The following is a 54,787-nucleotide window of genomic DNA, read 5'->3' on the forward strand; positions in this document are numbered from 1 at the left end:
CTGATCTGTAACAGACAATTGGGGTTAAAAATCCAGATCATAGGAAACCACAGCCCGGCCTGGGAGCCGTGCCCTCTTGGAATTTTACTGAGTGAGTGGTGACATCCCAGGGATGCGATCGTGGGTGAGTTGGCAACTGTTGGGAGGAAACATTAAACCCAGGGGTCAGACCGAAAGAAAAGCTGTCCCCAGGGGAAGCCTCAGTCAAAGCAAACCGGTATCGGATGTCACAAAGGAGGACAACGTGAAGGACAACAGTGGCACCCAGGGCAGCAAAGCAAAAAGAGGAGCGTGAAGGCTTCGTGTGACGGAATAGTCAGAAGGCGGGAGAAGAGTTCATCTGGAGGGCCTGCAGTTGGAGAGAAGGTTATTGTCGTGGTCACTGGCATGTCCGAGGCCTCACCAGCCTGGGAGCAAACGAGGCCATGTTAATATTAATGCCCAGCGTGGAGTCCCAGCAGCCCCACCTGCTCTCACAGGACCTCAGCCCAAGTCCTCGGAGTCTCCCGGGGAGGACGTCACCTGTGCTCAGGTGCACCGTGGCTCCTCTTCTTCCTCCAGTCATGATGTCACTCCTCACTTCCCCTGGCCTTGCTGTCCCCTGGCTGCCAGTGTGTCCCCAGGGCACCGCCTTGCCCGCTCCTGCTGTGCTGGGGAGGCAGGGGGCTGGTTCTCTGCTTACTCTGTTGTACCTCCGCATTTGGGTCCCAGTGCCTCACACAGGCTTTCAAAACACATCTCCCTCAGCGTCCATCCTTAACCCTGTGCTCCAAGGCTTGGAGGGCAGGGCATAGATGCCAAGCTGTCCCCTCTTTTGTCATTGCCCCTAGGCCTGATCTCCTCCCAGGTGTCCGTTATACCTGGGCACAGAACATCTCCTTTGCCCCCTTCGCCCACTCCCTTCCTGCCCATTTGGCAACTGGTGCAAATAGGTCCCAGCCCTGGGCCACTGGCTGCCTTGGATCCCAGTTTGGATTTGGTTGGGTCACACTGCCATGCTCTAGGGGTTAATCAAATGGACATGTACTAGTCCAAGGACCTTCGGATCCCTCCCGCTGTGCTCTGTATATTTTGGTTCCACTAACTGGTTTGATGAAGTAAGAGACAGTCCAAAGCAGTGCTCCTCGAACTTCAGTGTGCATCAGATCATCTGGGGATCTTGTTGAAATGCAGAATCTGAGGGCTTCCCTGGTGGCGCAGTGGTTGAGAGTCTGCCTGTCAATGCAGGGGACATGGGTTCGTGCCCTGGTCTGGGAAGATCCCACATGCCGCGGAGCGGCTGGGCCCGTGAGCCATGGCCGCTGAGCCTGCACGTCTGTCCGGAGCCTGTGCTCCGCAACGGGAGAGGCCACAACAGTGAGAGGCCCGCGTACCGCAAAAAAAAAGAAAAAAGCAGAATCTGATTCTGTAGGTCTGGAGTGGGGTCTGAAATTCTGCATTTCTAATGATCTCCCGGGGATACCGATGCTGCTGGTCCACTCTGGGTAGTCAAATCCTTCATCACTCCCTCCCCCGTTTCTGTTTGCTGTACTTGAAAGAAAACCGTTTGGCAAGGAAATCATGAGCGGATTTTGTGTTCCACTGCACGGGTGATGTCCTGTTTTGATTACCTATCACGCATCACTTATCCGCATTATGAAAATAAAGATACTGTTTGTTATAACACTACTTTAGGGAATCGTTTATGGGCCGCTTTCAAAATGCTAATGGTTGACCAGCATTCCTGGAAGGATACTTGGAACTTCTCTCTATAGCTTAGCTCTATAGCTTTGCTTCTCAAAGTGTGGTCCTTGGGCCAGGAGCATTGTATCACATGAGACCGTGTTAGAGCTGCAGAATTTCAGCCCCACCCTCGACCTGGATTGACTGAATTGGGACCTGCACTTTAACATGGTCCCCAGTGGTGTGTGTGCACATTAGCATTTGAGAAGCCCTGCCCTGTAGAACACGGTATATCGGAAATGGGAGGTGCTGGCTTTGCCACTTTAGCAGGATGCTCAAAGGAGGCAGGTGAGTGACAACAGGGTACTTCGGTCGTCAGTCCTCTTTGTCTTGGTGTGACCTGGGACGTCTGGGGAGAGAGGAGAATACCTTCTGGCTTGCGTGGAGCATGAAGATTCTTCAGACAAAATAAAACTAGCAGAGGAGGAAGTGGAAACTGTGATGTGATTATGAGATGGGTAGCATATGCAAGACCAGATCAGGGTGAGCGGAAAACTGAGGGAGGGAGGATGAGAATTATTGAGGGTCGTCAGAGATTAGCTTTGAACACGAGGAACGACATGTAAGCTGGTTCACTTTAGAATCCCCTTGTAAACAACAGAGGCACTGCATAAAATGCATCACAATTTTAAGGTAGCTGGGACAGTAAAGGTCATCGTTAAATCAGCCAGTAGCTTAGAAAAAATGTATCAGGCATCTGTTGTAACAAGGACTGACAAACATCCCTCACTGGGAGACCATAGAGGGCTCTCGTGCTAACATGCTGAGAGGCACTTGGGGAATTGGCATGGGAAGGTCAGCAGATAAAAAACAACCCAAAACTGGGGCACCTCTGAGATGAGAACTGGAAAACATCTTTTTAATTACTCTGTTTCTGATGGCTTGGTTGATGTCCTGCTGGTAATAAAGAAGGTTAGGTAGCCATGACGTTAATTAGAGTGTCATCAGTGATGACAGACAATAAATAGCATGGCATTTCATTTTATTACCTTACCCTTGTTAATTTCCCCAGTTTTGATCAATACAGCCATTGGCCAGGCCTCCCAGTTATGAAGCAGTAGCATTTTCGAGGCTTAGTAAAGGGCTGCGTTCCAATTTTTTATTCGTTTAGGAAATCCTCCTTGGGATGTTTCCATAATCAAATGTAAGTTCGCAAATGTTTCTCCTGCCTCAGATTTGCATATGAGCAAAATGAGTTTGTTCCCAAACAAAGCCCTGGAAAAAGCCCAGGACAAATGATTACTCAGTGAAAAGGAAAATGATTTCAGCCAGTTCCACTCCATCTCCCACAGAAGAATGGAGGTGAATCGTCTCTAGCACTGCCTACTGAGGCCATAAGTCTGATGACACCATTAAGGAATGAAAGGCTGATAAAAGGGAAAGTATTTCAAATGGAGCTTCCCTGCTAGGAAGGGGAATTACATGTCATTAGATGCATTACATTCACTTTTATTTTCCAAGCATTTTTGTGTTGTTGCATTGCATATTACCAGATGTTTTAAAACACCAATTTCCATTTCTTTTAATACTCAGGATTAATAAATGCTTAAAGAGTGATTATGTATTATTTATATCCTATAGCAATTTGGGTGTGATTCTCCCATTTCTTTTTCTAGCATGTTATTATAGGAGCCAAGTCAAGAATTCCAAAGAGGATGCTGACCTTGGAGGTAGTTTTTCTTTGTGGTGTAATTAGGCATATGGGTTATGGTTAAAAAATGACTAGGAAGGGACTTCACTGGTGGCACAGTGGTTAAGACTCCACGCCCCCAATGCAGGGGGCCTGAGTTCGATCCCTGGTCCAGGAACTAGATCCCACATGGCATGCCACAACCAAGAGTTTGCATGCCACAACTAAGGAGCCTGAGTGTCGCAAATAAGGAGCCCGCCTGCTGCAACTAAGACCCGGCGCAACCAAATAAATAAAATAATAAATAAATATTTTTTAAAAAAATGACTAGAAAAAGGTACACTCCCTTTGTTCTGATGAAAGAAGATAAGGAAAAGATTCATTTTAGCAGAATATTTTCATTACTTTGTCTTGACCCTAAACTTGATGATGAGCAGCCTGAACAAAGGAATAATAAATGATTAGAAAAGAAACTGGGTTCATGTGATTTCCAGTCATTTTGGTCGCCTTTTCAGTGGAAAAACATAGAGATGACCGTTGTGAAACTGGGTTATGTTAATTCATCTGAATTGTGGTATCAGGAGGCACAGTTGCTAGGAGCCAAACCCATTAGAGGAAATAACAGCAAAATGCTTATGCAGTAACTGAGCTTATTGGCTCACACCAGTCAGGTAATTCTAGGATCAGTGAACGTGAAGTTTCTCTCCCCACAGGAGCCGTATGCTTAGATCTGCCCAAGTGTTTCTCTTAATATCCTGTCCCTACTGGTTTTCTATTTCAGTCACTACATAAATGACAAATTCACCCTGCTGAGTCACATTTAGCATTGTGTACTCTTTGCCCTTGACATGTATGTGGATTTGGGGGAAACTCAAGGTTACAAGAGGTTGGAGAGGGAGAGGGAAGAAAATAAACACAGTCTGAGTGCCCATTCTATGCTAAGCAGCAGGCAGGGGTGAGATACCAAATTTAGCCCATGTAGAAACTGAGGCTCAGAAATATCACATGATGTTCCCAAGGTCACACAGCTACTTAGAGCCTGGTAGGACCAGGATTTAAATTAGAGCTTCTGACCCCATGTTCACATTCTTTGTGCAACTCTAAAATGAAGCTTTCACAAAACTCTGAAGAAATACACTGCTCTTACCTGCCTGTATTAGCTGTTCTTGACAAATGCTACCTTGGCACATTTACTGACAGTCAGTGGATATCTGTGATCGTGTTTTCTGTCAACGTTGCTTGTTTCATCTAGTTAAGGTCTGTTGTGGGATGTCTACCAATGTGGAAACTAATGACACTCAATTATTTACAAGGAGAGCCAGAAGCCTGAGACATGATATATGTGCTGATGTTAGGACTGAAAATGGGTTTCCCAAATCTCATGTGCTTATCATATGTACTAGGACAGAGGAAGAGAGTTTGCATAATCCATAGTCTCTGCCTTTGGAGAGCCTGAATTTAGTTGAGAATACTTACACCTTTGAAGATAAAGTAACAGTGAGCTGAGGTGTGCAAAAGGAAGGGTCTCAAGCATTCGAATGAAATGTTTAATGAATGAACAGAGAGTCAGACGAGGGAGCTCTGACTGTGAACTTGTGAAGTCAGGGAGGGTTTGGTGGTGGACACGGGTCTCAGGTCTTACATGATGGTGAGGCTTGGACGGGTGGGAGAGTGACGGTGGCGTCGGGCTGGGATGGGTGAGGGGCCGCTGGATGAGGGACCACCTTCCATGTCAAGGGTTTGGCCCTCAAAGCTGTTAATAAGGAGCCACCATAGGCTCTTGAGCAGAGGAGTGGCTTCGTGAAAGTTCTGCTGCATGCACGGGCTTGATGGGTGCTGGGAAAAACCCTGTAGACATTTGTATTGGGGGCGTTTGAGGCAAAAGCAGAAGTATTGTCAAGTTGAGTCAATTTATGTTACTGTGCGAAATTAACCAAAAAATGATGCTACAAGAGCACCTATTTTATTTATTTTTTATTTATTTTTTAAATTTATTTATTTTTGCAGTACGCGGGCCTCTCACTGTCGTGGCCTCTCCCGTTGCGGAGCACAGGCTCCGGACGCGCAGGCTCAGCGGTCATAGCTCACAGGCCCAGCCACTCCGCGGCATGTGGGATCTTCCCAGACCAGGGCACGAACCCGTGTCCCCTGCATCGGCAGGCGGTCTCCCAACCACTGCGCCACCAGAAAAGACCAAAAGCACCTTTTTCTGTACGCTTTCCTGGAAGCTGCTGGCTAGTGGCTGAGTACTGGGAGCTAGGATGTTTAATTTTTACTGTCTATACCTCAATTAACTATTTATTGTTGGTGTAGGGACACAGGAGGAGTTATTATCCTAGATCATGTTAGGTTGAGCCCTATGAAATTTCCATTTTGGGGTAATTGGTAGAACTACTGGTAATTTCATATGGTTCCACTTAATTGATTTTTTAAGTTGTTGTTGGAGACGAGTGGACACAGTCAGGTTATCTGGGTAAGTCCTGGGATAGCGCTGCTTACAGCCAGCCCCAAAGGCCTTGAGGGTGCTGTTTTCCTTGGGAGATGGGACTGTTCCTGGAGACTGAGCCCAGGGCCCCAGGGACATGCCAGGCTCTTCCTCTCCCTAATATTTGCTCTCCCTGCCTATGGACCATTCAGAATCTCCTGATTTTTTTTCTAAAGGAGAAAAATTTGCTCTGGACCAAGAACTTTAAAGGAGGAAGGAGGGTTGTAGAAGAGAGGATAAAAATAATTGCATCTTGGGACTTCCCTGGTGGTCCAGGGATTAAGACTTTGCACTTCCACTGCAGGGTGTGCGGTGGGATCCCTGGTCGCAGAACGAAGATCCCGCAGGCCCCATGGCATGGCCAAAATAATAATAATAATAATAATAATTGCATCTTGAGGTTGTGTTTTCCCACAACTCCCCAGTAGCACAATGCAGACAGAGCCAGAAGTGCCATTCCTGTAGCTCCTAATTATGTTGGGAAGGAGAGGGACCGAGTTCTCACTCTGGCCCCAGATTACAGAGGCTTTAAGTGAGTTTGAGAATGCCTGGGCAGTGTGGGCTGCGCATGCGTGACGGTGGTGATAGAGGCTGAGCTGCACTGTCTTCACATCCTTTGTGTCCACACCCTGGGATGGGGCCACTCCTGTGGAGCGTCTCCTGGATCAGGGATGGAGTGTGCCCAGAGTGCTCTCCTAACCGCCGGGAATGAGGACAGCTTCTGAGCTAGGGTCTGCAGAAACTGGCTGGGCACAAGCATCCCAGAGCATGCCCATCCCTCCCCCCCACCACTGCCCTCAGACTCTGGGTACCACAGGGCCTAGTCATCTGTCATTACAGTCAAACTGCGCAGTTTCACTATTTGGGACCCTGAGGTCTCATCACGACTTGCCTCTTTTGTCCTAAGTCACCACTCAACATGTGACCCACAGTGTCTGTTCTGTTCCAAGAGTACTGGTGTGTGTCTCCTGACATCCCATCTTGGACCTCCTCTGGGCCCCTCCTGAGCCCCCTTCCATGCTAAACTCTCCTGCATCCCTAAGTTATTCACAGAATATTCCTTTGTCCTCCTGGTTCTCCCCTGAACCTTCCCTGGAATAGAGAATTCTTTTCCCTTTCCTTAGCCTGACAAATATGTATTGAGGGTCCCACTCTGTGAGAAGCACCCTAAGGAAAACAAATGAGAAGACTTAGTCCCTTTGCACACATGCATCTGAAGGTTACCTTCCTTGGCATCCTTCCTCTTTCCTGAGGAAACATGAACTAGTGTGACTGCTGGAGACCTCTCTTCTCCTCTCTCAGCATCAACCCTCTCAGCCAAAAATGGAGGCAGATCAGAGAGACTGTGAGAAGAAAGGAACAATAGATGTACATAAATAAATAGTTTAACTGTAAACATGACTGGTAAGCTCATAAATCCTCGGCATGTGGGAAGATCAGTACCGGCCACCACTTGTCATCTAATCGGACACCTGTGTCTAGATGGAAATCATCTCAGAACAGATTGTATGTTATATTTAAAAACCAAAAAACATTCTGTGTCAATATGCTGGGCCAAATTGCCCATGCTGGCACAACTGGACTTTCTGCTACAATTCAAATGCACTTAAAAATTATCATTTTGGGGGAGACCTTCAAGATGGTGGAGGAGTAAGATGTGGAGATCACCTTCCTCCCCACAAATACATCAGAAATACATCTACATGTGGAACAACTCCTACAGAACACCTACTGAACGCTGGCAGAAGACTTCAGACTTTCCAAAAGGCAAGAAACTCCCCACGTACCTGGGTAGGGCAAAAGAAAAAAGAAAAAACAGAGACAAAAGAATAGGGATGGGACCTGTATCTCAGGGAGGGACCTGTGAAAGAGGAAATGTTTCCACACTAGGAAGCCCCTTCACTGGCGGAGACGGGGGTGGGAGTTGCCAGGGGGAAGCTTCGGAGCCACGGAGGAGAGCGCAGCAACAGGGATGCAGAGGGCAAAGTGGAGAGATTCCCGCACAGAGGATCAGTGCCGACAGCACTCACCAGCCTGAGAGGCTTGTCTGCTCACCCACCAGGACGGGTTGGGGCTGGGAGCTGAGGCTCGAGCCTCGGAGGTCAGATCCCAGGGAGAGGACTGGGGTTGGCTGCATGAACACAGGCTGAAGGGGGCTAGTGCGCCACAGCCAGCCAGGAGGCAGTCCGGGAAAAGTATGGAACTGCCAAAGAGGCAAGAGACTTTTTCTTGCCGCTTTGTTTCGCGGTGCGCGAGGAGAGGGGATTCAGAGTGCCGCTTAAAGGAGCTCTAGAGATGGGCGCGAGCCGCGGCTATCAGCGCGGACCCCAGAGACGGGGCATGAAACTCTAAGGCTGCTGTTGCAGCCACCAAGAAGCCTGTGTGCAACCACAGGTCACCATCCACACCTCCCCTCCCGGGAGCCTGTGCAGCCCACCACTGCCAGGGTCCTGTGATCCAGGGACAACTTCCTGGAGAGAACACTTGGCGCACAGGCTGTTGCAATGTCATGCCGGCTTCTGCCGCCACAGGCTCGCCCCGTATTCCATACCCCTCCCTTCCCCCGGCCTGAGTGAGCCAGAGCCCCGTAATCAGCTGCTGCTTTAACCCTGTTCTGTCTGAGCAAAGAACAGATGCCCTCAGGCGACCTACATGCAGAGGCGGGACCAAATCAAAAGCTGAACCCCAGGAGCTGTGCAAACAAAGAAGAGAAAGGGAAATCTCTCCCAGCAGCCTCAGGAGCAGCGGATTAAATCTCCATAATCAACTTGATGTACCCTGCAAATCTATTCAGGAATACCTGAATAGACAATGAATCATCCCAAAATTGAGGTGGTGGACTTTGAGAGCAACTATAGACTTGGGGTTTGCTTTCTGCATCTAATTTGTTTTTGGTTTTATGTTTATCTTAGTTTAGTATTTACAGTTATTGTTCTAGGGTCTGTCCATTTTTTGTTTTTGTTTTTGTTTTTTAGTATAGTTTTTAGTGCTGGTTATCATTGGTGGATTTATTTTTTGGTTTGGTTGCTCTCTTTTTTTTTCTTTTTTAAATTAATTTTTTTATTTTTAATAATTAAAAATTTTTTTATTTTAATAACTTTATTTTATTTTTATCTTTCTTTCTTTTTCTTCTCCTTTTTCTTCTGAGCCATGTGGCTGACAGGGTCTTGGTGCTCCAGTGGGGTGTCAGGCCTGTGCCTCTGAGGTGGAAGAGCCGAGTTCAGGACATTGGTCCACCAGAGACCTACCGGCTCCATCTAATATCAAACGGCAGAAGCTCTCCCAGAGACCTCCATCTCAACACTAAGACCCAGTTCCACTCAATGACCAGCAAGCTACAGTGCTTGGACACCCTATGCCAAACAACTAGCAAGACAGGAACACAACCCCACCCATTAGCACAGAGGCTGCCTAAAATCATAATAAGGTCACAGACACCCCAAAACACACAACCGGACACTGTCCTGCCCACCAGAAAGACAAGATCTAGCCTCATCCACCAGAACACTGGTGGAGGCACCAGTCTCCTCCACCAGGAGCCTTCACAAGCCACTGACCCAACCTTACCCACTGGGGGCAGACACCAAAAACGATGGTAACTACGAAACTGCAACCTGCGAAAAGGAGATCCCAAACACAGTAAGTTAAGCAAAATGAGAAGACAGAAAACACACAGCAGATGAAGGAGCAAGGTAAAAACCCACCAGACCAAACAAATGAAGAGGAAATAGGCAGTCTACCTGAAAAAGAATTTAGAGTAATGATAGTAAAGATGATCCAAAATCTCGGAAATAGAATGGAGAAAATACAAGAAATGTTTAACAAAGACCTAGAAGAACTAAACAGCAAACAAACAATGATGAACAACACAATAAATGAAATTAAAAATTCTCTAGAAGGAATCAATAGCAGAATAACTGGGGCAGAAGAATGCATAAGTGATCTGGAAGATAAAATAGTGGAAATAACTACTGCAGAGCAGAATAAACAAAAAAGAATGAAAAGAATTCAGGACAGTCTCAGAGACCTCTGGGACAACATTAAACGCACCAACGTTAGAATTATAGGGGTCCCAGAAGAAGAGGAGAAAAAGAAAGGAACTGAGAAAATATTTGAAGAGATTAAATTGAAAACTTCCCTAATATGGGAAAGGAAATAGTCAATCAAGTCCAAGAAGCACAGAGAGTCCCATACAGGATAAATCCAAGGAGAAATATGCCAAGACACATATTAATCAAACTATCAAAAATTAAATACAAAGAAAAAATATTAAAAGCAGCAAGGGAAAAACAACAAATAACATACAAGGGAATCCCCATAAGGTTAACAGCTGATCTTTCAGCAGAAACTCTGCAAGCCAGAAGGGACTGGCAGCACATATTTAAAGTGATGAAAGGGAAAAACCTACAACCAAGATTACTCTACCCAGGAAGGATCTCATTCAGATTCAACGGAGAAATTAAAACCTTTACAGACAAGCAAAAGCTAAGAGAAATCAGCACCACCAAACCAGCCTTACAACAAATGCTAAAGGAATTTCTCTAGGCAGGAAACACAAGAGGAGGAAAAGACCTACAATAACAAACCCAAAACGATTAAGAAAATGGTCATAGGAACATACATATTGATAACTACCTTAAATGTAAATGGATTAAATTCTCCAACCAAAAGACATAGACTGGCTGAATGGATACAAAAACAAGACCTGTATATATGCTGTCTACAAGAGACCCACTTCAGACCTAGGGACACATACAGACTGCAAGTGAGGGGATGGAAAAAGATATTCCATGCAAATGGAAACCAAAAGAAAGCTGGAGTAGCAATTCTCATATCAGACAAAATAGACTTTAAAATAAAGACTATTACAAGAGACAGAGAAGGACACTACATAATGATCAAGGGATCAATCCAAGAAGAAGATATAACAATTGTAAATATTTATGCATCCAACATAGGAGCATCTCATTACATAAGGCAAATGCTAACAGCCATAAAAGAGGAGATTGACAGTAACACAATCATAGTAGGGCACTTTAGTGGGGTGCTAAAGATCATCCAAAATGAAAATAAATAAGGAAACACAAGCTTTAAATGATTCATTAAACAAGATAGACTTAATTGGTATTTATAGGACATTCCATTCAAAAACAACAGAATACACTTTCTTCTCAAGTGCTCATGGAACATTCTCTGGATAGATCATATCTTGGGTCACAAATCAAGTCTTGGTAAATTTAAGAAAATTGAAATCGTATCAAGTATCTTTTCTGACCACACCGCTATGAGACTAGATATCAATTACAGGAAAAAATCTCTAAAAAATAGGAACACATGGAGGCTAAACAATACACTACTAAATAACCAAGAGATCACTGGAGAAATCAAAGAGGAAATCAAAAAATACCTAGAAACAAATGACAGTGAAAACACGATGACCCAAAACCTATGGGATGCAGCAAAAGCAGTTCTAAGAGGGAAGTTTATAGCAATACAATCCTACCTCAAGAAACAAGAAACATCTCAAATAAGCGACCTAACCTTACCCTGAAGCAATTAGAGAAAGAAGAACAAAAAGCTCCCAAAGTTAGCAGAAGGAAAGAAATCATAAAGATCAGTTCAGAAATAAACGAAAAAGAAATGAACAAAGCAATAGCCAAGATCAATAAAACTAAAAGCTGGTTCTTTGAGAAGATAAACAAAATTGATAAACCATTAGCCAGACTCATTAGGAAAAAAAGGGAGAACACTCACACCAATAGAATTAGAAATGAATTAGGAGAAGTAACAACTGACACTGCAGAAATACAAAAGATCATGAGAGATTACTATAAGCAACTCTATGCCCATAAAATGGACAACCTGGAAGAAATGGACAAATTCTTAGAAAAGCACAACTTTCTGAGACTGAACCAGGAAGAAATAGAAAATATAAACAGACAAATCACAAGCACTGAAATTGAGACTGTGATTAAAACTCTTCCAACAAACAAAAGCCCAGGACCAGATGGCTTCACAGGCGAATTCTATCAAACATCTAGAGAAGAGCTAAAACCTAGCCTTCTCAAACTCTTCCAAAATATAGCAGAGGGAGGAACACTCCCAAACTCATTCTACAAGGCCACCATCACCCTGATACCAAAACGAGACAAAGATGTCAGAAAGAAAGAAAACAACAGGCCAATATCACTGATGAACATAGATGCAAAAATCCTCAACAAAATACCAACAGCACATTAAAAGGATCATACACCATGATCAAGTGGGGTTTATCCCAGGAATGCAAAGATTCTTCAATATACGCAAATCAATCAACGTGATACACCATATTAACAAATTGAAGGAGAAAAACCATATGATCATCACAATAGATACAGAAAAAGCTTTCAACTAAATTCAACACCGATTTGTGATAAAAACTCTCCAGAAAGTAGGCATAAAGGGAACTTACCTCAACATAATAAAGGCCATATATGACACACCCACAGCCAACATCATTCTCAATGGTGAAAAACTGAAACCATTTCCTCTGACATCAGGAACAAGACAAGGTTGTCCACTCTCACCACTGTTATTCAACATAGTTTTGGAAGTTTTAGCCACAGCAATCAGAGAAGAGAAAGAAATAAAAGACATCCAAATCAGAAACGAAGTAAAGCTGTCACTGTTTGCAGATAACATGATACTCTACAGAGAGAATCCTAAAGATGCCACCAGAAAACTACTAGAGCTAATCAATGAATTTGGTAAAGTAGCAGGATACAAAATTAATGCACAGAAATCTCTTGCATTCCTATACACTAATGATGTAAAATCTGAAAGAGAAATTAAGGAAACACTCCCATTTACCATTGCAACAAAAAGAATAAAATACCTTGGAATAAACCTACCTAAGGAGACAAAAAACCTGTATGCAGAAAACTATAAGACACCGATGAAAGAAATTAAAGATGATACAAACAGATGGAGAGATATGCCATGTTCTTGGATTGGAAGAATCAACTTTGTGAAAATGACTCTACTACCCAAAGCAATCTACAGATTCAATGCAATCCCTGTCAAACTACCAATGACATTTTTTACAGAAGTAGAACAAAAAATTGCACAATTTGTTTGGAAACACAAAAGACCCTGAATAGCCAAAGCAATCTTGAGAGAAAAATGGGGCTGGAGGAATCAGGCTCCCGGAATTCAGACTATACTACAAAGCTACATTAATCAAGACAGTATGGTACTGGCACAAAAACAGAGATATACATCATTGGAACAGTATAGAATGCCCAGAGGTAAACCCACGCACATAAGGTCACCTTATTTTTGATAAAGGAGGCAAGAATATACAGTGGAGAAAAGGCAGCCTCTTCAATAAGTGGTGCTGGGTAAACTGGACAGCTACATGTAAAAGAATGAAATTAGAACACTTCCTAACACCATACAGAAAAATAAACTCAAAATGGATTAAAGACCTAAATATAAGGCCAGACACTATAAAACTCTCAGAGGAAAACATAGGCAGGACACTCTATGACATAAATCACTGCAAGATCCTTTTTGACCCACCTCCTAGAGAAATGGAAATAAAAACAAAAATAAAGAAATGGGACCTAATGAAACTTCAACGCTTTTGCACAGCAAAGGAAACCATAAACAAGATGAAAAGACAACCTTCAGAATGGGAGAAAATATTTGCAAATGAAGCAACTGACAAAGGATTAATCTCCAAAATTTACAAGTAGCTCATGCAGCTCAATATCAGAAAAACAAACAACCCAATCCAAAAATGGGCAGAAGACCTAAATAGACATTTCTCCAAAGAAGATATACAGATTGCCAATAAACACATGAAAGGATGCTCAACATCACTAATCATTAGAGAAATGCAAATCAAAACTACAATGAGGTATCACCTCACACCAGTCAGAATGGCCATCATCAAAAAAATCTACAAACAATAAATGCTGGACAGGGTGTGGTGAAAAGGGAACCCTCTTGCACTGTTGGTGGGAATGTAAATTGATACAACCACTATGGAGAACAGTATGGAGGTTCCTTAAAAAACTAAAAATAGAACTACCATATGACCCAGCAATCCCACTCCTGGCCATATACCTTGAGAAAACCATAATTCAAAAAGAATCATGTACCACAATGTTCATTGCAGCTCTGTTTACAATAGCCAGGACATGGAAGCAACCTAAATGTCCATCGACAGTTGAATGGATAAAGAAGATGTGGCACATACATACAATGGAATACTACTCAGCCATAAAAAGAAATGAAACTGTTATTTTAATGAGGTGGATGGACCTAGAGTCTGTCATACAGAGTGAAGTAAGTCAGAAAGAGAAAAACAAATACCATATGCTAACACATATATATGGAATCAAAAAAAATTGGTTCTGAAGAACCTAAGGGCAGGATGGGAATAAAGATGCAGATGTAGAGAATGGACTTGAGGAAACAGGGAGGGGGAAGGGTAAGCTGGGACGAAGTGGGAGAGTGGCATGGACATATATACACTATGTAAAATAGATAGCTAGTGGGAAGCAGCTGCATAGCACAAGGAGATCAGCTGGGTGCTTTGTGACCACCTAGAGGGGTGGGATAGGGAGGGTGGAAGGGAGATGCAAGAGGGAGGAGATATGGGGATATATGTATATGTATAGCTGATTCACTTTGTTATAAAGCAGAAACTAACACACCATTGTAAAGCAGTTATACTCCAATAAAGATGTTTAAAAAATTATCATTTTTAACTTCTTTTTAAAGGAAGCATAAATGGCAGATTGCTGCACGTAGGATATGACATACGGATCCTGTGGAGCAACTTTAATAAGTAACTACTTTCATGGTTTAACTGAATTCCACATTCTGTCATTTTCCTGTTTCCTTTCCTGACCTGGACAAAAACGGAAATTGAACCACTTTTGTCTCAAGTACAGTCACACCTTGGAGCTGTCATGGGTTTTGTTCCTGAGCACTGCAATAAAGCGAATATCCCAATAAAGCAAGTTACACAAATTTTTTGATTTTGCAGTGCATATAAAAGTTTTGTTTACACTCTACCATAGTCTATTAAGTGTGCAATAGCATTATGTCTTAAAAAAACAATGTACAGATGGACCTAGAGAGTGCCGTACAGAGTTAAGTAAGTCAGAAAGAGAAAAACAAGTACCATATGTTAACACATATATGTGGAATCTAGGAAAATGATATAGATGATCTTATTTGCAAAACAGAGAGACACAGACGTAGAGAATAAATGTATGGATACCAAGGGGGAAAAGTGGTGGGGTGGGAGGAATTGGGAGATTGGGATTGACACCTATACACTATTGATACTATGTATAAAATAGACAGGGAACTCTACTTAATGCACTTGTGGTGACCTAAATGGGAAGGAAATCCAGAAAAGTGGGGATATATGTATAACTATAGCTGATTCATTTTGCTGTACAGTAGAAACTAACACAACATTGTAAAGCAACTATACTCCAACAAAAATTAATTTTTTAAAAAAGTATAAATTGGGAAAAAAGACAATGTACATACATTAATATAAAAATACCTTTTTGGTAAAAAATGCTAACTATCATCTGAGCTTTCAGTGAGTCATAGGAGTAACATCTAAGATCCCTGATCACAGATCACCATCACAAGTATAACAATAATGACCAAATTTGAAATATTGTGAGAGTTACCAAAACGTGACATAGAGACACGAAGGGAGCAAATGCTATTTGGAAAAATAGCTGATAGACTTGCTTGACCCAGGGTTGCCACAAACCTTCAGCTGATAAAAAATGCAATATCTTCAAAGCATAATAAAGTGAAACACAATAAAATGAGGTAAGGCTGGGTACATTTGACCAGGAAATACAGTCTTGTTTTATTCATTTATTCAGTTTATCAGGGAACACCATGAGAATGAGCACATTCTCATTATTAATATAATATTAATATTAATATGACCTTGGTTTCTTTCTTTCCTTTTTTTAATACCAAGAGGAAAAACCATTTGGAGAAGACCACCTTGTCATGTTGGCCCATGAGTTCCTTTGCTACCAAACTGAAATGATCATACAAAAGAGATATTAAGATCATAAGGACAGGGGACTTCCCTGGTGGTCCACTGGTTAAGACCCCGTGCTTCCAATGCAGGGGGCGTGGGTTTGATCCCTGGTTTGAGGAACTAGGATCTGACGTGCCATGTGGCAAAAAATTTGACATAAAGTAATTGCAAAAAAAAAAACACAGGAAATAAATTTGAACTGTAGGAATAAAATCTATATTTAAAAAAATCATAAGGACAATATTAATAACTGGCTATCACTGTGCCCTTTCTGTGTGTCAAGCACTCCTTCAAGTGAATCGTAATCATTTTCTCATTTACCCTTCACAAAAATCCTGGGAGGAAGGTGTTATCATTCTCACTTCATAGATGAAAAAAAAAAAAAAAAAAGCAGAACGTGGGTAATTTGTCCAAGTTCACGCAAAGAATCAGTGGCCATGCCAGGATTCAAATCCAGATCTGTCCCAAATTCTGCGATCATAACCTCTTCACATCTTGCCTCACCCTGAGTGGGTTGAAAGTCAAGCTGAGAAAACCGTTCTTGGCAAAGAAGTGGGTAAGATTTGGATTCTTTAGTGGTGAGGGGGAATCTGGAAGGGAATAGATACGTATATGTGCGTGTGCCTGGGTCACTTTACTGTGTACCTGAAACTAACACAACATTGTGGATTAACTATACTTTAATTTTTTAAAAATGGAAAAAATAAAGGCTTATTGACTTAGCAGGGGAAAAAAAAAGATTTGGGTTTTTTAAAGTTCCAGAAAGTTCTGACCTCTTGTTGGTATTTCCTGGGCAGCAAATGTTGGACCTTTTATCTCAGCTGTAGATTCTTGAAGCTCAGCCTACTTTAGGGTAGCGGGAGTTGCATCCAGGGTTAGACCTTGCCTGGAAGGGGCCCCCAAGGCGTGGTCCGCCCTGCTCCCCATAAGGCCTGAGGAGGCACCTCAGGCCCAGTGCCAACTCCATTCTGCACTCCTGGTCTCTCTTGGCCTAACCGGTAAAGGCTCCACTGTTTCAAGCAGATCCTCAAAGAGCACACTTTTAACTTGTAACAGCATCAGTCATCTTTAGTAAAGGTTTGGTGAAGGTCAGAAGGCTCTTTTGTTTTTCTTTTTTTTTTTTTTTTGCGGTACACGGGCCTCTCACTGTTGTGGCCTCTCCCGTTGCGGAGCACAGGCTCCGGACGCGCAGGCCCAGCGGCCATGGCTCACGGGCGCAGCCGCTCCGTGGCATGTGGGATCTTCCCGGACCGGGGCACGAACCCGTGTCCCCTGCATCGGCAGGCAGACTCCCAACCACTGCGCCACCAGGGAAGCCCCCAGAAGGCTCTTTGAACCCCTTGGACTAATACTGTATTGTCCTTTTTCCCCTGCAGGACATCGAGGTCTCTGTGAACATTCTCTAAAATGTTTAAGCTCGAGAATCACGGAACGGAAGCTGCAGGGCACGTGGCTGCCTGCTGGCCGAGGGAGCCTGGAGAAACCATTCCTGGGGCCTCGAGGCTCCTTGGTGCCCATGTTCAGCCCCCAGGGTGGCCTTCACCCTGTCCACACTGACAGCAGCCTGCTGAAGCCCAGGGTCGTGACCGTGGTCAAGCTGGGTGGGCAACCCCTCCGCAAGATCACGCTGCTCCTCAACAGACGGTCGGTGCAGACCTTCGAGCAGCTCTTGGCCGACGTCTCAGAGGCCCTGGGCTTTCCCAGATGGAAGAGTGACCGCGTGAGGAAGCTGTTCAACCTCAAGGGCAGGGAAATCAGGAGTGTGTCCGATTTCTTCAGGGAAGGGGATGCTTTCATAGCCGTGGGCAAAGAGCCACTGACGCTGAAGAACATCCAGGTGGCTATAGAGGAACTGTACCCCAGCAAAGCCCGGGCCCTGACCTTGACCCAGCACAGCCGGGTCCCCTCTCCAAGGCTGAGAAGCAGGCTTTATAGCAAGGCTCTGAAAGGGGGTCACCACCGTGGGGAGACCGAGACCACCAAGAGCTGTGGTGAGGCTGCCAGGTCCCAGGCTGCCGTCAGACATCAGGGGAGGACCCCCGTGGAGGACAGGGTGAGGGCCCAGAAGAAGTGGGTGAGGGGGAAGTGGGAGCCTGAACCCAGCAGCAAGGTGCCCAGGGATGCCACCCTGGAGAGGCATGCTAGCGGAGAGAAGCACCTGGGGGTGGAGATTGAAAAGACGTCGGGGGAAATAATCAGGTGTGAGAAGTGTAAGCGGGAAAGAGAGCTCCAGCAGAGCCTGCAGAGGGAGCGGCTCTCTCTGGGCACCAGCGAGCTGGACCTGGGCAGGTGCCCCAGCTATGACGTAGAGAGGCTGGTGAGGACCAGGAGCTGCAGGAGGTCCCCTGAGGAGAAGCCCCAGGATGGGGAGGAAGGTTGGAAGGAGGGCACCCGGAGCAGTCCCGGGCACCCGCCTCAGGAGCCGAGGAGACCCAGCAAAAGCACCGACAAGAAAGAGGCCCGAGACCCAGGAGGCCAGGAAGGTCATGGCCCAGCAGCAGCCAAGGCCAAGAGGGACGTTGTCGGGGAAGCCCAGCCCATAAGAGAGGAGAAAGACAGCAGGACCGTAGGCAGGACCAAGCAGGGAGGCTGGCTCCGGAGGGAGCATCCTGCCGAACTCGACCCAGAGAAGCTCCCCAGGACCAGAGGGGATGCGCAGGAAGCGGAAAAGGAGAAAAAGCCGGGTGCGTCCGGAGGGAGGAGGATGGTTTCCCGAGATGAGCCGCCGGCCAGGGTAGAAAAGGAGCCCAAGACGAGGCCGGAGGAGAGCAAGGCGGAGCGGCCGGGCGGCAGGAGGCGGCGGCCCGCGGGCATCCTGGCGGCCGACGTGCGCAAGCAGTACGAGCCGGGCCGCGTGATCGGGGACGGGAACTTCGCGGTGGTGAAGGAGTGCAGGCACCGCGGCACCCAGCAGGCCTACGCCATGAAGATCATAGACAAGTCCAAGCTCAAAGGGAAGGAGGACATGGTCGATAGCGAGATCTTGATCATCCAGAGCCTCTCTCACCCCAACATCGTGAAACTGCATCAAGTGTATGAAACGGACGCGGAGATCTACCTGATCATGGAGTACGTGCAGGGAGGGGACCTTTTCGATGCCATTATAGAAAGTGTGAAGTTCCCGGAGCGCGACGCTGCCCTCATGCTCATGGACTTGTGCAAGGCGCTCGTGCACATGCATGACAAGAGCATCGTCCACCGGGACCTCAAGCCGGAAAACCTGCTGGTAAGCCCCGCCCTGGCTGCAGTGGAAGAGGGAGGTTATAAAACATGGGATGCAGGAAGTCGGAACGGGCTCCTACTCTGGTACCCTTGTGCGCTAGAGCATTACCTTTATGGTTCTTCTTCTTTTTTTTTTTTTATCATGCTCGTTTCAGTATTTAAAACTTTGGTTGTAGTTCATAAATTGCAGAGGTAAATGGGTTTTGATTAAGTTATTGAGAAAGAAGCCTTCTTATTTAAACAAAATGGAAACTGTTTCCTCATGCCTGGGAGAAAAATATTTTCACCTTGACAGTGATCAGGTGGACTTCATTTCTTGGGCATTTGCACATCCTCTGGCCTAGGTGCTAGGGGTGTCTGCTGGTAGCAGCTCCCCCTGCAGGCTTTGAGCCCACCCTCCCACCAAAAGTCCCCCTGGCCCTTTTGCAGAAGAGGTCTTGCCGCAGGAATTCAAAAGGCTCAGTAGGAATTCCCAGTCGGTCCAGTGGTTAGGACTCCAAGCTTCCACTGCAGGGGGCCTGGGTTTAATCCCTGGCCGGGGAACTAAGATCCCGAAAGCCTCTAGCATCAGTCCTTTCACCTCTCTGGGCCTTTGTTTCCTCACTTATAAAAGAGAAATAGTAATAGTACCTGTCTTAGAAGGTTGAGGGAGAATTGAGCACGGGAGCTGGCCTGGCACACACAGCTCAGCTGTTCTGTTTTTGGATGTAAACAATCTCTCAAAGCACCAACATCAACTAAGGACACTCTAGGACCATGATGGGTCCAGACAAAAGCAAGACCTCTTCATCATCATGTCCAAATCCAGATAAGAACAAGATTGTCCAGACCACAAATGGGACTACATTTTCCCTTTTGGGTGACTATGATTCACTGCCCCACCTTCCTCCCACTTTCTAGATAAGAATTACCAAGATGCCCAATCATAGAATTACCCTCACTTCCTGACAGTATCCAGTTCAGAGCAAAATCCTGCTTTCAAGAACCCTCTCCCAAATCACCTAACACAATCCACCTCTTACAAGTTCATTGAACACCCTCTCACTTAGATGCCTGGATCCCCAAGGTGTTGGGGATCTCCCTTGTTGCAATGAGTCAGTCAACCCAGTGTGTTCCTGAATTTCAAGTGTGTTCCTGGTGGGCTTTGTTAGGACAGTGCACTTCACGTGTTCACTCTCTGGCCCCCTTGTCCCACTTTCTTCTTTGTAGCCCCAATCACCACCTGATATTTATTCTTCTATTTTCTTTTTCCTCCTCCTGGAAAGTTCTATGACCCCAGGAACATTGTTTTATTCAGACTGTACCTTGAAAACTACATCAGTTCTGTCACATAGTGTAGATTCAATAAATATCAGTTGGATGAAAGAATGAATACAGACCCCAGCGTGCTGCCTGGCAAATAGCAAGCATTCCATCAGTGGCAGCTACTCTCATTATTACTATGTTAGGAATGAGTCTGATATTAAGGTGGACATCACGAGGAAGAATCCAAAGCCAGATTGCTGCACATGAAGCCGAGGTAAATGGAGACAGTGATCTTCATGAGCCAGTTTTTTTTTTTTTTTTTTTGAGGGGGGAGGCGGTGGAGGGGAAAGGAGTTAACCTGTTTCCTTTAATTTCATGGCTGTAGAGCCAGCCTGGAAATATCATCCCAGTACATTCATCAGCCTGTAAGCTGCTCCCACAAGCAGAATGATTTCTGAGTGAGTCAAGCTAATTATCTGGTGAAGTGAGGTCTACATTGACCCCTAAATCAAGCAGCCTTGTTTTTGTCCAGATTCATAGAATTGCAGATCATTGACTGGTTGCCTGAATGGTCTGAATTACCAGGAAATAAATCTCCCTTTGAAGAATTTCATTTTTGTTTTTTGGGTTTTTTGGCTGCACTGCGCAGCTTGCAGGATCTTAGTTCCCCGACCAGGGATTGAACCCAGGCCCACGGCAGTGAAAGTGCCGAGTCCTAAGCACTGGACCACCAGGGAATTCCCTAAGAATTCCATTTTTAAATCATATTTAAAAACAATTTTTTAAAATTTATTTTTGGCTCTGTTGGGTCTTCGTTGCTGCGCGCAGGCTTTTCTCTAGTTGCGGCGAGCGGGGGCTACTCTTCATTGCGGTGCACGGCCTTCTTGTTGTGGTGGCTTCTCTTGATGTGGAGCACAGGCTGTAGGTGCTCAGGCTTCAGTAGTTGTGGCACTTGGGCCCAGTAGTTGTAGCTCACGGGCTCTAGAGTGCAGGCTCGGTAGTTGTGGAGCACGGGCTTAGTTGTGGAGCACGGGCTTAGTTGCTCCGCGGCATGTGGGATCTTCTCAGACCAGGGCTCGAACCCTTATCCCCTGCATTGGCAGGCAGATTCTTAGCCACTGTGCCACCAGGGAAGCCCAAGAATTCCATTTTTGCATGAGCTAAGTGTCCTCATCCTTTTTTCACTTGCTTTTTGTTTCTGTCTTTTGGATCTGAGCCCAAGTTTTCCCCATGTGTGATGTGCCGGACCCTGTTTACAATGGCACTTTGGAATCGTGACAGACCAGTGTTCTTTACGGATCCTCTGATGTTTTCACCAAATTGAGTAAGCAGGAGGAATTCTGACTAGAGGCCTGGGTGGGTCCCATGAACAGAACATTTTGGGCCTGTGCTTAATAAAGCATCAGAACAGTGATACACGTGCTCGAGGATGTGGAGTGAGATCCTTTACCCTATAGGATCGTTTTCTTTTGCGGACAGTCATCTGAGCTTGCATTTTCTCCACAAGGTCCTGGAACCAATCTGTCGAGCTGGCCCATCTCTTGGGCAATAGAGACTCTCACTTGTGTTAAGGGACTGACTTGTCAGCAGTTTTTAAAATGGAGAAAGTCAGCACTTGCAGGTGGCATGGAGAGATTTGCTTCAGGAAATAAAATATTGCAAGGTATACATTTAGTGTGGACAAGCTAGCTGCCTCTGAGAAGTCATTTGGCGATACCTTAATGGATTTAAATGTCAGTTCATATGTGTTTTAGTGCCCTTAAAGGCAGTGAAGTGTGTGTGTGTGTGTTTGTGTCCTGAGAGAGAGGAAAAACTGCAGCGGAGCTATAATTTTTCAGTCTAATACATGAGTTGTTTATTGGTGTTAATTGTAATTGATATTTCGACCCTTTTTTTCTGATTTTAAAGAAAGCCCACTTTTTTTATTGTATCATTTTTTTTACATCTTTATTGGAGTTTAATTGCTTTACAATGTTGTGTTAGTTTCTGCTTTATAACAAAGTGAATCAGCTATATGTATACATATATCCCCATATCCCTCCCTCTTGCGTCTCCCTCCCACCCTCCCTATCCCACCCCTCTAGGTGGTCACAAAGCACCAAGCAAGAAAGCCTACTTTTTGTTTTTTTAAATAAAAAACTTTACTTCGTGGTGGTAAGTCTCCTTCAGAAGCTGCAAAAAGCTACAGATCTGAGCCATCTTTGGTGGCATAGGGTAACATCTTTTCTGTCTTGTGGATAATCTGTCAGCTGGTGTTTTTCAGAATGAGTGGGCCTGTCACATTTCTAAATCGTGTCTGTCCTTTTTCCAGATGAGTAAAGTTGAATATATTGTTATGTCAGACTTTAAATGCTACCTAACATCAGTTCTTGGTGGTTTTTCAGACAAAGATCTGGGGAGTGTTGGATTTGACAATAGACTCATTGTCTGAGTTTAGAAAGGTGTCATCTCTAAACCTGTTGTTAGGATAATTATGTTGCAAATTGGCTGGTCTTCTGAGAGTTAATATTAGTAAATATCACCATGGTGACTACTGTCCATCAATTAATGTTCTTTAGTTGACTTTAATTTAGTGTTCCGCTCTTGTGCTGACTTTTGTATTATCAAAATAATTGTTTCTTCCTTTAATGGATGGCTACTGTCTGTATCAATACTTTGCTAAACTTAGGAGACGGATGATGTTAGAACTAACTTTTGATTACATGGCTGATTGTGGCTGCTTTTAGAGACTTCCAGAATGTGCTAGGAGCTCTTAATGGATCTAGCAAGCTTACCATGTTGTTTTCACCAGCAGAAATATTTATATCTGATAATTGGGCCCTAGAGTAAAATTTTAGGCCTGTTTTACTGAGCTTATCTATTTCTAGTGATCACATTTCCTGATAAGATGCTAGCTCCCCTCTTCCTTTAGGGCTATTTAGACTCCTGAAATCTTGCAAAAAAAAATTTAAATTATGAGAATTTCCAGCTTGAAGAAATATCAGTGTTAATTGCTTCTTCTGCCAGCATGTGCTCCCTTGGAGAGGTTGGAATGTGCTGTGTGGTGTTGACTGGGCCCTGGGAAAAGCAAACAGGAGCCAGAGAGGTGATGATGTGTAGACACTAAAGGCATGTCACAGGCCAGTAATGTGACAGGTCCTAGGAAAACTTTGTCCCCACTGATTTTTTCAGTCATTCTTTGTATTATGCTATCTTTTGCTGTTGAAATGTAAATTGATTTTAGGCATTGGCATTTCCATGTGAATTGGTTTCTAAGATCATTTCCATCCTCATGGCCAGTTGGAAATGGAAACTTGGAGGGAGAAGGCCAGAGGAAGTATGAAGGATCAAGTAAGAAGTCGACAAAGATAAATAAGCTCTACCCCTTTTCTTAGGGGGAGCCGCTTGCTGTTTGGTCTGTACTCTGCTTCCATCTGCTGTTCAGAGATGATCATTGAAAGATCACATTTAAATTGATGTGCCCTTGAAGGAGAAGAGGCTGTTAATGGCTCAGAAAAGGAAAGATTCCTTTTGAAGCTTTGAGACTGTCCAGATGTGATCTGGCTGCTTATGTAAATGTAGATTGTCTGGATTCAAAGCAGGGTACTTTGATGTGGCTAGAAAAGGGGATGATGGATGCAGATGGACCAAGAGTCATTAAAGTACCATGTAAATTAATCTCTAACACCCGTTCAGTTAGAGGGCAATTGAAAAACGAGCCCCAGAAGGAATGTGACCCAGAGCAGTGAATTTAGATAAACCTGTAGATAGGGAAACAGAGATGTGGGGTGAGGGCAAGGTCAGATGTGTGCCCTGGGGCCGTGGCGACGAAGTGGGTCATTTACTGGGGTCTTTGCCTTGATGGCCACCCAGTGCCTAGTCAGCTGAGGGTACTGAGGCTCACTGATTTGTTCAAATCATACGTGGTATATGGTGTTCATTTCTGGGCATTCTTTGTTAAAAGAGGCGTCAATGAAATAGGGATTATCTAGAACTTTACAGTGCACAAGAATCGCCCTGGGGTCTCATAGAGATGCAGTTCTGTTCCGTGGATTTGGGGTAGCCTGAGGTCTCCATCAAGCTCACAAGTGATGCTTGTGCTGCTGGTTCAAGAGCCATACTTAGCGTAGGGAGGAGCGAGAAGGGGATGATGGGTCAGGAGACCTGATCCTATAAGGATAAGCTTGAGGATTCTCGGATGTGAACTTAGAGAAGCAGCATTGGTACCACCTGGGAGCCTGTTAGAGAAACGAGAAGCACCCTGGGGGGAATCCTGGTACTTGTTTCCCATCTTTGGAAGTGGTGTGTCCTTCCCAGAGGGCAGATTTAGAAAAAAGGGGTGGAGGTGGAATTCTGGATCAACGTGGGGTGAACCTCCTCACAAGTTAATCTGACTATGATCTGGATGGTCTGCCATATGAAGCTATGGGATCTTTTCCATCTTGAGATTTCAACCTGAGGTGAACGATAGTCTGATGGGAAGATGTTGTAGACAAGTTTCCTGTTTGGGTGGAGACTTTGATGGTTTCAGAAGTTCCACACAATGTAAATTGGTGCAGCCACTATGGAGAACCGTATGGAGGTTCCTTAAAAAACTAAAAATAGAACGACCATATGATCCAGCAATCCCACTCCTGGGTGTAGATCCAGAAAAGATGAATTCTCTAATTTGAAAAGATACATGCACCCCAAAGTTCATAGCAGCACTATTTACAGTAGCCAAGAAGCAACCTAAATGTCCATTGACAGATGAATGGATAAAGAAGATGTGGTACATATACACAATGGAATATTACTCAGCCATAAAAAAAGCTGAAATAATGCCATTTGCAGCAACATGGACGGACCTAGAGATGATCATGCTAAGTGAAGAAATTCAGACAGAGAAAGACAAACATCATATGATATCACTTATGTGCAGAATTGAAAAGATGATACAAATGGACTTATTTATAAAACAGAAACAGACTCACAGACTTAGAAAACAAACTTATGGTTACCAAAGGGGAAAGGGTGGGGGGAGGGATAAATTAGGAGTTTGGGATTAACAGATACGCACTACTATATATAAAATAGACAACCAACAAGGTCCTACACAGGGAACTATATTCAAAATCTTGCAATGAACTATAATGGAAAAGAATATGAAAAAGAATATATATATATAAAACTGAATCACTTTGCTGTACACCAGAATCTAACACATTGTCAATCAACTATACTTAAATTTAAAAAAAAAAGTTGCACAAATACCAGAAGGAAGAGTTATTCCAGGAGGATGTCAGTCGTTTGAATTCAAGGATTAAGATAAGAACTGTTCTGAAGCCAAGAATGTGAGGTGCCTGCTGGAAAACAAAAAACCAAAAAAAACAAAAACAAAATTCACACTGTCAGTGTGTGACCCTAAATGTAGTTAAGCTGCCTATGTAGGCAAAGTAAATAAATCTCAAGTCACACTGACAGCTCTGAAAAATGTTACATAAATCCTGGGACTTCCCTGGTGGTGCAGTGGTTAGGACTCCACACTCCCAATGCAGGGGGCCCGGGTTCGATCCCTGCTTGGGGAGCTTCATCCCACATGCAGGCTGCAACTAAGAGTTCACGTGCCACAACTAAGAAGCCCACCTGCCGCAACTAAGGAGCACACATGCTACAACTAAGGAGCCCACCTGCTGCAACTAAGGAGCACACATGATGCAACTAAGGAGCCTGCCTGTTGCAACTAAGACCTGGCACAACCAAATACATAAAATAAATTAAAAGATAAAATAAAATTTTAAAAATGTTACATAACTCCCGACAGCAGAGGCTGGAGACAGAAGAATTAAAACCACAGAACATTCTCACTTTCTGGAAGGATCAAATGACTCTGTGGATCCTAACCACCCTCGGGTTCTGCTATGGGTCTCATCATCCTGAGACTCAAAGAGGAAAGCTATGGAGACAAGAAGCAGCATAATATTATTTTAGGAAGGCCATCAAATAATTTTTAAAAACAGATTTGGTATTTGAAAATGTATCCATCAGCATCTGGACATTTAACATAATACATTTTCAAAATAAATATCATGAAAAACTTCAAAATAGATAGAAGACCAAGTCTCGATCATGTTTCATCTGCTCCTGACTCAGTGGAGTCGGGTTTTGGAATGGGGGGTTGGGGGGATGGGGGGGTTTGAGGAAGGAAATGCTCGTCCTTTTGCATAGGGATTCATAGTTAATTTTGGTGTATTCAATCAGCCAAATGCTTTTAATGCTCATCATTTGGTTGGGAATATTTACAAATATTTGTGAGGGACAGATTTTTTTAGCAGTCACCCAGCAAGTGGGACTCATGTAGATGGTCCATCTGGAAACTTAAGGCAGCACACATTTTTTTTTGTCCTTGCCTTCCAAAGTAGATTTTCTAGTGTAAATTATTCTAATAATTACCTCTCCAGTCTCCTTTAGAGCTGTATCTGTCTCGATACACAGACCAAAGAAGAAGTGTGTTTTAGTTCTACATCTATGATTTCCATTAGGTTAGGTTAATTATGAAGAAATTGATTAGATTGCCCAGTGACTTGGGCTCAGTAGTTAAGACACATTCTGCTTACAGAGATGTAAACTCTCTGGCAGGAACCAAAGCAGGTTTGGAGCACTTACCCTTGGCTGAGGAGATCGGGGAGTGGCTGCCCGCCCTGCATTTTCAGGTGTGGGTCTGATGCCGCACAGGGAGAACCGGAGCCCTGCCTAATGCCCTCCAGCCCCCCAAGTGCTGGTCGGTGCATTGGGAACCTTGGCCCCCGTTCTAGTCAGGATGCAAGGGCGTGTGCCTGCAGACAGGTTGATAATTTCTCCTGTAGCCCTGTTGGCTCCATTGAGTCTCACTTGGATGAGATCACCCAGGCTAATCCCAGTGAGTTTCCCATAGCACTGAAATTAACCACTCAGCTCACCTTGGCCTGAGCCATCAGCTTCTACCATGAGATGCGGGCCCAGTAAAGCAGGGGAGGAGGATGGAGCCTTGACAGCAGAGGTTGGACCAGGGCCATGCCTGGGAAGGAGGCTCTTGGTTTGGATGAGGAGATCCTAAAAGGGGAGGAGGAAGATAGCAAGGCTGACTTTCTGTATCAATACTTCCTATTTTACGTGAAGTCAGTCCTGCTCTGCAGAGGTGAACTATTGTGGAGGGTAAAATTATGATATTAATTCATTTAATCTTGAAACCCAGACAGCCCAGCAGATGCTCTGGAGGTCTTGGCCGCACAGCAGAAATGCTCCCAGGGACACGGCCATCTCTCCCCCAGGAGGGACCACTCCTGGGCACAGCACAGCCTGAGGGATTTACTGCAAAAGCCCTTTTGGTAACAACATGGTAAAACTCAGGGTTGAGAATGGCTGGCTGTGCCCCATGATGGTGGAGGTTTGCCTCTGGTCCACCTGCTTACGATTCTTTGGGGGCCTTTGGATGAGACCTCCTCAGCCTCCTGCAACAGAAATAACCCTTTGCTGGAAGATTCGGCATCATACACCAGTTACAAGCACAGACTCTAAAGCCCAAGTGTCAGGGTTCAAACTCTAGCTCACCATTTACTATGTAACTGTGCCTCCATTTCCTTATCTGTAAAATGCGAATGTGCATGGCCTTACAGGACTGCAATGACGATTAAATGAATTAATATTTTGTAAGATGTTATAAACAGCGCCTGGCATCAAAGAAGCACAACAGAAGTGTTTGCTAGGTAAATTATATAATTTTAGCCTCCACTGCTTATTTGTCTACTTTTTCATTCCAATTCCCACTTCTTTTTCCTTTCTTTTTTTCCTCTGCTCTGACTTTGCATTACCCACAGGCATTTTCTAATTCTCATTAAAGCTAGTCTGCGCTCAAAAATATCATTGATCCTTGTTCTAACTCAGTGCTGCCCAGTGGATTCTTCTCTACTGATGGAAATGTTGTAGGTTTGCATGATCCAATATAATAGCCCTTAGCCATGGATGGTTATTGAACACTTGAAATGTGGCTAGTGCATCTGAATTTTTAATTTAATTAGATTTTAATTTAATTAATTTAAAATAAATAGCCATCTGTGGCAATATGGTGCTACCATATTGGACAGCAGAGAAAATCTAACTCATTGGTTCTTTAGTGAGCACATGTCACTGAGATCAAGTTGGATTTGTCAGTGTTGGGTCAATCTATAAGCTCCTATGTTTTATTGTTCGCTTATCCTGAACTTGCATGGTTGTTGTCCTATTAGTTTTCCTTCTTTGTTCTCATCACAATTTTGGTCATTTGGGGATTTTGATTTCTTACAGGTTCAGCGAAATGAGGACAAATCTACCACCTTGAAACTGGCTGATTTTGGTCTTGCAAAGCATGTGGTGAGACCTATATTTACTGTGTGTGGGACTCCAACTTATGTAGCTCCTGAAATTCTTTCTGAGAAAGGTAAGGGTTACACATTGCTCCGTGGGACTCCAGCTCACTTACTAACCAAGGTTTAACTTTTAATATTTAAATTTTACATTTTTCAACATGGAGCAGTCGAAAGTCTCAGAGAGTTGGCACTAAGCTTGTACTTGGATGTTAATGGAAATATTTGAAATAGGTCTTCTTGACCAAAGCACGAGCACTTTTTCCTCACCAGGGCTGCCCTTATCACAGAGGAGGGATTGTGGTGTGTGTGTGTGTGTGTGTGTGTGTGTGCGCGCGCGTGCGCGCACGCATGCACATGTGTTGGCAAGATGGTGAGATGGAAGATGGTGGAGTATTGGGTGGGGAACGCAAGCAAGCAAGGCCATTTGGCCACTCACCCAAGGTTACCTCTAATGGAGACAATTGGAACGGTTCTTATGGTAATTGGCTTAAAAATTCCTTTACCAACCTTGCATTTAAAGGGAAAGGAGGTCCCATCTCAAACCCAATGAATAATATTTATTACAGGCTCGTATATTGTATGAGGGTCCAATGGACTATTTTAGTGACACACTCTGTAAAGGATATACAAGGAAATCATTATTATTATTATTATTATTATTATATGGCTCCAAGTATGTGAATGCCTATTTAGCCATCCTTGCACTCCAGGAGAAATCAGTTTAGCCACCCTATGATGGCTAAAGATGGGAAGGCTCTGGATGGGTTGTAGGTCTGGGGGTAGGGAGGAGGGAGAGATTTTGTCCCAGCAGCAGAAGCATCAGGGAAGCCAACATGCAGAGACTAGGCTATGCATGGAGGTTGGGTGGTAGAGACATTGAGAAGACCAGCCTCAGTGGAGCAGAGGGAATTGCAGTTGGATGGGTAGGTTGAGTATGGATTCCCCACAAGTGAGTTTGGACTCGGTGTGGCCATCATAGTAGCTGTGGTAATGTGGTGACAGTGGGACAAGAGAGTACTGAGCGACTATAGACATTTTAATGGAGGCATTACTGAGCTGGATAAGAGAGGAATGAAAGCAAATAGTCTACATGAACTCTGGGAAGTCAGGATAGTAGGGCTCGCACCAACTAACACAGGGAGTTGGAAAGGTAAGCTCTTTTGGGAGATGGGGATGGGGTGAGTTAGACTTTGAACACACTGACTCTGTAGAGATATTAAGATGGATACACAGAGTTGTCTGGTTGGCTGAACGTATGCTTTTGAGACCCCTCGATACAGAGATGGCAGCCAAAGTGGTGAGATAATGTGTCTCTGCCTCTGCTGCACAGGTTATGGGCTGGAGGTGGACATGTGGGCCGCGGGCGTTATCCTCTACATCCTCCTGTGCGGCTTCCCCCCATTCCGCAGCCCAGAGAGGGACCAGGATGAGCTTTTTAACATCATCCAGCTGGGCCACTTCGAGTTCCTGGCTCCTTACTGGGACAACATCTCTGACGGTGAGACCTGGGGCTTCCCAGGCAGGAGGGAAGGGGATGGAGAGACGGAGCCCCTCTGGGGATCAGGTCAGATGCGTAAAATGCCACCCAGAGAACCCGCTATGGTACCTGGGCTGTCAGCATCTTGTGCTTCATCCTTTATTTCCTGCTAGATTGGTGTAGATTTCCATAGCATTCCAAACACGACTTGCTTTGAGATATAATGAAAGATTCTCACCACCAGTTGTAGTCACCAAATACTTTTCCTGAAGCCAATTAAAGAACCTCAGAACTGAAAAATAAACTGAAAAATATCAGAAACGTGTAATCCTCATTTGGAAAGATCAAAGCCATCTCATAGGGAATTCCCTGGCAGTCCAGTGGTTAGGACTCGGCGCTCTCTCTGCCGAGGGCCCAGGTTCAATCCCCGGTTGGGGAATTAACATCCCACAAGGCGTGCAGTACAGCCAAAAAAAAAAAAAAAGCCATCTGCCATCTCATATACAGAAGAGTTTGGGAATTGGACAGACTGGAGATGCTTATTTTACCTGTGAATAATCAGGGTCCTATGGGGGCATACTTGGGGCACAGGGGCTCTGGAAGGTCAAGGGAGAAGGTCTCAGGTACTTTTTAGTGGAGCAGAAGCATGTGTGGTCCTCCTCCTTTTTGGCCCTTTCAAGTGGAATTTTCCCCCCTTGTTTCTACTGATTTATATGTACTACCCACTGCCCTTGTAAAATTGAGAACTAGATCATTGGGGGTTTTGAGTCTTTTGAGTCTTTAGCTGAAAAAGTCGAATAGGAGTGATAACTTTTCCCCAATTTCCCCTAAATACATCATCTAAGATAAGTTATTCATCTGCCCTTGTCCTCAGCTCTGGCTCCTCATCTGGGGTTGGGGCTTGAGGGAAGGGAAGAGCTTCATTTTTTTCCACTTAAATAAGGTGGGAAGAGGGTAGCTTGCTGCCCGTAGGGTAAGGGTCTTGAGCTGATCAAGGTAGTGGCAATTTGGGAATTGAAGGACTAAAAATCATTTTAGAAAGTTCTATGCAACACTGTTCTTAGATTTGGTTATGGTGGCCCCTGCCCTGAGTCCCATGCCTTAGAGGGTCTGCTCTGGTTACATGTCTCCCCAGAAGTGAGGAGACTCTGGGGACAAGAGGCTGTGCCCCCCACCAGAGCCCAGGCTCCCCCTTCTAGACCACTTAACCAGGACCCCAGAATTTCCTGCACAAATGGCCCAAGCCCACTTCCAAGGCTTGTGAGACCTCTTTTCCCAGCCCCTCCCCACAGTGCCCTAGGCTGCCAAGGAGCAGCTGTTTGGGGGGCGTAGGGGGAGCACAGACATATTGGTGGGGTGTCCAACTGTCCACACACAGGCACGTGAGACTGAGAATTCCGTTTAAACCTGGGCTTCTACCCCCTGAGTCCTCCGAGGACCTTGAAGGAGTGATGCTGGGATGAATGGGGAAGGGGTACATTGTGGGCGGAATCTGCCCAGTTTGAACGGGGTGGGGTAGGAGAAATCCTGTGGTCTCCATGCTCAAGAGGTGGCTGGACAGTGGCTATAGAAGCGGGGCAATTGGTGGGTGAACAGCTGACCTTGAACAAGAGGCATCCCCCAATAAAGGTAAATAAACATGGGTATCTTTTTCCCTATGCATTCTTTATTTAAAAATATATATATACATTCATGCCTTTATTACATCAGGTTTTTTTTTTTTTTTTTTGGCCATGTTGCACAGCTTGCAGGGACCTTGGTTCCCTGACCAGGGATTGAACCCATGCCCCCCTGCAGTGGAAACACGGAGTCCTAACCACTGGGCCGCCAGGGAATTCCCTCCCATGTATTCTTGAGTAATTGGTTAAGAGGCTCAGGGAGCCAGCCTGGGAGAGCCAGCGAGCCAAGGAGAAATCTCTTCTCCTCCCCGTCTGCCACCTGATCCACCAGCTGTCACCACATCTCTCTAGAATCAGTTATGGTCTTGAGCAAAAAATGAAATGCATTTTGAATTTGCACTATTTACTACTTAGATCTCTTTGCCCATGTTTTACAGTTTTGTCAATCTGGAGGTATATTTATCAATTTAGGAAGAAGATTGGACATATTTTATTTAACAACTTGATAGTTTGATTTACAAATTTTAAAATATGTAGGCGGGAACTTCCCTGGTGGCGCAGTGGTTGAGAGTCCACCTGCCGATGCAGGGGACACGGGTTCGTGCCCCAGTCTGGGAGGAGCCCACATGCCGCGGAGCGGCTGGGCCCGTGAGCCATGGCCGCTGAGCCTGCGCGTCCGGAGCCTGTGTTCCGCAACGGGAGAGGCCACAATGGTGAGAGGCCCGCATACTGAAAAAAAAAAAAAAAAAGTGTAGACGTATGCTATGTGGCCTCCATGTGTCCTCTTGGGCTGGGCAGCGCCATGGGTGTTAGTTGCAGGCCTGACCTCATGACTCTATGTCTAACATGGTAGCCCTTAGCTGCATGTGGCTATTTGAATGTAACTGTAAATTAATTAAAAGTAAATGCAATCAGAATTCAGTTCAGGGAAGTCCTTGGTGGTCCAGTGGATAGGACTCTGTGCTCTCACTTCCCAGGGCCCGGATTCAATCCCTGGTCAGGGGGCTAACATCCCGCAAGCCGCTCGGTACGGCCAAAAAAAAAAAAAGTTCAGTTCATCAGTTGCACCAGCCATATTTCAAATGCTCAGTAGTCCCAAGCGGGTAGCGCAGATATGGAAAGTTTCCACCATGGCATAAAGTTCTCTGATCCAGCCATGGTGCTAACGGGAAAGTTTGTCCTTATTTCCTGTATGGGGAAGGAAAACTCCAAACCACCTGCATGCATCTCATTTTTTCCGCCCTTCTCTCATTCCAACAGCTGCCAAAGATCTGGTGAGCCGGTTGCTGGTGGTAGACCCCAAAAAGCGCTACACGGCCCACCAGGTTCTTCAGCATCCCTGGATTGAAACTGCTGGAAAGACCAGAAGGGCAAAGCTACAAAAGGAGGGCCCCCCCAGCAGCGAGAACCACTTCCGGAGCCAGCACTCGAGGGCTGCAGAGCAGGCGTCATAGTCACGGCCTCAGCATTTGCTCAGCCCTTGGTTCTGCTCGGGGACAGAGAAAAGAATAGATGTCAAGGAGAAAAACAGTGAAAAAGCCTTCCTCCCATAATTGGAGAATCAGGGGAAGGAGAGAAGACACTCAGTATATTTTAAAGCTTATTTTAAAAAATAAACTTGAGTCTTAATGTTAAATGTTGTAACATATTTTTAGATTTGAAGCCTTTAATACATTTTTGGGGGGTGAGGGGGAGACTTGTTCTCAGTGAGGAATTTTTGGAAATAATGATGTGATTTGCTTCCTCCTTGTAATCAAGTTCATAGTATACTACATGAGTGGTGCTTACCAGGGTCTAAACTCCCCCTGTGAGATTAATAAACTGAATTGTGGTCCTTCTGTGTTAATAAAATGTACTCTGGATGACTGAAGTAACTGTATTCTGATTACTTCTTAATGCTGGTGATGAGAGCCAGGGAGTTATAATTCAGACATGCCTCCCGAAACCACTGTGACTACGTATAAATGTGCTGATGGACCCTTGATGAACTGGCCAGGTCTGTTTAGGTTGTGCTGGTCTTGGTCTCTAGCATTTTAGCCTTACTGAAAATCAGATTTGGTACAGCCTGAAATGGAAAGAAGAAATCATTGGGAATTCCCTGACGGTCCAGTGGTTAAGATGCCGTGCTTCCACTGCTGGGGGCACGGGTTCGCCTTCTGGTCAGGGAACTAATATCCTGCATGCCAAAAAAAGAAAGAAATCATTGATTTATTCCCACCCCTTCAGGACCCATTTAGACTGCGTTTCAGCCGATGATCCCTGAGTCTGAGTCCCGTCTACGTGAAGTTAGGCACTCAGGTGTGACTGTGTTAACATTTTCAGATCACAAGGGAGCCATCTAGTGCATTACTATGTCGGAAACACAGTCGATGTGTTACACCCGGGCTGGAAGGAGCTCAGAATGTTCAGGCATGTTCCTATCTGCAGGGCAGACTGTGGAGGGCATAGGACATGTTGGTTATTTCACTCCGGACTTCTGTACAAACAGATGACCCTGGGAGTATGTATGAGCTGATAGCAAAACATCATCCTGATATTTCCCAGCTTGACCTTTCTAGGTTATATGTAACCTGGTCAATGGGACACAGAATCAGCCCCAAAGTGCAGGTTTCTCACCCCTCCCATCCCTTCCCTCACAGTGTAGGTGTCATCTCAGTGGAGGAAGTGCATCCGACAGGAAACAGGAATAGCATGAGAGTTTAGTATAAGGAATTGCTGGAACAGGTGTTGGAAAATGCAGAAAGCACACAGGAAATAATTCAGAGATGGTAACTCCTAGATGAGGAGCCAAGGGAAGAGACTGGGGCGATTTGAATGTAGAAGCTTGGAGGAGAAACCCTTGCAGCACATTCTGACTATGCCACCCAGATCCCCCCTCAAGGCTGAAGGGAATGAGCTGCAGGGTGATGCTGGCTGATAGCCCTCAGCAATCACCAGGGACAGGAACTGCCCTTAGCTGGCAGGAGTCACCTCACCCAGGATCACATGCCCCTCCTGGGAATAGGCTGCATCCAATGATGGGTCTATATAGGGCTCGGCCAGACAACACTGAAGGGCCATCCAGCTTCACAGCTCCCCGTGGGGGTTGGCTGAGCCCTTTGCCCAGTCCTGCCGCTTTCCCTTCTCTTCCAGGCGTGATGGCCCTGAGATCACTCCCTAATGAAACTTCTGCATGATAATCTCCATCTCAGAGTTGGCTTCCCAGGGAACAGAGCCTGGGACACCCCCTAGGAACTTAGAACGACTGTAAAGAGGTACGAGCTGGTGCTTTGATCTCATGGGTCCGAGGAGGGGCCCCATGGAGCTGGGACCCAGACACCTGAGGAGTGGGTGCTGTCCACAGGCAGTACAGTAGGACTCATTCTGGAAATGGGGAAAGAGGCTGGAAGCTGGAACCAATTGCTACTGGAACATCTTTTGATAGTGTCACCAAAGGCACTAAATCCAAAAGAAAATTTTCAGACCTCATAGGGCATCATTTGATTCTACTGACCTCTCTCTTTGAATCATTTCTCCAGTTGGCTTCCGTAAGTCATGCGTTTTCCTGGTTTTCCCCCTACATCTCTTTTTACACCTTTGGGTCTTCTGAGTAGGTTTAGTCTTCCACTTGTTAAATGTTGTAGCTCCATTATTAGTCACTAGAGAAATGCAAGTCAAACCCACAATGAAATATTAGTACACAGCTATTAGAATGGCTAAAATTAATTGGCTAAAGTAAAAAGATTGACACTGCCCTGTATTGGTGAGGATTTGGAGCAACCGGAACTCTTGTACATTGCTGTTGGGGATGTAAAAATGGTATTCCTTTTTTGGAGAACAATTTGGTAGTTCCTTCAAAAGTTAAACATACACCTACCATATAATCCAGCTATTCCACTCCTAGGTATTTACAAGAGAAATTAGAGCATATGTCCACACACACACACTTGTACACAAATATTCACAGGCGCTCTATTTGTAGTAGCCTCCAAGTGGAAACAATCTGAATATCCCTAAATTGGTGAGTGTAGAAAAAAATTGTGGTAGGTCCATCCAATGAATACTCTTCAGCAATAAAAAGGAATGACCTGCTGATACATGCAACAGAATGGATAAAACTCAAAATAATTAGGCTAAGTGAAAGTGTAATAGGGAAGAACCTTTGTATCCTATTACAAGGTAATCATGAAAGGGATGTTGCCTGTAAGTTTAAATTATACATAATGGCCCATCTCTGGGAACCCTGCCTCCCAGGTAATGAGTGTTAAGCTAAAATACCCTTGTTTAACTGGCAGAAAACATCCTGACCAGGCCCACCTGTGAATGACTGCAGGGAGGAAGGAATTAACACATCCCCTCCGGAGGCTGACAGGAACCAGGAAATGTTTACCTTTACTCCCTCCCCTTTTAGTATAAAAGAAGCTTGAATTCTAACTCAGGTAAGATGGTTCTTGGGGTGTATGAGTCCACTCTCTTGTTGGTCTGCTGGCTTTCCTAATAAAGGCACTATTCCTTGCTCCAATAACTCGTCTCTCGATTTACTGGCCTGTCGTGCAGTGAGCAGTACAAGCTTGGACTCCGTAACAAATTTTGGCAAGCCAGCCAGCCAGGAGCCTTTCTATTCGTGGCCAGCTGGCCCTGGTGGGGAAATTTTCAGGTAAGGCCCTAGCAGCTACTGGGACCACTTGTCCTGAGTATTTTCCCTTCAGAATTCTCCAAAGCGGTACCAGCTGCCCCAGCTCTTGCCAGTTGGGGCAAGGAATCCCACATTTGGTAGCTGATGGGCTTGATACAGCAGGGTAAGTTGTGCTGGCGTATACAGCCAGGAACTTTATTTCCTCTCCATTTGGAGATTTTTCTCCAGAAGAAGCCAATTTGTTCATGTACCTTGCTGGAGAAAGGAAAGAGTTGGACTTTTACGCAATTTGTGAACTTGTTCGTTTGTTTCTTTGGATGCTAGCATTTGTATGTGCCGTTTGTGTTTTATTTGTCTTGAAAAACAAGGAATGTTTCAACTATCCCTAAAGAAAGTCCTCTGAGGTGTGTTTTGGATAAGTGATCTGATTACGGCTATGAACCCATGGGTGAGAGGAAGATGATACTTTATATCATTGTAACCATGTGTGGCCATAGTACCTGTTAGAATCTCCACAAGGGATTTAGGCAGGGTTACCTTGGGACCCTATGCACAATGTACCCTTGCTGTGTCAGTTACGTCGTTCATGGTCTCCTGTGTCATCGGCATATGTAAAACCCAAGACCAAACTTGAGGGTTCATTTAGGATTTTGTTTCGTTTTGTTTGGTACTGTTTCTCCATTTACAGCCAAATCAGCTTTGTGATATTTTAAACTTTTACTGATGTCAAATGGAGGAAAGAAACAGACGAAAAAACCAAAAACCTATCTGTTCTTGTCCAAGAACGGGACATTCCCAGGAAGAAGAGAAAGGTTCTACTTGGTTCCTAAAGTCACCAAATGCTACAAATAGAAGTATCTTTTCTGTAAATATTAGTAAAAAGGGTTTAGCCATCTGAACAGGTGAGCTTGATTTGTCCCATCTGCCAGAAACCCTGTTTGAATCCAACCTCTTTTGTAACTGGTGGGTTTTACATTGCTGCACCTGATTCATGGCTGATATTTTGGAATGGGAATTGCGAGGTCCCTGTGTTTGAGTTTGTATGTGAATTATAGATGTATGACATTGCCAAAATTGATTTTGGGGGGCTCTATTTGATTGGCTTGAGGGAAATTATGTGCTTATATTCATACTCAAACATGGAGAGACCGACCAGAATGACTTTTGGGTTCACGTGATCTAAGAAATATTCAGTATTGCTTTAATATCTGGAGATAAAGTTAGCTGAAACTTGTTGGTTTAATACAGATATGTCTTTTTTTTTTTTTTTTTTTTTTTTTTGCGGTACGGGGGCCTCTCACTGTTGTGGCCTCTCCCGTTGCAGAGCACAGGCTCCGGACACGCAGGCTCAGTGGCCATGGCTCACGGGCCCAGCTGCTCCGTGGCACGTGGGATCTTCCTGGACCGGGGCACGAACCCGTGTCCCCTGCATCGGCAGGCGGACTGTCAACCACTGCGCCACCAGGGAAGCCCCAGATATGTCTTTAGAGTCATTAGCATTAAGTATCGTACTTTCATTGTACCTAAGTTTACTAGAAATCAAAGAAAACCTTTATTATTCCTGTTAAAAAGTTTGTCAGCAAGGAAAATAACAATATGAAAATATTTTAAAAATATATTTATTTATTTATTTTGGCTGCAGTGGGTCTTAGTTGCAGCATGTGGGATCTTCGTTGCAGCATGTTTAGTTGTGGCATACAGATTCCTTAGTTGCAGCATGCATGTGGGATCTAGTTTCCTGACCAGGGATCCAACCCGGACCACCTGCTTTGGGAGCACGGAGTCTTACCCTCTGGACCACCAGAGAAGTCCCATGACAAAGACTTTAAGTAAATAAAAGAGGTAAATGAGGTAAGAGTTTTAGGTAAACTGTATAGGAATAATTATGTTTTGGGAATGTCTATCTAAAATAGTCTCTCTAGATTTTCCTAACTTTAAAGTAAGCTAAATGAAGAGAATTCATTGACTATCTGGGTCATTTCAAATAGGATAAAATATTGGAACATTACTTGCTGGGCAGGTCTAAGTTTACCTACCTTTGCCTTCTCAGGAGAGGAAGACTAAAGCATAAGCTTGTTAGTCAGGGAATGCAGGTATGATAAACAGTTTACGATTGTTTGCTTCTTGATTTTCACTAGAGATTAAGGTTTCAAGGTTAAGAATTATGAGGGAAACATTTCAGTATGCAAAGATGTAGGATGTCTGTTTTCAGCAAAGAGCATGAGGAATGAAAATGCATTTTGTTAAAGGGAAAAACCTGGTTTTGTCCTAGAGCTGGTTGTTTCTGAATGGAAAAGAAAGTGAGGGGCAGATTAATGTGGACACAGAAAATTGTGGAAGGTTTGTGGAGGAGGAACACTGAAAGAGTCTTGTACATGGTTGGGATTGGCTAAGATGAGATTGAACTTAATTAATAAAATGAATTTTAAAGGTAAAGTAGTACAGAACCTGAATTTGGTTCTCTAAGAAGACAGTTTTCTTGAAATACTGAACTGTGTTTGGTAATTAAGTTTCTTTAAGTGATCTGTATTTGTCATTGATCTTTTATCACTGGTTAAAGCTTTTTGATATTTCTGACAAAATTCCCAAAGATCAAACTCTAAATGAAGTTCATTTGACCTCTAGCTAATATTGAGGCTTTTCAAAGGGTCCCTGGAAGCCCTCAAATTATTTGTGCTCTCTCCATCTCAGAAATAGTAAACTAATTAGGCTTATTTGGTATGTTGAATTACATGGGAAGCATTGTCAAATAAGTGGCGGTAAAATTTCTTAGATTGTATCATATGGGTAAATGTCATTAACATACACATTTTAGAAATTATATGGAACTCCTAAAATTCTTGCATATCTTGGTAAATGATATCAGTCATAATTTTATTAATTATCTTAAATTGTTGTGTCACAGCAGTAATCAAGTACAATTACAGTGTAATGCCACTGGGTTGATGCCAAAGCAAAAAGGCATCACTTTTTTTTTGACAACATTTCTAGTTTTTTTTAATGGATTCTAATTTCTTTATAAATCTAGATTATGGAACAATGATTGTTGTTAACAATATTAATTCCAAAAGGCATCCTTTTAACGGTTAGAGATGATCAATTGCTATTTATGGTTTTACAGTGGCTTTTGGATGACTATAGCTATTTTGTGAAGAAGCAGGGAAGAAAGATGAAATCTTTTATGTGCAAGCGTTTGTACTATTCTCAGAGAAAATAAGAAAAGGGAATGAGAGTGAGATTATATTGCTTCAAACCTTCACTCCTCCAGCTGAGCTGGCTGTGCCAGCTGCTCTGGCCGCCATACCAATATATCTACCCCTTCATCACCTTCTGTTCCTATTCAGCCCCAATTCCTGACGCTGGGGCTCAGGACTGTCCCTGCCTATACGGATCAATTAGTAAATCCTGTGTTAGTTTCTGGGGCACAGGGACTTGGTCTGGTATTGCCATCTAAGACCATACAGGGCACCCAACTTGGGCCAGGAGCCACTCCCAGGGCAGGGAAATTTCCCTTCCCCCATTAACTCGCAGGGAACCTAGATGCAAATGATCAGCCAGTTGGGTTTCTCAGACTTGTTTAATTTGAAAGATCACGACCCTCCTTATAAGGAGGATCCTCTACACCTGAAGCCCACTTGGCAGCACCGAAATCTGAACCAAATTGGAACCCCAATGAGGGAGGAATGCCCTTATTAGAGCATGACTTATGAGTGCATCTTGGCCGGGCTTTGAAAAGGGGAACCAAAGCAAGAGTTTGAACAAAATTCAAGAAATTCAGCAAAAAAAAAACAAAAAAACAAATGAAAACCCCTCTGAATTTTTGCAAAGGATTTATCAGGCCTACAGACATCAACCTAATGCAGATCCCAAGGCCCCTGAAAATATTACAGAGGTTAAATTTGACCTTCTGGAGGTCATGTAGACAGCGCGTCCTGCCCCGCACCCCTAAGATCTCGCGGTTGACCCATTTTCTAAGAAAGATTGGTATGATGTGAAAGCACCAGCTATGTTCAATATAAGAAATATTGGGAAAACACTAGTCACGAGAACTCAAGGAACCAAAATCGCATCTGATGGCCTCAAGGGTCGTGTGTTTGAAGTGAGCCTTGCTGATCTGCAGAATGATGAAGTTGCATTTAGAAAATTCAAGCTTATTACTGAGGACGTTCAGGGCAAAAACTGCCTGACTAATTTCCATGGCATGGATCTTACCCGTGACAAAATGTGCTCCATGGTCAAAAAATGGCAGACCATGATTGAAGCTCACGTTGATGTCAAGACTACCGATGGTTATTTGCTTCGTCTCTTCTGTGTGGGTTTTACTAAAAAACGCAACAATCAGATTCGGAAGACCTCTTATGCCCAGCACCAGCAGGTCCGCCAGATCCGTAAGAAGATGATGGAAATCATGACCCGAGAGGTGCAGACAAATGACTTGAAAGAGGTGGTCAATAAATTGATTCCAGACAGCATTGGAAAAGACATAGAAAAGGCCTGCCAGTCTATTTATCCACTCCACGATGTCTTTGTTAGAAAAGTAAAAATGCTGAAGAAGCCCAAGTTTGAATTGGGAAAACTCATGGAGTTACATGGTGAAGGTAGTAGTTCTGGAAAAGCTACTGGGGACGAGACAGGTGCTAAAGTTGAACGAGCTGATGGATATGAGCCACCAGTCCAGGAATCTGTTTAAAAATCAGACTTTTAATGGTGACAAATAAAAGACCTCATTTGTGATACTTAATTTCTGATCACTCTTTTTAAATAATCTGACAATAATCAAGTGTTCTTATTTGATAGTAATGTGGTGAATTTTTCTGACCTTTTGTGTGGATTTTATTCACTGCTCTTAGTTACTAAGTAGCTGAGAAAGGGTAGTGTTCAGTTTTCAACTGGGATGGTTTGGGCGTGTTAGAGATGGTGAATAAAAGGAAACACTTCTTTACATGGAAAAAAAAAAAAAAAAAAAATTTGACCTTCTGGGGGCAAACTGCCTCAGGTATCAGGAGAAAAGTTGCAAAATTTAGATGGTGCATTTGGAATGAAGCCCTCTCAATTGTAGATGTTGCTTTTAAAGTGTTCAAGAGAGAACAACAACAGAAGAAAGAAGATGCAAAACAAAAACGCCAATTTTCTGGCAGCAGCATTGGATTCCCGGAAGGTGAATAACTCAAAGAGAGGTAAGTCCCCATTGGGGAAGGAACAATGAATGCACTTACTGTAAGGAGGAAGAACATTGGAAAACAGACTGTCCTAAAACAGCAGAACAATAAAAGACGAGAGCCTCTCATATGGTAGAAAGAGAAGAACACTGAATGAAGAGGCCCAGGGGCTCCCTTGGACTTGAGGTGACTAATGCCCTGCAGGAGCCCCGGGTGAAATTGTCAGTGGGAATGAGCTGATTAACGTTCTGATAGACCTCACCCTGAAGTTTTTCACCAGAACAGCCTGACCTCAGAGTCCCACCAGAACAGGCTTTAAGCCTACAGAGGGCACCCATGGAAACTCCAGGAAAGGAGACAGAGCTCTTTCCCCCAAGGTCTGCAAAAAGATGTTAGTTTCATGTGTACAGCAAAGTGATTCAGTTATACATATATATATTTTTCCTGTTCTTTTCCATTATAGGTTATTACAAGATATTGAATATAGTCCCCTGTGCTATACAGTAGGACCTCATTGTTTATCTATTCTATATATAGTAGTTTGTATCTGTTTATCTCAAACTCCTAATTTATCCCTCCTTCCCCCTTCCCCTTTGGTAACCATGTCTGTGAGTCTGCTTCTGTTTTGTAAATTAGTTCATTTGTATCAATTTTTAGATTCCACTTATGAGGAGTATCATATATTTGTCTTTCCCTTTCTGACTTAACTTCACTTAGCATGATCATCTCTAGGTCCATCCACATTGCCGCAAATGGCATTATTTCATTCTTCGTTATGGCTGAGTTATATTCCATTGTATTTATAGACCACATCATCTTTATCCATTCACCTACCAATGGACACTTAGGTTGCTTCCATGTCTTGCCTATAGTAAATAGTGCTGCTGTGAACATTGGGGTGCAAGAAAATCTTTCAAAGGAGAAAGTAGGTCCTATTCAGCCCTCTTGCGAGATTGCAACTATAGTGAATGTTCCAAAAAGCAAATCAAGTCATATGATTAGGCTTAAAAACCTTAAGTGAATTACCACTGCCTCCAGGAAAAGTCTAAGGCAATTGTCAGGGCTTATAAAGCCTTTCATGGATTGACCTCTGCTCACCTCATGCCAGGCCCTTCCCTGCTGAAGCATTTGCTGCTCCCCAAACATGCGGTGCTGTCTCTTCACACTGAGTCTTTGTGCTCTTCTTCCTTTGCCTGGAGCACTTTTCTTCCCCCTTTCTTCTGGAAACTTCGCATCAGTGATTCAGGTCATGGCTGAGATGAGACATCCTCTTCGAAGTCTTCCCCAGGAATTCCCTGACAGTCCAGTGGCTAAGACTCGGCGCTTTCACTCTTACTTACACTGCTGTGGGCCTGGATTTGATCCCTGGTCAGGGAACTAAGATCCCACAAGCTGCATGGCACAGCCCCCCCCAAAAAAGTCTTCCCAATTCTGAGCTCCCCGAACCCCTTGAGCTTCCCCCCGTGCTACAGTCTCACCAGTGTGGTAGATGCTACCTGTTTACCTTCTGTTTAATCCAACAGAGTTCGAGTCTGTTGAAGGCAGGCATGTCTCTCCTTCATTAGAACCTGAAAAAAGTGTAACAGATATTTTTGAATGAATGAAAAAATAAAACTCAGCTTGGGACACATTGAGTGGAGGTGTTTATGCGACACAGAAGGCAAAGGCATCTGGTTGAACAGTGATGTGCTGATAAGTGGTTATCTGCTGACTCTTGACAAAGCCCTGATGGGTAGCCTTTGTGGAATGCCATGATGTAAATTGCATTTCAGTTTCCATGTGGCTGATTTCAAGCTCCCAATGTGACACTGCGAAATAGAGTTGGGAAGAGATGTGCACCATTGGCTCTCGTGAGTTGCCATGACCGGGCTCCAGTGCACCACTGCCTGTGGACAGGTGGGTGTGGGGAGTGGGATGTAGGCTGGAGAGATGGATTTGGTGACCATCTGTGGAGTGATGGTCCGTGGAGCCGGGGAGCACCAAGATGACCCACAGAGTTGGCTCGGGGTCAAAAGAAGGAAAGAGGGATAGATTCTGAGGCGACATCAGCATTGACGTGGCCTGTAGAAAAAGAAACCTCTTTGAAGAAAGAGGCAGGGAGACCTGAAATAGAAAATCAGTAGAACTGGGTCAGTATTGTGTCATGGAAGCCAGGCAATGGGAACCAAGGAGTAGAAATTCTCAAGATCCCCACTGGCAAATAAAGCAGAGCGATTCAGTAATGGAAGTGCTAACAAAATGTGTGTTGCACCTCAAAGTTAGCAGGTTGGTGTTATTGAACCAGCATTATGAGGAGAGCAGACAGATTTGGAGAGGAAAATATCTGAAAAGAAATTGTATGTGGCCAGCGAGGCTGGCGTTTTGGGTGTTACTTTAGTTATTGATATTTATTATTTAATAACAAATTACTCTACAACTTAATGTTTATTGTTGTTTTAAACTACTATCTCGGGCTTCCCTGGTGGTGCAGTGGTTGAGAGTCTGCCTGCCGATGCAGGGAACACGGGTTCGTGCCCCGGTCTGGGAAGATCCCACATGCCGCGGAGCGGCTGGGCCCGTGAGCCATGGCCACTGAGCCTGCGCGTCGGAGCCTGTGCTCCGCAACAGGAGAGACCACAACAGTGAGAGGCCCGCGTACAGCAAAAAAAAAAAAAAAAAAAAAAAAAAAAAGATGCTGGCCGGTGCTGCTGTCAGCTGAAGGCTTGACCAGAGCTAGAGGACATGTTTCCAAGGCGGTACACTCATGGGATTGGCAAGTCAGTCCTGGCTGTTGGCAGGAGGCCTCAGTTCTTCCCCCATAAGGAACTCTCCATAGAGAGTTGAATGTCCCAACAGTATAGCAGCTGGTTTCCTCCAGAGTGGGTGATTGGAGAAGAGAATGGCAGAAGATGCAATGTCTTTGACATAGCCTCAGAAGACATATGCCATCACTACTGCAGTATCCTACTGATCACACAAACCAGCCCTGATTCAGTGGAAGGAGTGACAAAAGGGCACAGTTACCAGGAGGAAAGTTCATTGGGGACCATCTTGAAGGCTGGCTACCACAGCATGGGACCAGGCAAGCCAGGGTTGTGAGGCCTGGTGGGATTAATTGGCCTCAGGGTTGTAAGAACTCTGTTAAATCTGCTTCATGGAATCACAGGTGTATTTGGGTTCCCTGACAGTTATTAGGCCCTCAGTGTGAGTACATCTTCCTGTAGACTTGAGGCAGGTTCCCAGCAATGTCGAGAATTTTTTCTATGAGGACCACAAACCAGCAGAGGCTGAGGCCTAACATGAAGGCCCTTGGCTGAGTCTGTTTCAAACACACAGCCCTCTCTTGGAAGGTACACAATGGCTGGACCTAGAAATTTGTGTATCAAGATAAAAGTATCATCAGTATCAGAATGTATGGAGTGTGTTTACCCTGATTCAGTGTTGTGTTTACCCTGATTTGTATAATCTTAATGATCAAGTTTTACCTCTTTCTACCTCTAAGATTTCAATTTTTTTAGTAGCAAAATATACGATTTGGGGGAAATGTCTTGACTTTGCAAGTTTGTCTGTCATAAATCTACAGGGGCTTATAATGTAAGCACAACACCTCCTATACTCTCTGAAGATCTGAATCAAATCTGTGGAAACAACCAGAATTTTCTATTCAGTCACCTTTGGGGGGTGAATTCTCTGCTGCCATCTTGTGGCCACTTAGAATAATAACAACTAGAGCGTTGCCTTTGGTCCAGTGAATCATCCATCAGACAATGTCCAGAATTCCTCCTCCCACGTCCCACCCAAATGTCCTCTATTCTGGGTGAATACTTCCCATGCAGGGTGACAATTTGCAAATCAGTCTATACCTATGTTGTAAAGTTTTGGTTATTAGTTCTTTCTGACACTCATCCAAATTCTGCCTGGGTCTAATTTCTATCCAAGCTGTCCTTTTTCTACTACTGTATTTAATTTTTAAATATTTGAAGGCATCTGCTCATCATATTTCCACACAATTTTTTTCCTAGACTAAATATTTCAGCTCCTTCATCATCTCTTTATGTGATATGTTTTCCAGAGCTCCTGTCATCCTTTACTTCTCTCTCAGGTCAGGTTCCCTAGTAGCAGATATGAGGCAGGGATTCTAATGCAAGGGATTTACTGGGGGAATGTCCTCAGGGCACACTTGTAGGGGCTTGAAGCAGGATGGGGGAGGGGAAAAAAGAAAAAAGAAAAATGGAGAAGATATTACCAGCTCATTCCCAGTGATCAGTGTCTTGTGTGTCTTTAATCATGGCTGTCCTTCCAAGTGTATGTCAATTGTTCTGTATGCATAATATTCATAATTGCTTTGAAATAACAATCCAGTAATATCTTAAGAACTCATTGTTCCTTTTATATCACCTGCCTTAGTTTGGGTTTGCTCAAAAAGCAGGGACTCATGAGCAAGCAGTCTTTTAGGGAGGTGATCGGGGAGCAGAAGTGATGGAGTGGAGACAGCAAGACAAGGAAAGGAGAAAAACTAAGACAGGAAGAATACAATGGAACACTACTCAGCCATAAAAAAGAAGGAAATTTTGCCATTTGCAGCAACATGGATGGACCTGGAGGGTATTATACTAAGAGAAATAAGTCAGACAGAAAGACAAATACTGTATGATATCACTTATATGTGGAATGTAAAAAATACAACAAATTAGTGAATATAACAAAAAAAGAAGCAGACTCACAGATATAGAGAACAAGTTACTGGTTACCAGTGGGAAGAGAGAAGCAGGTCAGGGATTAAGAGGTACAAACAATGAGGTATAAAATAAACTACAAGATATATTGTACAACACAGGGAATATAACCAGTATTTTATAATAACTATAAATGGAGTATAATCTTTAAAAACTGTGAATCACTATATTGTACATTTGTAACTTATAAAATATTGTAAATCAACTATACTTCAATAAAAAAAATTTTTAAAAAGGGAATTCCCTGGCAGTCAGTGGTTAGGACTGTGAGCTTTCACTGCCATGGGCACGGGTTTGATCCCTGGTTGGGTATCCCACATGCTGTGAGGTGAGGCCAAAACAAAAACAAAAACAAAACTAAGACAGGAACATCAGCAGTGAATGTATAATCAAGAACTTTATTTTATTTTGGCTGCATTGTGCTTCTTGTGGGATCCCGACCAGGGATTGAACCCAGGCCCTTGGCAGTGAGAGTGGGGAGTCCTAACCACTGGACCGCCAGGGAATTCCCCAGGAATTTTATTTTGGATACACTAAATTTGAAATGATTATTTAGACATCCAATGAAGAAGTTAAGCAGGCACTTGGCAAGAAAAAAAAAAAAGAAAAAGAGTCCGATTATTCACAATCAATAAAATTGAGCTGATCACTGTTTAGTTTCTCCAGCAACAAGTCCCTCTTCTGACATAATGTCTGTCACCTCCCAGGCTTTCTTTTCCCTGGCAATTGATGTTAGTTAACTGGAGACGGAGCATTATGTAAGACTATTTAGAGTTATTCAAAAGATAAACAGCTAGCCTTTACTGTTGGTGGCAGCTGCTTTCCAGATGCCAAAATCACCCCTAAGATCTTTTATTACATTAAAAATGGCCCAGGGCTTCCCTGGTGGCGCAGTGGTTGAGAGTCCGCCTGCAGATGCAGGGAACACGGGTTCGTGCCCTGGTCCGGGAGGATCCCACATGCCGCGGAGTGGCTGGGCCCGTGAGCCATGGCTGCTGAGCCTGTGCATCCGGAGCCTGTGCTCCGCAGCAGGAGAGGCCACAACAGTGACAGGCCCGTGAACTGCAAAAAAAAAAAAAAAAAAAAAAAAAAAGGCCCAGATGCTGCTTTCCACAAACTCCATCCTTATGTCTTCTTGGGTGTTTTTCAATGTGTTAGTCTACAGAGTGGAAGGCATTACCACACTCATTTATTTTTCATGGAGTGTTGTAACAGGAATCCTGGATTCGACAAGTGAAGCTGGAAGCCATATTAATGATGTATGTTAAGTACAGCCAATCAGCACTCCTGTCATCGTAACATCACTGAGAGCATCAGAGCAAAGAGGCACACAGGTGGCAATGTGGTCACGTACTGTATCCCTTCTGCCACAAGATCCATCATGAAGTGACTAGAGGTGAATCTTTAGCTTTCAGCCTAAGTTAGTTGTTCTCCAGCGTTAGTCAGCCATCCCAGGGTGAATCTAACTCAGTGGGTCTCCATCTCTCCCTCCCTCTCTTCCTTCCTTCCAACAAATATCTCTTAAGCTCCTGCCATGTATCGGACAATGCCTTAGGCCTAGGAATCTGCATGTAACAAGCTCTGTAAATGAGTTTCACATAGGTGGTTCATGGAACACTGTAGGAGAAGCTGGCCTAAAGAAACCTGTAATTGGTACTGTGGTTGTCTCTCTAGCATCCATTTTATCCAGCCCCCCCACCCCCTCACACAGATGTATGTTTTGTTTAGGTGGCTCTGTTCTCAGCCATGTGCTTCGGGAGAGGCTGACCAAAGAGGCATACATATCATCGATGAAAATAGTCAATAAATAATGTATAAGAGGAATAGAAAAGAGTTTCCTTTGAGCCAAAACTGAGGACTACAGGCTGAGAGACACAGATTCAAGAAGCCTTAGAATTGTGTTCTGCTGGTCTTCAAAATGGGGCGGGGGGGGGTCATAAAGACAAAAAAACTGAAAAATTACATAAGTTGTTTGGCAAGAATTAGGAGTGAAGCTGACAATAAGTAAGGGTGATAGTTAGCAAGGATTGGTCCAAATGGTTGCATAGTTACAAGGGGAGACCTTGAGACCAAAGAGTTGCAGCTGGCAGCAGCTAGCAGATATTGTTTTGAGACTGGCTGGTGGTGTCCTTGAGTCTGACAGAGTTCAGAAAATTCAAATTCTCAGTAATGCAGGAACATATCTGAAACCACATCCACCACGGCCATCCAGCCCCATTTTGGATGCCTGAACCACAGTTACTCCATTTCGATTTTTTTAAAAATGCATTCTTCTCGTTAATGGTTAAAGCAGATGTACAATGTATGTCTGATAGGCCACAAAACAGGCTGTTCTGGTGAGCATAAAGTCTAAGTTAAATCATGTACAAGCCAGAATGTCTTTCTCACACCTCAGTATGTGAAAATTTCTTTCATCAGTATGGCAACACAGTCACATACTGCATCTCTTATGCAGGGAGATCGGTAATGAAGGGACTAGAGGTGTGAACCCACAGGGCAGGTTTGGATTGTGCTAGGCAATCATGGTTTTCCCCTTTGTAGGGGTTGGTTTAACATGACCATGTGATGCATTTCAGATCAAGGAAACTGAGGGGAAATTTGCAAAGGGCTTCTGAAAAAGACTTTCTTGCTCCCAATAAAAGACACAGGAAAAGATGGCCTTTTTTTCTGGACATGGCTGTATCTAGATGTAAAGGATGGCACTGGGGCAGCCACCTTATGATGGTGAGGGGGAGGCAAGCCCAAAAAGGAAGGCTGCCCACCAGGATGACAGAGCAGCAAGATGGAAGAAACTTGGTCCTTGATGATGTCATTGAACTACTGAATTATCCAACCCTGGAGCTGTCCTATCCTTGGACTTCCAGGGATAGGTTGATCCCTTTCCTTGTTGTTTAAGCCAGATGAGTTTGGATGCTTTCTGCCGAAAACATTCAAACTGGTACTGACTGTGTATGTGCATTTTTGATTCGGGGCTTAATCTTTCTGTAACTTATTAAATAATTACAATGTAATGTCTCAGGTGGGTTCCCTAGAAGCAGAGACTGAGTTAGGGGTTCGGGTGCGCATAATTTATTGAGGTTGTGCACTCAGGAGAAAGCCATAAAGGAGGGAGTAAAATAGGATAGGAAGAGGGAAAGAAATGAGTAAGGATGTTATCTCAGGCCAAGTTGATTCTTGGCTGATCCATGGGAGGTTCTGGATCTGCATTGTCTAATATGGTAGGCGTTAGTCATACGAAGCTGTTAAAATTTAAATTAATTAAAAAGAATTAAATTTTAATTCAGTTCTTTAGTTTCACGTCAGGTGCTCAGTAGCCACATGTGGCTAAATGGCTACCATATTGGACAGAGCAGACATAATTATTTCCATCATCACAGAAAATTTTACTGGACAGTACCTTGGAGTGTCAATCATTACACAGAGTTGCCCTACCCTGATGCTTTAGCATGCCACTTTTGGGCAGTGGTTAACTGCCCCCTGTGAGGACTGGTGGCACAACCTCCCAGGAGATCCAGGAAGGTGGTTCTAATGAGGTGGCTCCAATCAGCTCCAAATGCATCATTAGGTAAAGGACTCTGGGTGGAGTTGTACCAACAGCGACTACACCATGGTGTCAAGTGGGCATGTGCTGGGATGTGGTGCTTTGGGCACAGTGATTAGGCAGCACCCCTTCCTCACTGATGCACCTTGGGAATTCAGAATCTCCTTGGATTCCTCCTAGGGAGCACCTTTGATCCCTGTCCACCCCAAGTGTTCAGACATGTACCAACTGTATAAGCATATCTGATGGATGGGTCACTCTAGTGATGCTCAGATTTCAGGGGGGACAAAGGAGGCTCAGAGAGCAGACTCTAAGGGATAAAGGGACACAGCCCAGTGAGTAAGACCTAGAAAAAGTGCTTGAATGTCACAGAGGGATGGTGACTCTGAGCAGAACGTGGAGCTGCTGCCAGAAGTGTCTCATCCAGGCTCTGTGTCCTGCTAGAAAGAAGAAGGTATAAGGGACTTCCCTGGTGGCACAGTGGTTAAGAATCCGCCTGCCAATGCAGGGGACACGGGTTCGAGCCCTGGTCCAGGAAGATCCCACATGCTGCGGAACAACTAAGCCTGTGTGCCACAACTACTGAAGCCCATGCACCTGGTGCCGTGCTCCGCAGCAAGGGAAGCCACCACAATGGGAAGCCCACACACCACAGTGAAGACCCATCATGGCCATAAATAAATAAATAAAATTACTTAAAAAAAAAAGAAGGTATAAGTGCTCATATGCACTTTCCTGTGTTGTGTGTGTGTCTTCTCTTTGGTTACCTCTTCATATGACACCAGTTTTGTAATACCATGTTCCATAAAGAGAATAAGATAATTCAGTCTTTCCTCTTTGCATGGTTGAACAACTTTTCAAAAAGTATTATTTATTTATTTATTTGCCACACCCCGAATGGCATGCAGGATCTTAGTTCCCCAATCAGGGATTGAACCTGCAACCCCTGCAGTGGAAGCATGGAATCTTAACCACTAGACCGTCAGGGAAGTCCCAACAACTTCTTTTCTTAATTGCTACTTTATTTGTTTATTTTTAATTTATTTATGGCTGTGTTGGGTCTTCGTTGCTGTGCGCAGGCTTTCTCTAGTTGCAGCAAGCGGGGGCTTCTCTTTGTTGCAGTGCATGTGCTTCTCATTGCAGTGGCTTCTCTTTGTTGCGGAGCACGGGCTCTAGGTGTGCCAGCTTCAGTAGTTGTGGCACGAGGGCTCAGTAGTTGTGGCTCGTGGGCTTAGTTACTCCACAGCATGTGGGATCTTCCTGGACCAGGGCTTGAACCTGCGTCCCCTGCATTGGCAGGCAGAATCTTAACCACTGCACCACCAGGGAAGCCCTTAATTGCTACTTTAGAAACATTTCTTTTTGCTTCACAACTAGTTATGGGGAAATGACCCATCTTTACCTTCTGCCTCTATATCTTGATTAGGGGTTATTTCCTATGGGGGGGGAAGTCCTCAGATAACACAGCCCTGTGATCACACTCTCCCTGGTCTCCCAACAGCTGCTGCCAAAGCGGCAAGTCCAGTTGAGGCCAGGTCCTCACTGCCCTGATCCACCAGTGGCTTGGTCCCTGGGGGCAGGGTGATGGTGATGGGTGTTGGTGCAGGAGGAGGTGGTGTGGAGCTGAGTCATAATTGCCCCTGAGCAGGAAGCGAAGGAGCTTCTCATTCAGATTCTTCTGCTTGGGGTCAAAGATAGAACTCAGTTTGACACTGGTTGTGTTCCGTTCGTATCTTCTCAGTGTACATCAGCCCATCGTCCGACTTTTGGTACCAGCAACTCTCTCTGAGGCTGTTCTCTGACCAATGAAGCCCACTTTGCTCACCTGTGTGACAGGCAGCAGGTGTCCAGGAATTATTGTCCCTCCCCTCCCCCTCCCCCCCCTCCCCACTAGCCTTCCACCAACAATTTTTTTTTACGATTTTTTTTTGATGTAGACCATTTTTAAAGTCTTTATTGAATTTGTTTTGGTGTTTTGGCCATGAGGCATGTGGGATCTTAGCTTCCTAACCAGGGATCAAACCTGCACCCCCTGCACTGGAAGGTGAAGTCAACAAATGGACTGCCAGGAAATCCCCTACTAACAATTAATGGAAGTTAGTATAAATACCAAAGCTCCTCATCCCTCTGGGGGGAAATACCTGAGTGTAAGTCTACACTGGCTCCCAGAGTTCCCCATCATGACTGTGTTCCAGTTGTCTCCATGGTAACTGGCTTGATAATGTCCAAGTCCCCTTTATTTGGTTGCCTTTCCCATACGGTCTCACTTCCCTTCCTACTGGTGTTTCTTTAGCTTCCAAATGAACTACTTGCACTTGAGTCATTGTCTCAGCTTCTGCTTCTAGGGGAACCCAATGGAGATGCTGGGTGAAGTTGACCAGGGGCAATGGTCATCAGGGACTGGGTGATGTGGACATGATGCTGGCAGCCTGCTGCCCAGCCCAAGCCCTAGGATGGTCATCAGGGTTCAGAGGCTGGGGCAGCATGCTGAGCCTCCATCTCTGCTGAATGATTAGTTTAATTCTGGTGTGAAGGTTATTGGCAAGTGTATGAGTCATGTAACAGGTCACTCACTTCATATCATTCTTATCAGTTATGAAGCTGATACTTTGCTCTCCATCTGTCTTACTTTTGCGTTTATCTCTCAGTTGGCTCAGAACTTGAAAGGAGAGTAAGAGGTTACTAACTCAGCCTCCTGAAACTTACAATACGCATGGCAAAAAGATAGGAATTCTAGATGAGCAAAATCCAAGGATCTGGGTCAGAGGGTGGTTAGATGCTGGCCACTGGCCTGAGGGATGGAGTAGATCTATGGTCCACAGAGGCAGAGGCAGAGGCAGAAGGAGGTCCTAGGCAGCATACCGGAATAAGAATTCAGAAACAGACAAGGCAAAAGCCAAATAATGAGAACACCTGGGGATGCTGGGATGTGATACTTCTGATGAGACTAGAGCTCAGTGATCAGAACAGGGTCCTTGCATCCAGAATGGAGGAACACCATCCATTCTGGTCAGTCTGGAACTAGTCAGCTGCCCCCATTATCAGGTTCTGATTGGACCTGGGAGCAGGAGGCTGGGCTGCAGCTGTGGACAGAAGGGAAACAACAACCAAGGAAATAGGCTGGTACTGATGGATTTGCCACCAAATATTTAGAAGACTAGCTCAATTCTATCCTTGCTTGTAAAGGGGCAACACTGTGCTTTGTCAAGCCACAGAGAGGAAAATGCCATTGTTTATTCTCTTTTCTCAGATTTTGCAGACATTAGCCTTAAAAGACTTCCTGCCTGGAAGGTTCTTCTCCAGGACCATGGCAGCTTCCATGGTTTCAGCCAACTCATCTTGGGATGGCTTCTGCATGTCCTGGAAGAGGACACAGCCGCTGCACTGGTTTTGCATCTTCAAGGATGCTGGGTGCCCTCACGCTTCTCCTCAGCCAACTTGAGAAAGAAGTGGTCCACACCCCCCAGAACTGCATCGTTGTGGCTAAAATAGAAGCCCAGGGAGAGGTAGGTGAAGGAGGCCTGCAGGTGTAGGTTGAGTAGGTGGTTGATGGTGACCTCCACCTGGGTGGAATAATTCTAACGAATCTGAGCTTATGGTTGGTCAATAAGAACCTAAGCACAAAAAAATGGTGTTGGCTAGTCCCTGAGGCAGAGGACAGCTGAGAAGATAGTCCCGGAGGTTGAGAATGGAAAAGAAGTTGATGGGTGGTCAGAGGCGGGAAGGAGGGGCATCTCTGGTCTGTTCTGTCCAAGCACTTGAAACAAGAGACAGATCCTCGGGACGCGCAGGCACACTGCCTCTTCTATCTTCTTTATCTCTTTCTGGATCAAAACTTTCTCTCTCATGGATCTCTCCAATAAGTATTTACACAAAGTCAAGAGTCTCCCTAAATCTTTGCTTTCAATGTGTTCAATGGACCAGCATCATCGACATCACCTAGGAGCCTGCTAGAAATGCAGAATCTCAGGCTCTACCCCAGTCTGCTAAATTACCTGCAGTTTAACATGATCCCCAGGTGATGTGCATGCACCGTAAAGCTTGAGTAGCCCTGCTCTAAACCTCAACCAGGCTTCTCTTCTAAAAATGCAAATCAGTTCTTATCTAATCTCCCCTAAAAAACCCTGTTTTCCCAGATACTTTCCCTCCCTCCCTAGCTTCTGCAACTGCTAACATTTCCCCAAACTCGTTTTCCAAGGACTCTCTTTGGCAAACACTGAGCAAATGGGCAAAGTCATTGGTCCCACCTTGGAGACAGCACCTGACTCCCTTTCTCTGTGAATTTTGCCCTGGGCGAGGCAGTCTGACCAGAGTGTAGAGTCCGCTTGTAGAGGATTCTGAGCTCTTATTTGTTGCAGAAGTGACCTTTTCAGAACGTGCCAGTGATTTTCCAGTTTGTTCTCAGCTCCACACTCCACTCTGCGTATTGCAAGCTGCTGACCCTACAACTGTGTTTCCCAGGCTCCCTTGCCAACTGGGTGCTGCCGGTGGGAAAGCACTGGCAGCAAATTGAGAGTGGGAGGAGGGGAGTGTTTCCAGCGAGGTGGTACCACCTTCTTGGTTTCAATCCTGCTCCTGGAATGTGCTAACACTGCCTCCTGCTCTGGTTCCTCCAACCCCAAGGATGGTAGCGGCTCCCTGCTCTTGCTAATCTCCAGGTTGCCTTCCTTGTTTGGCTTTTTGGTTTTTCCAATACCTATATAACCAGTTCCCCAAACCTGGCATGGATATATTTTCTTGAGTGGACCCTGACTGATACATGGAGGTATCAGAAAATGGGGTTAGGGGGAGGAAGAACATTTGAGAACTTTTGTATGTTTGCTTTTCTATTCCAAGCAACATTTATTAAGGGTAGTGAATAGCGAGGTGTGGCAGGGCCAGGGGCTGCCCTCTGTTGCCAAACCTCAGGCTGTGTACAGGGATATATATACAGGGAGAGGGGC

At 44.5% G+C, this 54,787-nt stretch overlaps 2 protein-coding genes across 2 annotated transcripts; both read left to right on the forward strand.

The window, feature by feature from the left end:
* Positions 1-1,993: 1,993 nt before the first annotated feature.
* DCLK3 (doublecortin like kinase 3) lies at positions 1,994-33,268 on the forward strand. The gene is made up of 5 exons (XM_060111466.1): positions 1,994-2,010; positions 17,233-19,135; positions 28,657-28,789; positions 30,049-30,216; positions 33,075-33,268. Exons 1-5 carry the CDS (start codon positions 1,994-1,996, stop codon positions 33,266-33,268), a joined length of 2,415 nt encoding a protein of 804 aa, XP_059967449.1.
* Positions 33,269-40,371: 7,103 nt separating this feature from the next.
* On the forward strand, positions 40,372-41,170 carry LOC132497017 (small ribosomal subunit protein eS1-like). The gene has a single exon (XM_060109860.1). The coding sequence runs from the start codon at positions 40,436-40,438 to the stop codon at positions 41,117-41,119; it is 684 nt and encodes a 227-aa protein (XP_059965843.1). The 5' UTR covers positions 40,372-40,435; the 3' UTR covers positions 41,120-41,170.
* The last annotated feature ends 13,617 nt before the right edge of the window (positions 41,171-54,787 follow it).

Source organism: Mesoplodon densirostris, chromosome 10, assembly GCF_025265405.1.
Source record: "Mesoplodon densirostris isolate mMesDen1 chromosome 10, mMesDen1 primary haplotype, whole genome shotgun sequence".
Classification (NCBI taxonomy): Eukaryota; Metazoa; Chordata; class Mammalia; order Artiodactyla; family Ziphiidae; genus Mesoplodon; species Mesoplodon densirostris.

What these genes read in the sequence shown, in the direction of transcription:
- DCLK3 (XM_060111466.1), top strand. An exon ending in TCAAGCCGGAAAACCTGCTG is followed by an intron (nt 19,136 to 28,656) that starts GTAAGCCCCGCC and finishes GATTTCTTACAG; the next exon opens with GTTCAGCGAAATGAGGACAA. An exon ending in TGAAATTCTTTCTGAGAAAG is followed by an intron (nt 28,790 to 30,048) that starts GTAAGGGTTACA and finishes TCTGCTGCACAG; the next exon opens with GTTATGGGCTGGAGGTGGAC.
- LOC132497017 (XM_060109860.1), top strand. Translation starts at nt 40,436, where the DNA reads ATGTTCAATATAAGAAATATTGGGAAAACACTAGTCACGAGAACTCAA.